This window comes from Cottoperca gobio, chromosome 11 (assembly GCF_900634415.1).
Source record: "Cottoperca gobio chromosome 11, fCotGob3.1, whole genome shotgun sequence".
Lineage (NCBI taxonomy): Eukaryota > Metazoa > Chordata > Actinopteri > Perciformes > Bovichtidae > Cottoperca > Cottoperca gobio.
Window position 1 is genome coordinate 9,429,470 of NC_041365.1, and position 72,089 is coordinate 9,501,558.

The 72,089-nt window shown below is 40.1% G+C and overlaps 2 protein-coding genes across 2 annotated transcripts; one reads left to right on the plus strand and one right to left on the minus strand.

Annotated features, from left to right (window-relative positions):
* Positions 1 to 22,329: 22,329 nt before the first annotated feature.
* LOC115016040 (kelch-like protein 10) lies at positions 22,330 to 26,012 on the plus strand. Its single transcript, XM_029443707.1, has 5 exons — positions 22,330 to 22,481; positions 22,927 to 23,410; positions 23,841 to 24,458; positions 25,295 to 25,444; positions 25,632 to 26,012. Exons 1-5 carry the CDS (start codon positions 22,330 to 22,332, stop codon positions 26,010 to 26,012), a joined length of 1,785 nt encoding a protein of 594 aa, XP_029299567.1.
* A 17,348-nt stretch (positions 26,013 to 43,360) lies between these two features.
* On the minus strand, positions 43,361 to 52,503 carry LOC115015339 (transcriptional repressor scratch 1-like). The gene is made up of 2 exons (XM_029442522.1): positions 51,450 to 52,503; positions 43,361 to 46,129 (listed from the first exon to the last, which is right to left on the minus strand). The coding sequence occupies exons 1-2, from the start codon at positions 51,571 to 51,573 to the stop codon at positions 45,354 to 45,356; spliced, it is 900 nt and encodes a 299-aa protein (XP_029298382.1). The 5' UTR covers positions 51,574 to 52,503; the 3' UTR covers positions 43,361 to 45,353.
* Positions 52,504 to 72,089: the final 19,586 nt, after the last annotated feature.

The following is a 72,089-nucleotide window of genomic DNA, read 5'->3' on the forward strand; positions in this document are numbered from 1 at the left end:
ACACCACAACATGCCACTGGTGTAGAAGTATATACAAATGTTCTACCAACACAATCCATCCACTTGTTTATTTTCACATTTACGTGTAAAATAATCTGAGTGCAAACCCAAAACATTTGCATAAAATGGCAAATTATTGCCTAAAAAAGCTTTTACGCAGGGCTGAAGTGGAACAATTGGCAAATTGAAACTGAGTAGACAAAATAAAGGCTGACAGATTTCCACAGTACACCTTGCTTCTTCTACCGTAGATGGTGTATGTAACTACAACGTGCATTTCTATCACCATAGTTGGTGATGAAAGCACAGGTGATGTGCGGTTTAGAAGACTTGTATTAACTCATTCAAAATAACAACAAAAAAACAAATGCAACACATCAGCGTCCCTTGTATCATTTCTAGTATATTTGCATAAAGATAATGGATGAAAGCACACACTAAATAATATTATATTCGTTCAAACTTTCATCAATTTGCTTAATCTTCACACTGCTATGTTCTTCCAGGTTCCTTATTTTTTCCTTTTTTGTTTCATTCATTTCTGCATTGCATTCATGAAGAAAAGTCATACAACGTGCAAATAGTTTTCCGCCTCTAAAAATCAAAGAGGAAGAAATGGACAAACATTGCACACAAGCCAACTGTGGGGTTGCTTATTAAAAGTGAAATGGTCAACGACTTCAGATGAGGTACATTTCAGAGGGTGTGCTTGGAGGAAAAAGAAGAAAAGCTACATGTGTTGCTGCCTGTTGTTTGTTGAAAGTCCTTTGCTACGTGCCAGTCCTGACCTTGACTGACTCTGTTGTTAAATTAACCTGGGATTTCCAAAATTTGACCAGTTGAAAGCACACATCAGTCAGTCTTTTTCTGCTGCTGTGCTTCCATCCTTCTTCTTCTCCATATATTTCCTCTGATGTGTCATCACTGCCAAGAAATCCCTCATGTATTAAACGGTTGAAAGACCTTTCTGCTTCATGAGCTGTCTTTTTTCCCTGTGTCTCTTCTCTTTACCTTTTCTCTCTTTACCCAGGTCTTTCTTTTCTGTCTCCCTCTTTTTCTCACAAGTCTTACATTTTCTTAAAACCTCTCTCTCCATTTGTCTCTCCCCAAGAGCAAAATCTGCCGACTCACCTGGTCTTAAAATTGAGTGTGTGTGTGTGTGTGTGTGTGTGTGTGTGTGTGTGTGTGTGTGTGTGTGTGTGTGTGTGTTTGTGTGTGTGTGCATGCATGTGAGTGTGTGTGTTTGTGTATGTGTGTGGCCCTGACAAGCTTTGTTGGGTCATGAATCTTTTACCCTTACCAGTCAGCACAAATCCCCCCCTCTGACAGACACACAAACACACACACACACACACACACACACACACACACACACCTGGCAAGACAAACAGCTCCTGGCGGTGTGTTTCGCTTTGGTGATCCGCTATATGTTAACTTTTTTAGAGAGGCTCGGAAAAAGACAAATAGAGAATGAAGGAGCTGGAAAGGTAAAATATAAGAGATGGGAATAGAGAGTGACAAATTAAACACACAATGCTGAGGAGAGAGAGAGAGAGAGAGAGAGAGAATCTTACTCCGAGGGAAAGAGAATGAAGGAAGAACGAGGGGAGGAGGAGGAGGAGGAGGAGGAGAGCTGGACAGGAGAGAAAGGTGTGAGCTTATCTCACTGGCCAGGCTTCAGCGAGGTCATTCTGCAGACTGACAGAGGAAGGAGGTGTAGTCACTCCACAGAATGACTCAGAGGAGAGAGTGAGCAAGAGTTTAAAAAATCCCACAAATTCAAATACTTGTATCTGCAGGGGGGTAGACAAAATGTAGTAAACATCTCATGAAACAGTACTGAAGTGTAACCTCTGAATGCTCATTTGCGGCCTTTAAAAATGTTTGTTTCTCAGCTTTTAAATCCCCACGAGATAAACTCCTCAAGTCGCCCAAGTTCCTGATGCATCATATCCCTAGAAATAACTAAATATGTCACACAGAGTGGTCTTTTAGAAATTACATTTATATACTACCAATTATGTTTTCTGTTAACATGATGAGGAAATTTTTTTAATGAACTATTTATCTGAAAAATGTTTACTGACTATTTAAGTCACTGTAACTATGCTGTATGTCATATTTAAAGCTTAATTGCCAGATCTTCAAACAGCGTCTGGTAAAATGTTCTCTCTGTCAATGTTTAACTAACCAACCACAATATGAATTTCTCATTAGAGTTTAAAGGTAATTTAACATACATAACACCCTGGGAGCCATGTTGAGGAGGGAATGTGTACAAGACTGAGAGTTTTAGGTTAGGATGTTTTAGATTATAAACAATTCTTTATGGCAAAGCTGCTATTAATGGCTTCACTTATTGGTCATACATTTGCTGTGAGGCGTATGAACTTGTTCCCTGAAGTGTTGTGACGTCATAAGTTGTTCAATTTGGGGAAAAGGACAGTTTGGGGAGTGACACTTTCACCATTTTCTGAGAGCACCTTAAAGCTGCACTAATCAATACTTTCAATAATTACAGTTGGATCAGATGATTGCCTGTATATGAAAGGTATTGCTTGTGAACCCCCAGATAACCATCACCCAACTCTGCAGCTTCCCTTAACTCTACGGAGCCTTTTAGCATCTTTCAGCTCATTGTTTCGTTGTTCTCGAGCAGATTAAAAAGGTTCTAGTTGATTTGTACTTCAGAAAATAGATACTGTAATATAAAATAAATATACAATTAATATAATCACACTGAGTTGCACATTTTAAAATCTTCTCTGGGACTTCTAATTTAGGGCACAGGTGTGTGCATATGTCCTTTTAATTTAATGCTAACACGCAGGTTTTTCTGCCGTAATATGTTTTATATTTAGGTGTCTCAATGGCACATGACGCTGTTTGTTCTATTTAATTCACATGATTTATATGTTGCGGATTCGAGTCTTTGTGATCTTTGCTGCGTGTCATCTCCTCGCCTCCTTCTCTCATCTTTCTGTCGCTGTACGCTTTCAAACACTGAGAAAATACCACATACAGTAACAACTCCCCTCCCACTCTTCATCTTGATAGAGCACAGAAAGATTAAAAACATCCAAATGATCCTAATGCCTAATAGTTTTGTCAGTGAAGAAAAGAAAATGGCAAAAAGACACTGACAGCTTCACATTTGGGAGTCCTGAGTAAACAAACGCTGATCCAGAAAGCGCTGATCCAGCCTTTCCTGGGCTCCCTCGATGCAATCGCTCCCCTCCTCTCTTCATCTGTTCATTAAGGTCAACCTGATTTTTTTGTTGAGAGTGGGGAGAGACGGTGAGGAAGAGGAAGAAGATGAGATGTAAGAGGATTTTGAACTAATTAGGAGAGTAGGAGGCGAGAGAAGAAACAGATGAGAGAGGGAGAAAGAGAAAAGGAAAGTGGGGGGTGGGGGGGGGGAATGGGGGAAAAAGGGAGAGAGATAGTAACCGAAAAGAAAGGGTGGGCAGGTGAATTTGCTCAGTTAGCTCCCTGGTGTTTAATATCACTCTCCCACACTTTCTTTCCCCCACCTTTGCTGTCGTTCTCACCCTTACTTCCACCTCCCCATCCATTTATCCTCTTCTCCATCTCTCTTTAATATCCCCTCTTTCTTCCCACTTCCTTCTCAGCCTCCATCCCTCTGCTCCTCCGTTTCTCTCAATCGACTGATTTTCTCTGTTTCACACCTCTGCTATCAGAGGGGACTGGCCAGATGGATGCAGGTGAGTGTGTGTGTGTGTGTGTGTGTGTGTGTGTGTGTGTGTGTGTGTGTGTGTGTGTGTGTGTGTGTGTGTGTGTGTGTGTTTGAGGCAGGAAGAAGGCATTGCTGCAGAGGCAGAAGAGCATGACTAATCCACAGGACACACACACACACACACACTCACAGATTAACACACACAAACACACACTGAAGTTGGCACTCGCATAAACACAATTTTCCCGGTGTTGTGCTGACCTGCCAGTGTACTTAGCTCATGCCCAGGTAATTTTTCATTCAAATTGACCAGGTGCATAAAGATGGCAGCCTCTTGAAAAGGCAGTTTTCAGTCCTCCCTGCCCATCCCCTCGATTCAATTCCAGCATTTTGTCCAGACGTGCAGAGCAGACGTGAACACAGGCTCTTTGAAATATTCCAGTTTTTAGTCCTAAAGATCAGCATCGTTAGCAATTTCCTGATTACAATTACATTTTTGCTGACATAATAGATATTGTGTCAGGAATTACCTCTGTGCTATATTGGAAAAAAAATAAAGAGTGAGTAAAACCTTAGTCATCTTAGATACACAACCTACCCCCCTACAGTACAAAGCTTCAGACTCGATCATTCTAATCCCAATCTCTTTAAACAAGGCTGCAAACTGGTCAGTCGACGCTGTCCAATTCTAATAGTTGGGTAATTAATGAGTACAGTGCATCCCTAAATAATCTACAATAAACAATTATAAAAAAAGAAAAACTGTGATGTGGACATTAGTGTGTTGTTTGCTTAGGTTGTCAGGCCATATTTAATGTTAATACAGAAATCTTAGAGCTTTATAACTTTTTTATCAGGTACTTTAACATATACACTATCCTCTATTTTACTACAACAGGTTGGATACGCTGAAACATGCTAACAGCCATGTAACAGATCAAGTCATTTTGTCCAAGTCTCAAGCAAGTACTTCTTACTGTGATATGTCGGGCACTTGGCTGCTAATATACCAAACACTCTGCATGTCTTATCAGTTTAAATGCAGCAGAGGAGGTAAAAAAAGAAAACAAAAAGCACCATCATCTGATTATGTTTACAGTTGTTTAGTTTATTCATGTCACTCAGGTTAGCTCGGTTCAGTTCGGTTTGGCTAGACTCAGCTTGGTTCAGTGTCGTTCTGTTCATCAGTGTGAATCAGTGTTGTTGATGTTGCTAAACTCATCTAGTTGTGAAGTGTAGCAGAATCAATTACACGGCTAGATGCTCCCAATTAGACTAGGCTGATCAATGTCAGCCAAGATCACTGCATAATCTCTCTCTCTCTCTCACTCACACACACACATACACACACACACACACACACACACACACACACACACACACACACACACACACACACACACACACAGGCTGCATAGATGATTTGATAATTAAATCAATCTGAACAACTAGAGCTTCACTAATGAAGCAATGATCTCAGATGAAATTCATCTGAGATCATTGAGGGAAAGAAAGCCTGTGTGTTTCTGAACGTGTGTGTATGTTTGTTAAATGTGTGTACGTGTGTGTGAGAGACAGATTGTTGTTTTGATTTTAGTGAGCATTTAGATGAGAAAGCACTTTTTTTTCCCATGTAGAGAATAGTGAGAGACAGACTGTCAGACTGGTCAATTGGGATATATTTGTCAGAGGAAAAATCACCTTGAATCTTCAGGTCAGTTCTCTTTTGTGATTTCACTTGAGGAAACCTTGTAAAGGACTCATTGTGTGGCCTATTCTCCCATTGAAGTCGATCAGAGCAGAGGTAGGCTATAGAGGAAAATATGAAGCATGTCTTATAACTACGGGGCATCCCAGATGAGGTCAGGGGCAATTAAAGAGGAGTGTGTCGACCTTCTCACAGCAGGAGCGCAACAACGCTCCTTAATGACTCTGCTGACATGTGAATTCAGAAAAGTGGTCTGGGCACTTGTCCTGAGTCAAATGAGTCTTGTGAGATATACTGTAGCTCTCCAGAACAATACTTCACACTGTGAGTCATCAGCACTCACAGTGTGAGTATTTGTCTCTTTCAAAATTACACCAAGTTAAAATATAATAATAATAATAATAATAATAATAATAATAATAATAATAATAATAATAATAAATGAAGTATTATTATTAATCTGTTGTGTGATACATTCGAAAGCTCCAGAACAACTATTACTGTATTATTTAGAGGATAAATTCTGCATCCCGACTTTTGGCCGACTGAGCCCTTTAAATGCTCAGAAACAAAACAAACATCTATAATTCCATGACAACTGGGCAATCTCCCGTATATTTTGATAATATCACTTACTGACCTTGTGATGAGATTGTCTTGTTAAATAAATATTATTATATTTTAGATCTACTGCATGTCTGTCCATTATGGAAAAGGAATTCCTCGGGGTAGAAGGTGTCATTTGTTGTAAATTGTCGTTGTATTGTAAAGTCCTTTGAGTCAAATGTGTGATTTGTGATTTTACAGCTGTATAAAAAATGTACTAATTTTTGTTTCTTCTACCCTTGTAATCATCTCTTTACTGCTCAAATCAGCTTGCAACCCCTTGTGGAGTTACTACCAGGCTGGAAGCTGCTGCCTTAATGGAATTAATTGTAAAGATCTATCCAGCAGCGTCACTGCATGCTCAGATTAATTCTTTTTCTCATGACCTGTAAGAGTAACGACTACAAAGACCCAAGTGGTAAGAAATTCATTGCTCTTTTAACTACTGCTTTTTGTTTAGTTCTCAGTCATTGTAGGAGCCATGGATCTACTCACAAAGGTATTGGTCTGTGTTTGTAATAATATCATTTATTATTATGTGATCGCGATGTGTTGGTCACATGAATATGGGCGGCACTTGTAGTTAATATAATCACCTGTTCACCTTTGATAGCTGTGATTTTTTCTGATCAGAATTTGGTGCGTGTTATAATAAGTTGATCATTTTTCATTAAATTAAGATTTGTTCAACGTACTTTTTGATCTCAACAAATCCTTTTTGGTAACAGGTCAGACAAAGCCAACATGGACCGACCTCTCAGCCTCTCAGCGACTTAAACTTTGTTTCCTGAAGTCGCTACAGTCATTGATTGGGCTTTTCGGTGATGCTCTCTTTGTGGCATAAATGTGTGTGTGTGTGTGTGTGTGTGTGTGTGTGTGTGTGTGTGTGTGTTGTGTGTGTGTGTGTGTGTGTGTGTGTGTGTGTGTGTGTGTGTGTGTGTGTAGCATGGACTTGTGTGTATACTCTGATCTACCAGTGACAGTTTGATTAAGCCAACAGCGATGAAGTCACTCTGCTGCCTGGCTAAGCTCCAACTCTGTGGGGTGCCTCCGGTGTATGTGTGTGTGTGTGTGTGTGTGTGTGTGTGTGTGTGTGTGTGTGTGTGTGTGTGTGTGTGTGTGTGTGTGTGTGTGTGTATGAGTTTGTGTTAATTGCTAATCACCAACGTGTGGGTTTGCTTTCTTTAACATGCTGCTTTAGCACAGGAAAAAAAAAATCCTGATTAATGACATGATCCGTCACCCCGGCAATATGATGATTAACGACATGATTCATCACCATGGCGATACGATGGAAATAAAGCCATTAATTCTACTGATCAGATGACAGAGGGCTGGTGATGGGGGTGAGAGAGACGGACAGGCAGGGTGTTACACAAGAAAATGTAGAGCGACAGAGTAGGAGGGAAATCTGAGAAAGTGTGTGATGACGGGAACAGAAAGAAAAAGAAACATGAAGAATATGTGAAGAAATTGAGACTGAAGAGATATGAAATAAAAAAATGTTTTAAATAAAGGAAGACAAAGAAATAAAGAAGTGGAGGTTTTTAATTGGGAATGTCAGTCTCTCTCTCTCTACTCAGACTCAGGACAGGATGTCACATCACTAACTCTGTCGTCTCTGCAGACATGAAGGGAAAGAGAAATGGTGGAAATGTCACAGACAGACTGATCAAGCCATCCCTCTCAGACTCAAACAGGCTGCTTGTATCGTGGTGGTGAACTCTTTAACTGCCTGCTGGGGCTAAATTTGAATGAAAGTGTCATCAGGTTTGATAAAAAGTTTGGATTACACTGAGATATTTCACCAGGGACACTTCTTACCCCCACAGAATAAATCTCAAAATAATGTGTACAAGGAAACAAGTAGTAAACATGTCACTGAGTGAAGCCATATACAGTAAAGCCTGTGCATTTTCAGTAACTGCAGTTATATTTCTTCTTAAGCTGTGTCAATGTGTAGAGATCATGTATTTTTCTCTCAACTCTTAATTCGGACAAGACTTTTGCAGAGCTAGTAAGAGTGTGGCGCAAGTGTTCAAAAGCCCGTTGGGAGATAATGGGTTTGGTCGCGTGTGTGTGTGTATCTGTCTGTCTGGAGCTCATCTCGCATACTACTGGACCCATCAGCCTAATATCTTTTATTATTTATGACTTAATGCTCAAAGACCTCTCGTGGTTGTGGTGATTCACAATTATTGAAAAACCCATTTTATTGACCGTTTCATAAAGTCAAGGACTGCTGACTCCAATTAATCGGGTGTTTGGAGCTACAAGTAATCAACAACTGCTTCATTAGCAAAAGGCATTTCTGGCCATATTGTGGCCTTTGTTGTGGCTCAAAAACTGAAATCCATTGAAGAGTTTAGTCTCATTTTGTAATTTGAGCATCTGCAGATTACTGTGTGCAGTCACTAAAGTTAGGCACAATACAAGATAAATAAATCTTCTTTTTTGTGATCTTCATCACCATTTTGATTGTAAGGGAGCCGGGAGTCAACTCTTCTTTGTTTGCGTGTGTGGCTCTCCTCTACTGAGTGCACTTTTCTAGTTTTGTATTTAAAAGAAAGAAAAAGTTCCTGATCTTGGTTTATAAAAAGTGTTTTTTTAATAGAGCAGAACCAATTCAAAAAGTACAATTGTACAAGTAGAGATAAAGGTGTGATCTTCACATAAAATTGTATATTCTTTTACATTCAGCGACACAGAATATGTGCATGTTTGTATCTGATGGACCTTCTCCTGCATGACCAGAAAGCCCTCCCTCCATTATTTAAAGTGAACATGCATGACCTGCATTTTGAAAATTCTGACACTGAATCTATAATAATTTATTTTACCATAGTGTCTTTGACTTACTGTGTGCAGCCTGAAGGAGTTTCATTGGATTCAGATAGATGTTGTATATCACAGACTAAAAACAAGCGTTATAAAACATCAAAGCATTTCAAAGAGTTTCATCAGTGCTGTTTTCAATGAAACCTTCTTTCCGTCTAAATAGGGAATCAGAGTTTCATTATTATCGGTTTTAGCGGGGTTTTATTATTCAGACCTAAATGATGCTGCCAAGAAATGTTTATTGTGGAAATGAATGCTAGTGTGTGTGTCCTGCTAGGTGTGAAAACACCAGTTTGCATATATTTTGTGATTGATTTGAAACCAGATGTTTTGGTGTTTTCTGACAGGTGGCTCTGGAATGACGTGGGACTTCTGACTTTCATGCTGCTCTGTGTGTGTGTGTGTGTGTGTGTGTGTGTGTGTGTGTGTGTGTGTGTGTGTGTGTGTGTGTGTGTGTGTGAGAGAGTGATGGTGTAATGTGAAACTGAAAGTGGCAGGTTGAAGTGTGTTCATGTCTGGCAGATCTCCTGTCTCCTGTGTTTATTTACATGTGTTGTGTGTGTGTGGTGTCATCACACCTGTCTATACATCCCCCATTTATGTCTTTTAGGAGGGATGTTGGTGTATTAGTTGTTATGCTTTCCCCTCCTGGACTTCAGAGACATACAGCACTTGTACACTTTGATCACCATACAAGTGTGTGTGTGTGTGTGTGTGTGTGTGTGTGTGTGTGTGTGTGTGTGTGTGTGTGTGTGTGTGTGTGTGTGTGTGTGTGTGTGTGTGTGTGTGTGTGTGTGTGTTTAGTTCTTCTGTTATGATGCAACACTAGTTTTTATGGTCCAATAAACACTCTTCGGGTGCTAAAGCTTTAGCAGGCATCTTTGTGATCTAATTAAATACTGGACACACAGCGCTGAAACTGCTATCAGCCCTTTTCGTTACACAACAGTAAGTTAATCAAGAGGCTCATTTGGCAAATAATCAGTGTTTGCCTTTGAACACAGAAAAGATTGTGGAAATCGTTTTTTTCTCTTGTTGTTATGTTCTTATTCTCCTGTCTTTTGTTTTGTCCTCACTTCTCTTATTTCTGTTTATTTTTTCTCCTCTCCTGTTGTCTTAACTCCTTTTCTCTCCTCTCCATTTCTTCTCCTTTATTCTCTCCTATTCTGTCCTTTATTTGTTTCTCCTTTCCTTTCCATTTAATTTCTTCTCTTCCTCGTCTCGTCTCTCCTTTCCTTTCCTACCCCTCTCCATTTTCCTCCCCTTTCCTATTCTTTCCTCCTTTCTTTCTCGTCTCTCCTCTTTTTTCTATTTTTCTATTTTTCTTCCTTTCCTTCTTTCCTTTCCTTTCCTTTCCTTTCCTTTCCTTACCTCTCCTCTCCACTTGCCTCGTCTGTTTGTCATCTCTACCATTTCTTTCCATCATTTCTGAGTGTGTACATGTGTGTTCGTGAACGAGAGTGAAAGAATAAAAGAGAGAGAGACATTAAGAGAGAACATATGAACGCAAGTCTGCCAATGTCCCTAGTGTGTGTGTGTGTGTGTGTGTGTGTGTGTGTGTGTGTGTGTGTGTGTGTGTGTGTGTGTGTGTGAGAGAGAGAGAGAGAGAGAGAGAGAAAGAGAGTACTGACCCACTTTTTCTGCCATGCAGCAGCGGCAGCAGCTTGTGCGTGCAACAGAGCAAGATGTGCATGTCTTAACAGCAACAGTCTCCTGTGCTCTGCACACAGTGTGTGTGTGTGTGTGTGTGTGTGTGTGTGTGTGTGTGTGTGTGTGTGTGTGTGTGTGTGTGTGTGTGTGTGTGTGTGCAGCCAGAGCGATCAAGACCATCAACACTAAAGCGCTACAGAAAACCTAAAATGTAAAACATATTTCACAATATACATTACATTTTATTTTAAATGAATGTTCCATGTGCTTCTGATATTCTCCTGATTTGACACAATGTACACACCAGCTATAATTTGACATTCAGCAGCAGTTTCCTGATTTGGTTAATGTTGTATGTTGTGAGTTGGAGTATTTAGGTTTATTTTGGATTATTTGTATACTCGCACTGATCAACATGTTACAATTCAGGCTGGTTTTTGTGTCGTTGTTGAGGCAGAGAGGCATGACACAGCACGATGCAGCAGCACTTAAGTGGTTTAACTGAAAAACTCAATGACTTTAATATTTAAAGTCGCTGCTACAGTTTGTGAAAATAAATGCTTTTACACTCACAGTGCCATCTTGTAAGAAATGTAATCCGACTTAGTTCATGCTCCCCTCACTGTTATTTCCACTATCTATATCTTTCTTTTAAAGGGTGCTTTCTTGGCATGATGAGGGCCAAAGTAAAAAAAATGCAAATACTTATGGAGATATCTCAAAATCACAACATCTGTTGTTTTGATAATAAATAATATATTCAAAATAATGTTACAAAGTAGCTTACAACAGACAAACAGGGGGGAAATAAGAAGCACCAACCAGCAAAACATATAGTACAGGAAAGAAAATATTGTAAAATAGCCCAAATAGAATACAATAAGATAAAGGCAGTAAAATAAATACATAAAACTATAGTGGAACTGGACTATAAAAATGTGGGCTAACAATAATAAAAGTTGTTTTTAAAATGATAACTTTTAAAACAACAGATGTTGATGCGTAGCAAAATTCAACATCTACAAGTACAGTACATGAATGAATGCAGTATAAAGGAACATAAATGCATGCATAATATATCCATACACATATATAAACACATGCACATTTGTATACGTGCATTATGAATACACACACATACACACATGCTCAAGGAAATGAGCTAATCACACACTGAGTCATCAAATGAGGATTGCTCTTCTGTTCTCTTCTTCTCTTTTCCTCTTCTCTCCTCTTCTTCCTTCCTCTGGTAAGTGAGAGATGGATGGGTTTGGTTGTTTTAGTGTGTCGTACAGCTGCTGTAACTACTGCTTGGTAGGCATGTTTTAATAAAAGAGGTTACAAGTCTCTCCTCTCTCTTCCTCTTCTCTTCTCTTCCACTCCAGTAACGGTAGCATCATGTATATTCTATGAGAGATAAAAGCAGAGGGGAGACCAATAGGAACATTGGGGTGACTGTGTGTGTGTGTGTGTGTGTGTGTGTGTGTGTGTGTGTGTGTGTGTGTGTGTGTGTGTGTGTGTGTGTGTGTGTGGTGTGTGTGGGTGTGTGTATAAGAGAGAGAGAGAGAGAGAGAGAGAGAGAGGAGAGAGAGAGAGAGAGAGAGAGAGGAGAGAGAGGAGAGAGAGAGAGAGAGAGAGAGAGAGAGAGAGAGAGAGAGAGCAGAGTACACCAGAACAGAACACCAGTGGTTTTCCTTTAATAACTGTTAATAACCACCACTCTCGGATGATTCACCTTCACACGTAGACTGACAGCCATGACTAAGATTAGCCTGAGGATGAACACAACAATAAACAAAGGAGATGGAGAGGAGAGGAGAGGAGGAGAGGATGGAGAGGAGAAGGAAAGGAGAGTGTTGACAGATCATCAGATACCCTGAGCTGTGATTTCCAATTGTTGCCTCATTCATCTCTCCTGTCCAGGGAGCTGTCTGTCTGTCTGTCTGTATGTCTGTCTGTCTGTCTGTCTGTCTGTCTGTCTGTCTGTCTGTCTGTCTGTCTGTCTGTCTGTATGTATGTCTGTCTGTCTGTCTGTCTGTCTGTGTATGTGTGTTATTTTAATACTCTCATGTAATCATATTCTTTCATGCATGTGTAGGCACTTTTTTTATTTTGTATCTCACAGGTGTCAGTTTGTGCACACCTGTTTGTCGTACATCCATTATTCTCTTTTCTCACACCCTATCAATATTACCTAGGTGGTCACCTTTTTGTGCTGTCTTATTATCAGCTTGTCAAACACTTCATCTGAGTCTATTACACGTAGTCACATTTTGTTTTTGTTGATACGCCAACTCTTCCACCTCAGTGTAAAAACTTAAGATATTTTGACATTGTTTTGTGGCATTTTCCCTTTATTATATTGTACATCCGAAGACGGACATGAAAGGTGGAGAGAGAGGACGACAAGCAGCAAAGGGCCATTGGTTGGATTTGGACCTGTGGTGTGTGTGTGTGTGTGTGTGTGTGTGTGTGTGTGTGTGTGTGTGTGTGTGTGTGTGTGTGTGTGTGTGTGTGTGTGTGTGTGTGTGTATCTATCTAAGGAAGGAATGTGTGGTGGAGCTGAGGCGGTTTTGCCGTTTTTGGCACTCTGGCTTTATTTCTCAGCACCAGAGGCTGCCACTTAGTTTACTGTAAGTTGAACCAGGAACTTTTAATGGACGTTTCAATCTTGGTTACACTTTGGGTAATACATTTAATTTTAACTTTCACCTTTGATAAAATCGTTAGGAATATGTATAACAATAATATATATTTTGCCTAATAGCTGACTATATCGACAGCTGCTTGCGTTGAATGCTTTCCGCATTCAATTCAATCATACCTGATTATAAAGATTGTCAGCTAACGACTGAAAGAAACATAGTGTCTTGGTTTTCTTTTTATTCTTCCATTCCCTCTCTGACATGCACTTTAACCGGCAGTGCAGTGATGTTGTCTACAGGCTAATGGTTTTCATGTTATTAATTATTAATGAAGATGAGAGATAACTCTGCACGACAACAGGAAAAGAAGCACTTGATTAGAGTCTGTCAGCTAAACAGCTGTCCAAAAACATTCATTTAAATACAAAACAGTGCGATAGATTCAATAATTCAATATTTACAATGAAATTGAGTACACAAATCTACTCAACCAGAACACACACACACACACACACACACACACACACACACACACACACACACACACACACACACACACACACACACACACACACTCCTTTTAACATCATGGTCAGGGGCAGATGTAATGTGGCGGACCATTCACTCACCAGCCCGGGACATGACTTAATACTTGCTTTTGGTCGCCTTTATAAGGAACTCACAAATGATCTAACCACAAATGTTGATTCCTCTGCTCACTTTTCTTTTCATTGTAATATTGTATAACCTCATATTTGACTTATAATTTACTTTTAAACGATTCCACTTTTCAGCAGAGGGAGGTAATTGGCAAATTCAACTCATAATTAGAGAGGATGAGAATAAAAATGTGAGCCACATGCTCAGGGTTGTTTTTACTGAGGAAATCTGTCTTTTAAAATTCTGATTGAGTCAAGTTTGCATGTTTCCCTAAATCTTACACGTCTGTGAAACATTTGTCTGTTGCCATTTTTCTTCCTATAATGCCCAATGCTCTCTTTAAAATGCTTCTAAGGAGGTTTCTTCCAGTTTTTTCCCTTCTTGTGCTGAGGTTGTTTTGTTTTTATGAGATTTTAAGCTATATATATGTTTATTCATTTTTTATCACAGATTAAATATATAATTATGTCAAGATATTAAATATCAACTTTGTGTTGCCTATTTATTGGGATGAATCAGTTATCTCATTATCTTAACAACAATGTGTGTGTGTGCGTGCGTGTGTGTGTGTGTGTTTGTGTGTGTGTGTGTGTGTATGTGCGTGTGTGTGTTTGTGTGTGTGTGTGTGTGTGTGTGTCTGTCTGTCTGTCTGTCTGTGTGTCTGTGTGTGTGTGTGTGTGTGTGTGTGTGTGTGTGTGTGTGTGTGTGTGTGTGTGTGTGTTTGTGTGTGTTTGTAAGAATGAGATGTGAGAAAATGAAGCACTTCTGAATTGTGCTGTTCAGGTAAATTAGACAACAGTTTCTCATATCTGTTCTCCAGAGGCAGCTGCAATAGTGTCACAGCAGCTTATTAAAGCTATAGCTTTATTGATTTACGCATACACACACACACACACACACGCACACATACACACACACACACTTGCGTTCATATGTTCTCTGGTTGGTCTCTTTCTTTCTTTCACTCTTGCTCACAAACATACATACATGTACACACTCAGAAACGCCCCAAAAAGAAAGTTTCTCTTATGTTTGCCAATATTTGCTCCAGCTGATCCAGAACTCAGAGCCTGTGAATAAGAAACAAAACAATGGCAGCGATGATGAGGAGAGGAAATTAGAAGAAATTGGAAGAAAAGAAGCAACGAGAAGGAAAGGAGGAAAGAAAAGGAAAGGGAAGGAGAGAAAGGACACACACACACACACACACACACACACACACACACACACACACACACACACACACACACACACACACACACACACACACACTCACCTTGGGTCATTAAGGACTCCTACCAGTGTGTCCTGTAAGCAGTTTAATTCCCTGATGGACTGGTAATATACCGCTGTGTAGGTGTGTGAGTGTGTGTGTGTCGTTGTGTCAGCTGTTTTGTGCCTGTTAAGCCAGAGTTACAGTTTCTCAGTTGGCTTGGGAACAGTTTGTTAGCTAGCTTAGGGACGAGGACGTTTGAAAAATCATTACACAGGATATTGGTTAAAGAGAGAGTTCAGGTTTGGGTTTTGTCATTTTTTACTTCTGGCTTTTACGGTTTTCTATTCATTTGTTTATACGACTTTACTAGACACTAGATTATTCTCCTGATTATTTTTTATTATAGGCTACTTTTTATCTTTATCTTATTTAGATTGATTGATCTTATATTTATTTATCTGTATTTATCCTAATCTACTGCTTATGTTTCTTCTTCTTGTGTGCCGGAGGTTACTTGATTCACAAATCCTGATTTAAGTTATAATTCATTAAGCAGCATAATCTACTAAATGCTGTAAAATTGATGTGAACTCTCAATTTTCAAAGCAGTACTGAAAAAAACAATATATTTATTTTTTGGTTTTAGCTCTGCAAAAGAAAGAACAAAACTAACTTTCTTGATATAATTGATATAATAATTATATTGATATATGTTTAGGTTACGAGGTGACAATATATAAAAACAACCCACTAAATAAAACCAGATATGTTTTGAGATGTTTTTTTGAGGATGCACACTTATTTGACTTCTCTGAGACGTTTCAGAGTTTAGGAGCAACAACATTATAACCTTCAGTTTTCAGCTCTAATCTTGGAATAGCCCAAAAGTCCGAATAAACTCTAATTTGTTTGTAGAATTTGACTGGAGCATGTTTAAAAACTTTACCTACACAGACCTGATACAAATATCCACCCAGTTATAGGGATGATTCTCTTACTTTTCCTGACAAAACCAAATATGTGTTGTTTCTCCTGTCTCTCAAGATTCAGCTTTCTGTGTGTGGATAAAATAGAGCAGTTTCACATGTTTCTGAAATAGTCTGGTGCAACAAGCAGGGGGGAAGTAGGTCTGTGTTGCTGCAATGCTTCTTTAAAAAAAAGAAAGAAAAGCTGACGAGGCAGAAAATGTAGTACTCTGATCCATATTCATATTCCCATTCATTTTACTGAGAGCTTTCTGCAACTGTTGATTCACTTTGAAGAATCACTCGTTCCTTTTCAGGAGTGTGTGTGTGTGTGTGTGTGTGTGTGTGTGTGTGTGTGTGTGTGTGTGTGTGTGTGTGTGTGTGTGTGTGTGTGTGTGTGTGTGTCTGAGAGTTTAAGGCCTCGTTTTTCATTAACCTTTATTTGTCTGGGTTAAGCTGGTTGAGCTAACGTGCTGTTTTTCATTACTTTCTGTTCACATGCATTCTCAGCATCCATAAACGAAAACCTCAGTTATATTTATTTCAAGCAACAGTTCATTTATTTAGTTTAGTCCTTTAGGAAGTCTAAAGCAAACCAAGACCAGTTAAGGGTGAATTTGGTGAATACAGCAAATGAATTGCAGCTCTAGTTTTTATTTTAAAATACTGAAAGCATCCACACTTCTACCTCATAGCAGAAGGAAATGTGCAGAGTTCCTACTGTTAAAGTTATTAAACCAATTATTGAGGCAACCAGGGAGTCATCTGGTGATGTTTCCTGCTTTTCTCCTGAGTTTAATTATATGTGTGCATTCCTTTAAAGAATACTTTGCACAGATAGTCCTGGTGTGTTGAAAAAGTATATAAAAACCTTGATTTTACTCAGCTCTGTCACTGTTCTTCATAATCTAACAAAAGCTTTTTATAATAATTATGAGTCAGCATCCTCAGCACTTCCTGCTGAAAAAATGTAAGACCTAATAAAGAAACGTCACTATTCTTGCCTTGTCGAGCTAAACGTCCTAAAAGTATTAAGGAAAAATGTAAGATCAGAAAGTGATTTTGTTCTAATGTAACGCTGTTTGGCTGCTTAGCTAACATGTTTGTTCATATTTTAAAACTCTATGTTTTCAGGATAAGGATGATGTGTTTAGAAAATGTGACGCTTCATCAGGTAACCTGGCAAGGATTGCTGAAATGTAAACTTTCACTAATCTAATAAAGAGCGGAACAAAAACATTTAACCAAATCTGTAACAGCATCCAGGACCAGCAGTGGGGAAGTACTACACAGGGGATGTGCTAGTTGTGAACGTAAACCTAAAAACTGGGGTAACTTGTTAATGATCTGTTCCTTGGCCTTTAAATCCTACGTTTGAGCAGATAGACACAATGTTTCGTCTTTTTCTTACACTTTTGCTCTATTCTTTTAGGTTTAAAAAAAATAATAATAGTATTGCTCAGGTTCAGCTTCATAACACTTCAACATGGCTTCATGATTGGCTCGCTGCTAACTGCTGTGCAGGGAAGTTTGTGACGTAAATGGCGTAAACATGGAAGCTACATGATATTTTTGCAGAAATGCAACTTAAACATACAAAACAAACAGCCAGGTATTATTTTTCTAAGGCTCATGAATTCCTCATAAATCAAAACGTTGTCGTGACCTCCAAAGGAAGCAGTGGCACAAGTAGCCTCAGAGCTTTCTCCTCTGAGAAGATCAATATCATTGTAATGAATTGTACTCAAACACACACAGGTATTTTTCATGATTTCCATCCCTGAATTACTTTTTGATGTGTAACAGAGTACCAGAGAGCTAATTGAGCTGCTCTGATGGGAAGAAAAAATCCAACAAAGAAACATTTACAATGTTCTTAACTGATTTGAGTCTAGGTTTGTGCAAGGTTAAAAAGGAAGACTGAGGCAGAAGAGTGTGTGTGTGTGTGTGAGATAGAGAGAGTGTGTGGGTCATGTGCAGAATCAGCAAAGTGTGTATGTGCAGGTGTGTTATCACAGGTGTGTGTGTGTGTGTGTGTGTGTGTGTGTGTGTGTGTGTGTGTGTGTGTGTGTGTGTGTGTGTGTGTGTGTGTGTGTGTGTGTGTCAGAGGAGGCTCGAGGGGATGTAGCAGCAGTTTCCTGCTTCTCTCCGTCGCTTCCCTAAAAAATCAATTCCAGCTGCTGCAGAGCTTCTTTCTCCTCCTCCTGTCCTTTTTCCTTCACCCTCTTACACTTTCTCTTCTCTCTCCTTTAATCTACATCAATCCTCTCTCTCCTTGATTTGAACGAAAGAGCCTTAAACAGTTCAAAAAAACTAACATTACATAACATTTTCTCCTACAAACAAAAAGAGCATCAAATGGTGTTTTTGTCATTGATCTCAAAAGCAATAGTTCAACTGGATGCCTGTTTACAGCGATCATGTGTATTGAACATGGCTCTGATCAAATCCATGCCTCAGGAAAACTACATGTGGACCTGATGGTTTTCATCCTGAAGCTAGAAACACATGGGAAGTCTCGGCTTTTCACCTAGAAAAAGAAACTACTGAACTTCTTAAAAAAACACTGCACCAAATAATCATTGCACTCTTATACCATTGTCAGATTCATGCTGGAAAATTCAAAACAATAAATATTGAAGGCAATGAAGCAGACCCAGAGATATCCTTCTTTTTTATTCAACACATTCTTCTTCCTTGTCATAACATGGCGCCTACATTATCCACAATGCAACAACAGTCGTGATTGTGACAGACACTTTATTAGACCCATCTCGTACATTCTGACATGCAATTAATTTGTAAGATTGTCTGTAATCGCCTTTAGAGAAATTTTATAACTAACAAGTGCAAATTCACAATAGCTGCTACCCCGTACGTGCATGCATTCACACATACACAACCTCACAAACACTTTCTGCTGAGTGCAACGATGCCTCCCACAACTCAACGTCAAACGGTGAATTATGAGGGGGGGGGGGGCTAAACCATCACGAATGGAAAAGGAACTTGGATGAGTGCAATGATGCCTCCTACAAGAGTCTACGACCAATGGGTGTCACGGCGATAAATGTTTATCCCGATGCAACTGACTGCTAAGGAATAGCAGTAGTGGATGGAAACAAACATTATCTTTCTGCTGGGTAACAGTTGCTGCTTGAAAACTCAATTCACATAGGCCATAAACAATAACATAATAACAATACAAATATGTGGCAACGTGTTTGTTTCTATTTGGGTCTGACTTTGCCACAGACAGACCTAAGAGTCAACTCCTGCTGCAGGCTGTTTCTTGAACAGAGGTCATAGGTCACGAAAGCGTTCTTGTTATTCTGTGTCCAAATATTTTTTGACAGGCAGCAAGGATTGGACCGTGGCGGGAATATTGTCAAAGAGTTAACTACCCAACACTTACAAATGTGGGTAAAATGTAAACACTTTAAAATTACAGCTGCACAGGTGATAATAAAAAAAAGGTCGACGGGGGATAATTTATGAATCCGTAGGATGTAGTAATGGCAGATAGATTCCCAGACATGACATGGATGATAGAGCAATAGACATTTTACTATTTGAATAAATTGTTACTGACAAGTGTCATTTATTTATTTCTATGTGCGTTTATTAAGCTATTTTGGAAGCAATTTAGATCCCAATGATGTCTATTCTTCCATAGAATGCACACGCACACGCACACACACACACACACACACACACACACACACACACACACACACACACACGCAGTGATGTCTATTGGCTACATACATCTTCATTAGTGTCCAGTCATATCTCTGTTCTTCTCACACTTTGTGGCTCCAGTTTCTTTGTTTCTCCCTCATGAATGTTAAAATCTTTGAGTATTAACAATCTGTGATATTTGGGCAGGATGATTGAGAGACGCTCAGAGGATTGTTTAGTTATATTTCCAGTTAATCATAGTTATGCTTGCTTAAGCTCACGTACAGTAGGAAACATTCTCCAGAGAGAGAGAGAGAGAGGCGCGAATGACAAATAAGACTCTATTTCCATTTTATTGCAATAAGTGAAATTTATGGCAACAATTTTTCCTGACTGATGCTGAGTTTGAACGCAAATAGCTCAGGCACTAAACAAAAGATGCTCTCTGCAAAATATTATCTCTCACATGATCTGATGACAAAAAAATGTCTCACCTCTAAACAATAATGTTTGGAAAATTGAGAAAAACCCACTGTCAATCCCTATTTTGATATTTTAAGCAATTTTCTCAATCTAATAGCTCCACAGATAATCTAATAAATCCAAGTCCAAACATTACAAAAATACTTAAAAACACACACGAATACCTCAGTGTTCAAATAGCCCCAAATCACACCTCTGTTAAGGGGAAGAACTAACCCATAACAACACATAACTCAATGGAAATAAGATATTTTACTTCTAGTAAAACCACAAATGACAAGATGGATGTACAATTAAGGGATCAACAAAAAGAGAAACAAACAAAAACAAATTAAATTTCAATGCAATAGCTGCTGAGACATTTCACTCCAAACAACAAATGTCAACCTGTTGGTGGCACTAAAGAAAAAATGAGGACATCACCAAAGGCAGTCGGATTCATCATGTGGAAACCATGAAGGTGTGTACAAAAGAATCCATATAAATAAATCCAATAATCAAACAACTTCCCTCACTAGAATTGAATTTACGACAGAGGGGAGAAACAATTTTAATGCTATTATGAAGAGAACATGCAGCTACTAAATTAACAAAACTGCAGAATTAACTACACATGGGAAGAATTATATCTAAATCAGTATTTCTCACTCACATATCGTAGGACAAGGAGAGTGACATCTTACCTGAGAGATCGAACAGTTGAATAGGTATTATGCTGCAAAATACTTTATAAATAATATTAATAGTTTGAAATGAGCCAGTTACACACTAGTCTCGCCATCATTGATCTTCCAGCAATTCAAAATGCAAATAGGCTGGTGTAAAAAAAATAATTAAAGAATTAGAAAATTAGTTTTGAAAGCCATTATTATTGATGAACAACACAAATCAGCCCCATTTATTGATTCATAGTTACAGTTTTTTGCTTTTGGGGCTTTGAAAACACATTTCCCCTGTAAATATTCAGCTCATGCTGTTTTGACATCTGACTGCTGAGTTGTTCTGCCTTCAAGACAGATTAGCGGGCCATTGATTTGAAAACAAGTACAATAACCCCAGTGAATAAGTTCAAGTAGTTTTCTGAAGTCTGTTTGATTACAGTAATTTTTCTCTATTGCCTCTTTTTTATGATCACCTCCTCGGATACTGTTTAATCAGAAGCTGCTGTATTTAGCAGCCATTTATCAACACAATGGTCTCTCCTACTGTTCACTGCCGCACACATTTCCTCTTTATCACAGTACAATGTCGTGAACTGAGCTCAGATTCCTCTTGAATGGGGTCTTTACTCAGTCAACCAAAGGCTAACTAGCTAATTAGCTCTCAGGCTACCTGCTGTGTGTGCCCTTGAGGAAGACAGTGGTTTACTACCAGGGAGGGAGTGCACACTTTTGGACAATGAATGTGTGTTTGATTCTGTGTAAGTGTGTGTGTCAATGTGTGCTAGATGCCTGCCTGTGTGGATGCATGTAATGCATTGCAAACTACAACTTCTATAATAAACATATCAACACTTCTCTGAAAGTTTTAGTAAAAAATTAAACATATTATCATGCTCATAAATGTAGAACATGACGCAGATCTGTTGTAGTGGATTGTGTTAGATTGTGTAAGTGTACCTAATATAGTGGACAGAGGGGTTTAGTCAAATGTTTCCTTATTAAACTGGTGGACCGCTGTAAAAAAAACTTGGAGATGATTTACAGGAGTCAAGTCAATTTTATTTATAAAGCCCAATACCACAAATTTGCCTCAAGGGGCTTAACAGCCTGTATATCACATGGCACCCTCTGTCCTTTGACACTTGATTTAGATAAGGAAAAACTCCACCAAAAAAAACCTTTAACGGAGTGAAAAGGAAAAACACATTATATATATATATATATATATATATATATATATATATATATATATATATATATATCAATGAAATAGCTTCTATTATACCTTGTTCTATGAGTATATTAGCAAAATCCATAGAAATAAAGGTCTAAAGGTTGAATTTGAAGTGTTTGACATTTTATTAGTCATAATAATGTACAACTCCATTGTAGAATGGAATTCTGGGTCTGGAGTTCTAGAACCTCATCACGTGTTCTCATTCTCTCTCCGGAACTGAACAAACCTGTTGAGACTTGTGAGACAAGCTGAGAAAAAGCTCTCATAATTACAAAATCAAGATGAGCGACCAAGGCAAGTCTTCAAACGAGCCAAGCTCGGTGTTCAACGATCTCCGTCTGAAAGGAGAATTTTGCGACGCAGTCATCAAAGTCGAGGATGTCGAATTTCAAATTCACAGAGTGGTCCTCTGTAGATGCAGTCCTTATTTCCTGTAAGTTGATTATCTGATATCAAGGGGAAGCTGATACATTTATATCCTTCAAATGAGCAGATAATAATTGCAAAGTGACAGAGGGACAGACCAATCACAATACGTAATGAGATTCATTCATGGACCATTTGTGATAAAAACGGGTTTGACATAGAAGAGAGGTTATTTAACATCTGCTGGACTGATAACGATACTGAGTATTGGATCGGTGTATCCCTAAAATGTCCTCAGAATATTATAATATTTGTGCCATACAGTGTCTTGGGTTCATCAGTGTTTTGGTTTAAAGCTATGTGTACACTGGGAAAGATCCTTTATATCGGTCATATTTCCCTCTTGCTGCTGTTTTGAAGATACTGCTGCAAGTTTTTACAGTTATTATCAGTGTGAACTTTGAATTCAGTTTATTTTAAATCCTCTACTTTGTGTTCACCCTGACCCACAGAGCCCTCTTCAGACGCTGGTCAACTCCAGACCAAAGAGTCTTTGACATACCCGGCCTGTCCCCTGGCATGATGGAGGTTATCATTGAGTTTGCATACAATGGCTCTGTTTCTGTGACGAAGCAGAATGTGCAGGAGCTGCTGCTTGCAGCCGATCAGCTCACTGTAATGGACATTGTTCACACTTGCTGCAACTTCCTGGGGGAGCAGCTCTGCCCAAAGAACTGCATCGGCATCTTTCAGTTCACCAACATCTGCTGCTGCTCCGAACTGCAGCGCAAGGCCTTCCACTATATCATTGATCACTTTGAGGAGGTTGTTTCCTCTGAAGAGTTCCTGGAGCTCTCTGTGCAGGAAATCTCTGACATCATTGATAGAGACGACCTCAATGTTAGAAAAGAGAGTACTGTGTTTGAGGCCATCCTTCGCTGGATCACCAATTTACCTGAAGAACGAAAAGTACACATCGCTGTACTTTTGTCTAAGGTATGATAACTTTCTGACACTACATTCAGCTTAGATTCTCATCTTCAGCAGAAGTAAGGGTCAACACAATCAGCCACCACATTTGAGTCCAAAATCAAGTCCAGCTGAGTTAAAGGGTGCTTTCACACCTGTAGTTCTAATAATTCAGATTGTGTTCAGACTTATTTATTACCTGTCAGTCCATTTGACTGACAGGTTTTCTGATTTTTTGGCGATTGACATCCTTTAATATCAGCACTACCTGGACAGACTTACACGTTGTTTCTGAGCTTTTTAAGGAATTGTTGACAATAACAGAACAACAGAATATCACCCGTCTTTAAAGATGGTATTTTGAGTATGAATTAGTCTCAGTTAAAATAAATATGAAATGGCAGCAGAGGTCCAGTCCATTAAGTTAAATTCAAAGATTCTGTTTTTCTCTGCGTAGGTACGACTGGGCTTGACAAGTATGAACTACATGAGGAACAATGTGATGTCCAATGAGCTGGTGACTAACAACATTGAGTGCCAGCCCATAGTTAAAGAAGCCAGTGAAACTATTTTTCACATCATGACAAACAGGCACAATGTATTTGGTCTCAGCCACCCTCTCGCCCGTCCTCGCCTGCCTAATGCCATCCTGTTGGCCATTGGAGGCTGGAGTGGCGGCGATCCAACTAACGGCATAGAGGCGTACGATATCCGCACTGACTACTGGATCAACGTGTCAAACAGTCACGAGCGTCCCCGTGCCTATCACGGCACTGCTTTCCTCAATAAGAATGTCTACTGTGTTGGGGGCTTTGACAGAGTGGAGCATTTCAACAGCGTGCGCAGGTTTGACCTCAGCACACGCACCTGGCACGAGGTGGCATCCATGTACTGCCGCCGCTGCTATGTGAGCGTCACTGTGCTGAACGGGTACATCTATGCCATGGGAGGTTATGATGGGCATACCCGACTCAACACTGCAGAGCGCTACAGGCCCGAGACCAACCAGTGGAGTCTTATTGCACCCATGCACGAGCATAGGAGCGACGCCAGCTGCACAACACTCCACAACAAGGTGGGTGAAGTGAAAGAGCAGCTGGGAATAATTCAGCAGAGTAACAGAGAGTTGTATGATGGAGACTCATTTGATGTTCTATCTGTTTGAAACAAGAGTGTAAGGCTTATTGTGAAGAGAACCAAACTATAAGATAAAGGCCAAGGTCCATAATTAGTGTTTGACCTTTTGCAGTTATGTTGAAGTAAGTGGAATAATTGGCCAAAGGGAAGTGTCAGACTAAAGGTCTTAAGCAACTGAAGAATTTATGATGTTGTGTACATGGAAGTGTTAAGAGATGTGTATAGCAGTATTACATCCTGCAGTTAATTTGTGTGAGGATGGTGTAAGCAGAAAGGTCAACATGTTGAACATTTATGCATGAACTAGTTATTATATGTATGGCGCCGGTTTGTAATTTCTCACATAAAGCTAACTAGTTGATTTACTGTAATCACATTTTAAACAGTTTGAATATACCTTGTCTTAACCTTAACAAAAAAATAATTTAAAGAAACATTGGCATGTTAATATACAGTATTAGATTAAGACCCCCCAAGCCAAATTGGAATTGCTCTACAACAATATAATGGTGACTTTGTTCTCAGTTACCTGAACATGTGTTTTGCATTATTGTACTGCAGTTTCTTAATACCCAACACTTATATTCTTATAGGTGATAAGGCAACTAGTTTATCAGTCCAATCAATGTTTTTGTTGTTTTTCACAAGATTCTGAGTCTCAGTTGTATTTCACTAATTATCTTACAGTAGTGTTGAAATATGTTTGTATTATTTATTACCAGTTGAAGCCAAGAAAAGAGCAACATTCCCTTAAGCTCCTCCTGTTCTCCCCAGGTTTACATTTGTGGTGGTTTCAATGGAAACGAATGCCTGCAGTCGTCTGAATGTTACTGCCCAGAAACCGACCAGTGGACAATAATTAGCCTCATGAACTCCCGGCGCAGTGGCATTGGCGTCATTGCATATGCAAACCATGTCTATGCAGTAAGAACATGAAACACTGCTGCGCTCACATAACACACAAACTGTGTGAAGTGTAAAAAGAGTCAGTTATATATTTTCTAGACTCAGAGACATGTTTAGGTTAAGGTGTTCTTTCTTGCGAGGGTGTGGAGAAACCGGAAATCTCCATTTAATTATTTGACCCATTATTTTACTTTTCCTTCCGAAGGTTGGTGGCTTTGATGGCACCACCCGTCTGCGCAGCGCTGAGGCCTACAACCCCTGGAGCAACACCTGGCACGAAGTGTCCCCCATGTTGACCCCCCGCAGCAACTTCGGCATCGAAGTGCTCGAAGATCGGCTCTTTGTTGTCGGGGGCTTCAACGGCTTCACCACCTCCTATAACGTCGAGTACTACGATGCAACAACTGATGAGTGGTCTGAAGCCTGTGACATGGAGATTTTCCGCAGCGCCCTGAGCTGCTGTGTGGTGTCTGGGCTCCCCAACATGGCCGAGTACACTGTCCCTCGTGACACCCTGACACTTTCATGTTTGGATGATGTGTCTGTGGAGTCTTTGGAGACAGGACTGTCTGTCGAACGCTCCTGAACAGTGCCCTGTGCCACCATGAAATAAAGTTCCTATGCATTAAAATGCTGCTACTCCAGAGATTTCTTTAACTACTTCAGTGTGGGAAGTTGTAAGTTGTGTGCTATGTGAGGAGAGTGCTGTGTCTAACGTGCAGACACAGGTTGTGATCCAAAGTGCAACAACCATTGCAACAATAATCCCTAAATTTGATAAAGTAACCCGCACCCTCCTGCAGCCAACTGTCCACCATAACATCAAGGACAGGATCAACGCTGTTAGCAGGATAATCAGCATTTATTTTATGAAAACTAAAATATTAAACTGTTGGCTGTTATCTGGTAAATGTGTATGCAAGCCCGTCTGTCCATGAGCCCCGCCGAAGATATTTTTAGAGTGCGATATGCCACTATGGTATTTATATTTTGTTGTTTTCAATATTCTTTTGTAGCACTCATTGGTTGTACAGCTTTTACAGTATAGTTTATTGTTCCCCTTGAATGGAGCAGTGACCCTCCTAAGAAATAAGTAATGGGTCACTTTACACAGACAAATTGAGACAAATACATAATATTGCATCACTGACTGACGAGAAAGACAATCAGTGGAGGAGTGAAAGAGATAAGGAAGGACAATAGAGTGATAGAGAATGAAAAAAAGAAAGAGGGAGAGAAACAGGAAAGATTCAGTCAGAAGAATATAAGTTGGTGCTGTTACTTGGCTTTCTGGTTGATGTCAAGGACAGGGTGTTCCACAATCTCCTCCAACTAAATTTGGACAAAACTGGGATTATTCAGGGGGAAGAAAAGCTTGAATGACTTCAGTCTGTCCTTCTCTGTTTTGCCGCATGCACCCCCTCCCCCCTCTCTCTCCCTCTCTTAATCTCTCTCTTCCTCTCTTTCCCTCCTCTCTATTCTATCTTTTTTGGCTTTCTCTTTATCTCACAGACAAAGCATTGGTTGCTTGTTTTTGGGCAGAGTCACCTTGAGTGAGTTGTCTTTGTGTTTTTTGGGACATCGGCATAGGAAAGTATAGTATGAATGTGTTCACTTGACAAGTGTTTATACTGTATCTTTTTTTATATCAGAGGAAGGGAAGGAACAATGTTCCCTCTCATTCACTTAAAGCATGACTGGACTCAAATTTTGGCTCAAATTTCTGACCTCTGAAAACATTTTAAAGTTAAAAAGAAGGTAGACACCCATTTGTGGCTTCTTCTGAGAAAAGAAAAGAAAAAGTATTACATGTTTTTCTGATTAAAGAAATAGCGCGGCTGCTTTGTTGATAATATTCTTTAGTCTTGAATGATTTTCAGGCTTTGTGAGTTTATTCATGAGGTCAGTACTGTATTTCTCACTAAAAACATCTCAACACATGAAGGCAAAGCAAGATGAGTGGCGTTGACATCGTAGTGTCGCTATGACTCAGCAGTATCCACCCTGACGAGCCTCACAGGCAAAGCAGAGGGATGGCACAGACTTTTAAATGTTTATCAGGTTTATTTCTCTAATGTCCTTCTTAAGGAATAGATAAAAACATATGAAATGTGGATTTAACACATAACAGATAACAAACTCTTTTTCTGTCTTTTATCGAGCTTGTGTTACTTGGCTCTATGTAGGCAGTTTACCAGAGCATCTTTTAGATAAAGGTTCTCAATTTTTAAATAACATGCTGCAAACATCAAATCAAATCAAATCAAATTTATTTGTATAGCCCAATATCACAAATGATACATTTGTCTCAGTGTGCTTTACATACTGTACAGGTTACGACACCCTCTGTCCTTAGACCCTCGCATCGCACAAGGAAAAACTTCCTAAAAGAAACCCCATAATTAAAGGGGGAAAAATGGAAGAAACCTCAGGGAGAGCAACTGAGGAGGGATCCCTCTCCCAGGACGGACAGACGTGCAATAGATGTCGTGTGTACAGGATAAACAACATAGTACAAATACAACATTTGACAAAAATTATGTTGTGTTGGAAAAAAAAATAGAAAGTTTGGATGAATCCAGGAAAATGTCAATAAGGCTTCCTGGTGTCCAGCAGGACCAGGGCAGCAGGCGCTGTCACGATTGATGATCCTGACGTAAACTTTATCAGTGGCAACCTGCCACATGAGAGACACAGAAACTCCGGGGATAATACCCCAGATGCTGTGTTAGTAACATACATTTACATAAATGCATACAGATAGAGAGGGACAAGAAGGGAGAAGAAGAGAGGGGAGGGATGGGAGGAGAGAGGAAGAGAAGGAAGAGAGCAGGGAGGTGTCCCCCGGCAGTCTAAGCCTATAGCAGCATAACTAGGGGCTGATCCAGGGCAAACCTGAGCCAGCCCTAACTATAAGCTTTATCAAAAAGGAAAGTCTTTAGCCTACTCTTAAATGTGGAGAGTGTGTCTGCCTCCCGAACACAAACTGGAAGCTGGTTCCACTGGAGAGGAGCTTGATAGCTGAAGGCTCTGGCTCCCATTGTACTCTTAGAGACTCTAGGAACCACAAGTAACCCTGCAGTCTGGGAGCGTAATGCTCTAGTTGGTTTATAAGGTACTATGAGATCTTTAAGATATGCTGGAGCCTGACCATTAATTGATTTATAAATCAGGAGAAGGATTTTGAATTCTATTCTGTATTTTACCGGGAGCCAGTGCAGAGCAGCTAATACAGGAGTAATATGATCCCGTTTCCTTGTTCTAGTCAATACACGTGCCGCTGCATTTTGGATCAACTGAAGAGTCATAAGCGACTTTTTGGGACAACCTGATAACAATGAGTTGCAGTAATCCAGCCTTGAAGTAACAAATGCATGGACTAGTTTTTCTGCATCATTTTGAGACAGGATGTGTCTTATTTTTGCAATGTTACGTAGATGAAAGAAGGCAGTCCTTGAGATTTGTTTTATGTGGGAGTTAAACGACAGATCTTGATCAAAGATGACGCCAAGATTCCTTACAACATAAAAATGTTGGAACCTTTACAGTCTACACTACATGTATGAAAGGGGCTCATGTATGCATGTGTTTGTCCTGAGAATATGACGCAAAAGTCTTATACAAATACAGGCCGGCAATCCCAACTGTTACACCGCCCACACGTACACACACACTTTGGGGAGAAGCCCTGACATGCACAAAGCACTGGGGTTTTAAAAAAATTATTATCTATAGTTGCTTGGCTGATGGTCGATGTTCTAAAAGCCCTGTGCAATACAACTTTAATAGGACTGGCAACAGGGAACACACACACACACACACACACACACACACACACACACACACACACACACACAGAGCCATTTTCTCTTCCCTTATTTGCAATGTCTGGTTTCTCTGTCTCCTCCACTTTCTGTCTCTGTTTCTCCTTTGTCTGTCTGGGGGGTAACAGTAAAATACATGCTTCTCGCTTATGAAACCAGTGAAAAACACACAACCAGTTATTGTTCTGTGTGAGCAACTATCAGCGAACTGACAGTTGACACAGAATTAGTGCTTCACAGTTAGATCATGATATTAACAGTGTGTATTTATGCTTGTGTACATGAGGAGATGTATATTTCAGTGTGTGTGTGCCCTACATATTGTGTGGTCTGTTTAGATTAATCCAAACATACTGTACTATGCTATGTTTCAGTATGTGCCATGTGACTATATGTGAGGTAAATAGAGGGAGAGTGTGTGTGTGTGTGTGTGTGTGTGTGTGTGTGTGTGTGTGTGTGTGCGTGTGTGTGTGTGTGTGTGTGTGTGTGTGTGTGTGTGAGTGTGTGTGTGTGTGTGTGTGTGTGTGTGTGTGTGTGTGTGTGTGTGTGTGTGTGTGCAGCGCCTGAGGGCTTTGTTCTGTACTGGTGCAATAAAAGACACATTAGAGAAGGAGAGAGATTACAAAAAGAAAAAAAAAACATTATCACCCATAAATGGTGTTTTTTTTCTCTCAGATAAAAAACAATAAATCTGTGTGGGTGTGAGAAGCAACAGAGCAGAGTTTCTCATGATGCATCTGCCTGGAAATACAACGATTTACAGCAACATACATTTTTTAAGGAATTTGACATTCAGTTCTTTGTAACGTACTGAGGCAAAACAACATTTCACAGCTTCAAATGTACTGTTCACTGTCCTGCGAGAGCTGTGACACACTGTCGGTCGCATCAGACGAAAAAAGAAATATCAGAGGAAGTCTGTAAAGAAAGATCTGGAGGATGAAGAGGTAAGAAGAGGAGGATGGTGGTTTATAGATAAGGGAGGGAGGACATAGTGGAAGAGAAAAAAAAGAGGGTTTGTGTGTGTGTGTATTGAGTGGAGGGTGGAATCAATTTCATGCTTAACACCTGTCTCGCCCTCACAGTGTGTGTTTGTGTGCGTGTGTGTGTGTGTGTTATAGAGGGGATGAACAGACAATAGTTTCCCAATTGGAAAGGATTCAATTTATACCCAATCTATCCTCTGCCTCCCTCTCTTTCTGACACAGACACTCACACACAATAAGACAGCTCTTACGCTCCCTTTTGACCTCTATATGACCTCTGTCTGTTTCCTGTTACCTGCGTGTCAGTCATACGACATCACACTGCTCTGCTTTAGCTCACAGTTACCCCCTTGTTCACTATCCAACAGTTGCACTGAAGGATAAGCCCATTTTAAATAAACCCACAGGTTAGACAAACTTATTTGGAGGAGAAAATGGTTAAAATGTATTACCGAAACTGTTGTTTTAACCATCCATCGCGTTGTATTACAAAAACTGGATACTGGCTGCAGTCATTCCAGTAAAAATAACTCTTTTCCTGGTTTGCTCATGTTGCCCAGCACATGTGCATTAGTGTCTCTTGATCCGAAGCTGTCAGCTCCTTCCATAGACTTTACATTGAGATGACGTCACACACACACAAAACTATAGGTTTTATACTGTAGTCTTTAAGGAAAGTATTACATATATTAAACCTGTATGGTTTCAAAATGCATGATACACAGAGTAATGATTGATCTTTGTTATGCAGGCTGCTGGGGACTTTAAGTTGCAGTGGTTTGGTCACTAGGAAAATTAAAAGCAGGGCTGACTCGACACATAGCACCCAGCTCTCTTACATCCATGCACATTACAGGCTTGGACCTATTGACTGGCTGTAGTTGTTCTCTGTGTTTTCTTGCAGAATGAGTGATTATTTCGAACATTTTGGATTTTGCTTTCAAAATAAAGTAGTTTAGACTATTTGGCTTATTTACAATCTGTCTGACTGCGTACTCCTTCTTCTACTACTGCTATTTCTGTATGTTATTTAGAATTAATCACTCCTTTGTTGCTCTTCTTGAACCTTCTCCCTATTCCCCCATTTTTCCTGATTCAAATTTAGGGTCTAAGAACATAGGGTGTCATATGTCTGCCTATGTGTTGTGCTGCTGATACTGTTCCATTTATTTTTCATTCTGTACTGAAAACAAATTCCAGTGACTCTTGTCATGTGGCCACTGAAGTGAAGTGAACCCTGATGCCCACTGAGACTGTGATTTTGGGCTATATAAATACAAGTGACTTGAGTTAACTTAACTTAACTTATCTTGCTCCATATCTCCATGCGCAGATCTCAGGAAACATAGGCGACAGAAATGATGGCCCAATCTATGAAAAAAAAAAATATATATATATTACCCTTTCATCATGAGAATTATTAAACTTCAGAGTCAAATGATCTTGCTAAGCTAAACTCACTGCAGTGTTGTTACAGGATTTCGTCATCCTCCAACCCTCAGCAGACTTGCAACCAGGGAAAGGCTTCTCTATTCAGGCCGTCTGTGCAACAGCCTCCCTTGACAACCCGGGAGGTCAAACCACTGTCACTCACGGTGATAGAGAGAGAGAGAGAGAGAGAGAGAGAGAGAGAGAGAGAGAGAGAGAGAGAGAGAGAGCGCAAAGTGAATATACAGAGGGGAGATAAGTAGAGAAAGAGGGAGAGTGAAAAGAAAGGGCACATACAAAAAGGGAAGTGGTAGGAGAAGAGATGAGAATCCAAATGAATCTTCTTCACCCAACGGACAGACTGTCAAGCTCTGTGCGTGTGTGTGTCTGTGTGTGTTTGTGTGTGCGTGTGTGCGTGTGTGTCTGTCTTACCTACTAATTGAAATGCGATGAGGTGTGAAACACCCCTTTAAAAGACCTATCACCGTGTGTGAAGCTAAATGTGTGTTCTTCGGGGGTTATACGTGCATGTGTGTGTGCAATGCATATCAACTCCTTTTGACCATAGATACAATAAAGTGTGTGTGTGTGTGTGTGTGTGTGTGTGTGTGTGTGTGTGTGTGTGTGTGTGTGTGTGTGCGTGCGTGCGTGCGTGTGTGTGCGTGTGCGTGCGTGTGTGCGTCTGTGCGTGTTAAATGCAAATGTGTGCCATACTCAAGTAGAGATGTACCTGTTTGCATGCAACCTGTTTGTAGCAATTAAATTCATGCATAAGGGCGATAAACAAATATGTTTGTGTGAGTGCAACAAAATATGTATCACTCAAGTAAATTAGCATGTTTGTCCACTTGCAAATGACAATAAAGTGTGAAAACGTGGCACTTCTGTGTTTGTGTGTGTGTGTGTGTGTGTGTGTGTGTGTGTGTGTGTGTGTGTGTGTGTGTGTGTGTGTGTGTGTGTATGTGTGCGTGTGTGTGTGTGTATGTGTGCGTGTGTGTGTGTGTGTGTGTGCATGTGTGTGCTCTTGTTAAGGAGCCATTTGGAGCTCAGGTTAAGTTTCGTCAGCACCTCCTGACACTTCTTTCCTCTTCACTGCCTCTCTGACTTCCACCATCTTTTCTCCATCTCTGTCTCTTCCTCTGCCTGTCTTCTCTCCTCTCATCCTTTATTCTCTCTTTCATTCCTCTCCTCTCTGCACTACACTGTCTTTTACCTGTTTCATTGGAAGTGAGTAAGATGTTTCAGTTGGAAAATATACACAAAAACTGATCTTATGAAATCACTGTATGCAGGATATTTAATACAGCAGAAATGACAGTCAGTGCAATTAGTTTGTATTATGCAGCCTGTATGAGTTGTCACGTAACAGTGGGAATATTTTGGTTAAATACGAAAACAGTATTTGATGTGGTAATTGATGATATTCATCCGCAGCACAGTCCTCTAGAAGTGTGTGTGTTTGTGAGTGCTTGTTCTATTTAATAAACACTACACTTACAAAAATAAATATGTGTTTGGTGTGTGTGAATGTGACTGCATTGCAAAAAAATGTAATTTCATCTGTGTGTTGAGAGTATGAATGAGTTTATGTCCATACTTGCCTACCTACAGCCTTTGTGCTGCAGGTGTTTGCATATAGATATTTGTGTGTGTGTGTGTGTGTGTGTGTGTGTGTGTGTGTGTGTGTGTGTGTGTGTGTGTGTGTGTGTGTGTGTGTGTATGAGAAGCCCTCTATATTGTTCCTATCAGATTAGTGAACCGTGATATTACACTCGAAGCCTATATACATATTCATCCATTTGCTCAGACACTGAAAGTCACTTGCCCTCTACGGCCCTATTAAAATGACACTGTGATAGTATCAAGCATAAATATCCATATTTTTAAAACATATACATACAGATTTTTTTAGTTCAGAGAGGTAAACATGCCCATGGGCTAGAAGGTGTCACAGCAGTTGTGCCTGCACAAACAACCAGCTCAAGACAAAACATTTCAATCTCTCATTCATTTCATTGTTATCTCTTTAAACTGAGTAATTATCAAAGGTTTTAGATCTTAAATCATGCAAATACATACCTGCAGTCATATCATTCCTGTGTCCAAATACTTACAACTAATTAAATATGTACTCTTGTGCTGCACAGTCATTCTTATACTGTCAACATAATACTAATCGTTTTGTAAAACCAAAAAAAGCCAACCTAAGAATAACATGAGGTAATGTTTCCAGCAAGTGCGTCAACACAAAACTGTACGTAATTTGTAATTGAATGACTTACATAATGTATAAGTCATTTCTGATCTGATGCCCTAATCTGCAGGGCGACATTATTTGTTAGTCCCGTTCAAAAAAGTAACAAATCACTGCTGTTTTTCTTAAATCTGATACCAACATGTTTAAGGTTTGTTTAGGTTTAGGCAGAAAAAAACCAACCCTGTTGACTGTTGGTAGGAAACAGGAGGCGGAGAGTGTGCTCCCATTTGTTGAACCCTCCATCCTTTGTGGCTCTATAATAAAGTATCCCAACTTCCTCCTTTGCTCCTGATGGACAAGAGTCATTCTGTTGTTTTTCCTGGGAGTGCAGTCTCACAGTTTCTGGAGGAAAGTATTTTTGAAACATCAAGCTTCATGGTTCTTACAGCATCTCCGTATGCCATTTATTTGATGAATTTTCTCTGCGAGTCTGACAAGATATATGGTGAGATTTTAAGCTATTTTAAAACACATCATATTGTTAGTTGACAACATGGATCTTACTGCAAACTACTTGTAGACTCCAATGGGCTGTGAAAGAGTTTTGGAAGATGCAGAATTGAATCCACTGGGATATCCTCATTCGGTAAAGAAGATATATACTTTTTTAACCAAAGCTAAGGACTCCTCTTAACCTGTACTCAAAGCATCCCCTCCCATCTTTGCAGATCACGCAGATCACGCAGAACGAGCCCTTTTCCCATTATTTTACACCTCAATATGTGATATCAAATATGAATAAATATGAGACAAATCACCTGAGAGCACCTAAAATTAATTTCCTTGTGGGATGAGTTTTTTGTTTTGTTTTAACCACAGGGGATCTTACTGGTGTGAAGACACATCTTAGTCAGTGATAGTAAAATCAAAGATTGCTTTGGTACAAGATACTAACTCATAAAAGTGAAGGGAAGAATATGTTCTGTTTTAGTCATAAAAAAAAACTCTTTTCATCCAGATTATTAAAGGTCCGAAATAGTGGACTGTCTTAAAGTAATGGTGCTTACTGTGTAGGTTGGAGTTTCAAACGCTTTCTGCTTCATGAATGATTTAAGGCGAAAACTACATAGGGGACAATGTATGAACTATTTATACCCATCACCTGCTGAAGGCTTAAAGGTCAGACATCGTGGGAAACAGGAATTAGCATATGTAAATTCTTTGAAACAATAAATAAAATATTATCTATCACTTTTCTTGCCTCATTTTCTCTCATTTTCTTTTTCTTCCTCTGTCTCATGCATGCAGATAAAGTCATTTTATTTGTTTGTTTCTAATAAGTTATTGTGTTACAGCAGCTATTCTATCTCTGGTTCAAGAATATATTCATAATAGAATTCAGTTGGTTAACATCTTAAATTGACATGACATGTAACAACACATTTATTCTTCATTTATAAAGTTTGATACATGTAAACAAGACCACAAACACACTGGTCACACACTGCAGCGATATGAGTTGGATTAATTTAGTTGAATATTTGTGCGGTATAAATGCTCTCCTCCAATGTGCATATATAACTAGTTAACTAGGATAACTAGTTGTGTTTAAAGCATACATACATGAGGTCATAATATGATATTTCTAATAACATGACTAAGATTCTACAGCTAGCAGCTCTGTGAGCCTGCATAGTGGTGCTCTTAGCTAAATGCTAACATCAGCATGCTGACATGCTAACGATAAGAAGGTATAATGTTTACTGTCTTCACCATCTTAGTTAAGCATGTTAACATGCATTAGAGAAAAAGTCAGGAGATCACCAAAGTGATTACAATTTATCTTGAGACTGACATACTGTAGGTACGATATGTGAAAGATTTCACAATTTGAGATTTCAATCCAAACCACAAATGTGAACCTGCTTTTGGCTTAGTCTAGAGGAAAAGTCAGGGGAGTCAATACGATACATCCTCTGGGGAACATGCATGTCTGTACAACATTTCATGGTGATATTTGTATGTATCCATTCTGATTTAAAGATTTTACAATGAAAAGATGTAGTGAACTCTTCCGCTGTAGATGTCAACAAGTACTGGTTGTGTAGGTAAAACTCTGTACACACAACATTTCTAATTTCTATAATGTATTTCCTCTTTGATTAAACCTAACTGTGATGCTCCATCTGTTGCAGCGGATCCAAACAGGCTGCTGTAATGTAATGTAGAGTATAACACAAAGAGAAATAATGCTAGTATGGATTTCATAGATGTTTGTACAAAAACAACACACACACACACACACACACACACACACACACACACACACACACACACACACACACACACACACACACACACACACACACACTGACAGTTGCTATTATAGCTAGGATGCCTTTTTTCAGGTCCAGTGAATATTAGAATTAGTATCATTAGTGGACCAAAGGCAATATAAGAAAATCAATATCTTTAGTAAGAGGAGAAAATCAATCACCTTTTAATAGAAGGTCGTTCGTCTTTTGGTGAAGTACTGGCAGATGGTAGACAATCACAGTCAATGGGATCCTATACATGTGGCCAATAGTGATCTAAGTTACTGTGTTATGGAGACTTAACTCTAATCATTGGTGAGAGCATGTGATGGTTAGTCGTGCTAAAAACACTAAATTAGCTAAAGCTAATGTGGTTAAAGTTGGTGAACTGTGTATATGGGATTTAAGATTTAAATATCCATGTCAAGATCTGAACCTAATGTGTGCTAACACACGTTCAACCTTATCTCCTACAAAGTTACATTCCCATACATTGCTTTCTTAATTATGTTTTGACGTATTTTCCCGTGGATAACAGTTGCTGTTTTAAACACATGGCTAACGTAATTTTAAACAAAACAACAACGCATTAAAACTACTTGGTCAAAGCAGAAAATAATTACATTTGTAACATTAATGATCCTGTGGGCCCACCACTCATGGGAAAAACCGCTGGGGTCGGGTGCGCTGTCACACGGGTGGCAGTGATGGTCAGGGACCTCGACGGACCAGACCCGGGCAGCAGAGGCTGGCTCTGGGGACGTGGAATGTCACCTCTCTGTGGGGGAAGGAGCCGGAACTAGTGCGGGAGATGGATCGCTACCAGTTGGATCTGAGTATTCTGCCTTCTTGGAGACCCTGAATGGAGCCCTGCAGGGGGCTCCAGTAGGGGACTCCGTAGTCTTGCTGGGAGACTTCAACGCACACGTGGGAAACGATGGAGACACCTGGAGAGGCGTGATTGGGAGGAAGGGCCTCCCTGATCTAAACCCAAACGGTCGTTTGTTGTTGGACTTCTGTGCTAGTCATGGAATGGCCATAACAAACACCATGTTCGAACATAAGGATGCTCATAAGTGCACGTGGTACCAGAGCACCCTAGGCCAAAGGTAAATGATCGATTTCGTAATCGTATCATCTGATCTGAGGCCGCATGTTTTGGACACTCGGGTGAAGAGAGGGGCGGAGCTGTCGACTGATCACCATCTGGTGGTGAGTTGGATCAAAGGGTGGGGGAAGACTCTGGACAGACCTGGTAAACCCAAACGGGTAGTGCGGGAGAACTGGGAACGTCTAGGAGGAAGCCCCTGTCCTGGGGATCTTTAACTCACACCTCCGGCGGAGCTTTTCAGCCATCAGAGGTTGGGGGCATTGAACCTGAGTGGGCGATGTTCAAAACCTCTATTGCTGAAGCTGCGGTGATGAGCTGCGGTCTCAAGGTCTTAGGTGCCTCAAGGGGCGGTAACCCTCGAACACGTGGTGGACCCCGGTGGTCAGGGAAGCCATCCGACTGAAGAAGGAGTCCTTCCGGGGTTGATGAGATCCGTCCAGAAATGCTGAAGGCTTTGGGTGTTGAGGGGCTGTCTTGGTTGACACGCCTCGTCAACATTGTGTGGAAGTCTGGGACCGTGCCTAGGGGTTGGCAGACCGGGGTGGTGGTTCCCCTATTTAAAAAGGGGGACCAGAGAGTGTGTGCCAACTACAGGGGTATCACACTTCTCAGCCTCCCTGGTAAAGTCTACTCCAAGGTATTGGAAAGGAGGGTTCAGCCGGTAGTTGAACCTTTGATTGAAGAGGAACAATGCGGATTCCGTCCTGGTCGTGGAACAACAGACCAACTCTTTACTCTTGCAAGGATCCTGGAGGGGGCCTGGGAGTACGCCCATCCGGTCTACATGTGTTTTGTGGATCTGGAGAAGGCGTATGACCGGGTCCCCCGGGTGATACTGTGGGAGGTGCTGCGGGAGTATGGGGTGAGGGGGTCACTTTTGAGGGCCATCCAATCCCTGTATGCCCAAAGCGAGAGTTGTGTCCGGATACTCGGCAGTAAGTCGGACTTGTTTCCAGTGAATGTTGGCCTCCGCCAGGGCTGCGCTTTATCACCAATCCTGTTCTTGATTTTCATGGATAGGATATCGAGGCGTAGTCGTGGAGGAGAGGGGTTGCAGTTCGGTGACCTGAGGATCTCATCGCTGCTCTTTGCAGATGATGTGGTCTTTATGGCATCATCGGTCTGTGACCTTCAACAGTCACTGGATCGGTTCGCAGCCGAGTTTGCAGCGGTTGGGATGAGGATCAGCACCTCCAAATCTGAGGCCATGGCTCTCAGCAGGAAACCGGTGGATTGCCTACTCCGGGTAGGGAATGAGCCATTACCCCAAGTGAAGGAGTTCAAGTACCGCGGGGTCTTGTTCGCGAGTGAGGGGACAATGGAGCGAGAGATTGGCTGGAGAATCGGAGCAGCGGGGGCGGTATTACAGTCACTTTACCGCACCGTTGTGACGAAAAGAGAGCTCAGCCAGAAGGCAAAGCTCTCAATATACCGGTCGATCTTCGTTCCTACCCTCACCTATGGTCATGAAGGCTGGGTCATGACCGAAAGAACGAGATCACGGGTACAAGCGGCCGAAATGGGTTTTCTCAGACAGGTGGCTGGCGTCTCCCTTAGAGATAGGGTGAGAAGCTCAGCCATCCGTGAGAGACTCGGAGTAGAGCCGCTGCTCCTTTACGTTGAAAGGAGCCAGTTGAGTTGGTTCGGGCATCTAGTAAGGATGCCACCTGGGCGCCTCCCTAGGGAGGTGTTCCAGGCACGTCCAGCTGGGAGGAGACCCCGGGGAAGACCCAGGACTCGGTGGAGAAATTATATCTCCTCACTGGCCTGGGAACGCCTCAGGATCCCCCAGTCGGAGCTGGAGGATGTGGCCCGGAGTAGGGAAGATTGGGGTTCCTTACTGGAGCTGCTGCCCCCGCGACCCGATCCCGGATAAGCGGTAGACGATGGATGGATGGATGGATGGACATTAATGATGTTACAGACATAAATTAAAATAAGTCAGCGTTCATTTTAACGTTTAACGTTTAACGTCTCCTGGTGAATGTCCTGTGTTCCTCCTCCTTATGCGGACATGTATTTGTGATATGTCAAGAACAAACGTAATCTGGGTTTCCCTCTAAACATAATTAACAATGCAGTTTCGTTGTATGGGAACGTATTCTTTAGGAGACCAGATTGCATGGTTAACATGGTAAACATTATACCTGCTAACTTAGCATGCTGACGTTAGCATTAGCTCAAATCCCCGTTATGCACAAGTACAGCCTCACAGAGCAGCTAGATCGGCTATAGAATCTCCGCCTGAAGGACAAATGGTTTAACAGGAGTTTAAAACCACCAGATGACACTGATAAAAAAGGCTTCTTTACAGATAGACACGGACACACACACACACACAGCACATTCAAAAACATATACACTAACCTAACATATTCTGGTTTTTCATACTATATTTGAAAAATGTTGACTCTTAGCCAAATGTTGTTAGAGAAAACATGCTGTTCAGTGTAAAGAAATTATAATAAATCAAGACACACTATGACTGGGAATGGCTGCAGTCTCTGGTGTCTTACTGTTCTCCTTTTTCTTTATACAATCTAATTGATTAAACCACACTTGCACTTCAATAAAACATGCACACACGCAATTAAATTTAAATTTCCCTTTAATTAATTTAAATGGTGGCAGCAACTCGTGAGATTGTGTAACTCATGCTGTGCATTTTCTATGCAGCATTTAGTTTTGCTTATACGGCTTATTGTGGAAGCTTGTTATGTTACTCTAGAGTTTTTGTCATTAACTTACATGGTTTTAAAGGTTTTGTATTACTGTACCATGTAAATTATAACATGCTCATTGATTGGCCACTTAGAATAGTAGAGTCGTTACTATCATCACCGGGAGTGTCATCTCATTACGTTTATTAAATCGTTAAAAAAGCATACTGTAAAACATTATTAAATTCAGATAAATATATTGTATCCAAAATGGCTTTCATCTCCATATTTAAAACCTTAATGCCTTTTTCTTTTTCTTTTTTTTACCAAAACATTGAACTGCAGGATACAGCAAATTAAAACGTGTATTTAAAAATACAAAATATTAACATTCACACATGTGCGGATACAATACATACACACATACATACATACACATACACACATTGTGTCGCAAGGTTAAAGACATTGCCCTGACATCAGCTTCCCTGTTCATGTATGAGAGCCCACACAGGCAATTATAATCACACACACACACACACACACACACACACACACACACACACACACACACACATACACACACACACACACACACACACACACACAGTCACTAGGAGATTTTGACCTCTGCACAGTCGCCATAGGGTAAAACAAGGGTGAGAGATAACGTTGTAAACAATAATAATTAGCAGTTTTTTATGCTGGAGGTAAACCATCTTAATGAATGTTTTACAAAACACTAATTAACCGTTTACCGAGTAATAAAAGCACAGAAGCCTAAAACATGATTTATTCTACTTTTATTATTTCTTATTTTATTACAGTAAATGTTTCCCAGTGTGCCCTTGCGATTTATTAGAATGATGATTTTTCAATATGCTAATGATTCATTAATACTATAGAGGTTGCTGCATTGAAGGAGTCTTTTGTAAGCTCACCAGGTCATGTGTTAAAGCCGTAAAGATCTCTCTGAAGGACTGTATGGCTTTTGTATAACAGCTACTGACATAAATAGTAGTAAATGCTTTTTCTAAAGGTTGACTCCATTGATTTTACACATAAAGGTCAGTTTACTCATCCTCAAGAGTACTGCTGTGCTTAGCCTGTGAAAACAGCTGTATAATGTCTAAAGTGGGTCTGGAGGAGCTTTGTCAAGTCTGAGCAAATAACGCTATCGAGTTACATTTTGCAAAGTAAAGCTGTTGGGATATCTTGTTTTCAGGATATTTTGTTGCATCAATTTTGACCATTATATTTTGCGTTATCATGCTAACACTGAACATGGTAAACAATATAGCTCAAAGCACCACTGCTGGGCTGTTGACTCTTAGACTTAGGGAAGTGAAATATTAAGTCATTAGAATACCACTTTAAAGCAAAGTCGGCATAGAAAGGTTTTCATCTGAAACGTTAACCATTAATAACCAAAACAAACAGCGAGTTGAAGTCCCTCCTCTTTCGGTGTCCCCCACGAGACCTTTTTTCAAAAGAAATGTGTACGATAGTACGATAGAGACAAATCCTTTTTTGATCCTTTTTTAATTGAGCCATGAATAACACATATAATGTTTTCACAATTTAAAAGATAATTTTGCAAGTCAAGAAAATCACAGTTGTCATAGTAACATTTAGTTTTGTGTGAACCCGTTTACTACATCTGTCACGCACAATATACGCCACCAACACTAGCTAGCTTGTAAGATATCCCAGCACAAATGTAACATTATCTTACCTTATGTGTTTTATCCTGCGGCTCTTGGTGTTTTTATCTGCCAGGAAATAAAAGAAGGAGCAAAACCTGCTGCTCGTTTGAATACATTCCAGTATGAAACAGAGGCGTCGTAGGGTGTGATGTCACTTACACGACTTTTGGGTGTGTAGTCTTTCTTTTTACGACAAACTGGGACTTTGATGACTTGCAAAACGATCTTTTAAATTGACAAACATCATATGCGTAATTCATGGAACAATTCAAACTGGATCAAAAAAGTATTTGTCTCTCGCCGTTATTTAGCGTACATATTTTTACCAAAATAATCTCCCATGTTGGTCCACCAAAAGGTGAAGGACTTCTTCTCGCTATAAGCAAGTTAATGTTTGTTACCACTAAAAATTGCATAAATATTAATAGTGAGTACTTGTGAAGGGTTCAAAGAAGAAAGGAATCTCAACACAACTTCTTAAACTAGTTTTTATTTAGGAAGTGAAACAAAATGCCCAGTGTTGTCTTTGTGCTTTACATTGTTTCAAACCACCGCTGGAGGTCCCAAAAAAGCCTCAGAGGAAGAACTCAAAACAAAGCAGGAAGCTCCAGAAAAAATCGTCATCATCATCATCATCATCATCATCATCATCTTCTTCGTCACTGTCACTCTATACAGATCTGTAGAAATAATCGGACTCCAAAGTCACATCAGTGCTTATTTACAAGGCCTCTTGCCACAAAATAGTTGAGTTTTCATTCACTCTTAAAAAAGGTGTGGTGAAGATGCTCTCACACAAATATGTTGAAAAATGACACACTGTGTAAAGAGTTCATTTATACCATGTGTCACTTTTAAGCATATATTCATGTGTTATTGGCGGACAACACAGCCTGTGTTACTTCAGCATCTTTGTTGTTGTTGTTACCTTTGATTCATCATTGTAGAAAAAGGAGAAAGAGGTTGTTATTTCTAAATACAAGGCATTGTCTACCTGAATCTAAACTCTTTCATTGTGCTACTATCTTTGAACAAAAAAAAAGTTGTAAGATATAATTCGTAACAGGAAGTGCTTTTATATAAGAATAGGTAAACTAGCTTGTGGCTATAGTAGGCTACAATAGTTCATAGTAGAATCTAAGTGTTTGTCGATGCACTCTGGTGCTGAAATATTGACCAAATGTCTTCTTCTCTTTCTCAACAATCCTTTTAATTGCATTGGGGATCGCCACAAGAACCTCACAACAGCCGGAGATGATAAAAAGAGAAACAACCTGAAATTTAGCAGGCGGTGTGTTAGCTCCAGGAGTCCTCACATGGAGTTTGTGAATATATGTCTTATGTAGAGCCAAAGAGCAAAACTGATCTTTTGATGGTATTTAAACTGAGAACAGAGCTCACTCATTTTGACCAACTCATAAAAGGAAATTTAATCTGTATCCCAGATTAAAACTTCACAAAGGACAAACATGGACCAGCTCGAGGACTACTGAGTGTCAAAGAGCTCCACGTTCAGCACCACAGCTGTTGTAAAGTTGTGTTTCACCTATTCAACAATTCAAACCAGGAACATAGAAAGTACCAAGACTCTCAATCGTTCTTGTTCTGGGTTTTTGTTTTCATTCATGTTTCAGCACCAGAGACCTACGGTAGTACCTTCTACTTTCTACAATATTTTAGAATAATAATACGAGGCAGGCAGTGCATAAACCATGTACAAAAAGACCCATCCCGACCCAACCCAGAGCCCTCCACCTAGAGGAGTTGTGCCATCTGTGTGAATCCCTGGAAGCACCAACAGCTCCTAATGCTTACACAGACACAATTGCCAACAAGCTAATGATGCCAAGATAGGTTTGTAACTAGGAGGCAATTGTTTTAGATAATATTACATACTAAATCAGCAGAGATTGGAAAACTAACTCTCTGCTCTTGTTAATTCAATCTGTTCAAACACTTCACTTTACAGTCACAGAAGTCACTGGAGAAGGTCTCAAAGAATCACAACAGTGTCCCAATTCCTCTAACATACAGAGCTCTTAACCCAACCCTCCATATTTAACACTAACTTGGTTTGCTAACTCCCTGAAATTTCATTTCTCATAACTACATAGAATAGTGGTACTTGAAAAATCAAGATTTTACAAGCAGTTATGACTCTTCAAAAATATCATGCATTATTGCTCTATCGGATATGAATGAATATTGCCCAAGACAGAAATTTGCTTAATTTGCCTGTTATCTAAGAGGTTTGGCAAAATATCCCAAAGATTCATAAAATTGGCATAGATTCCATTATTAGGCTATTGTTATTTTTTGCATGCAGTAGTTTTTATAATTAAAGTGGCGGACAAAAGTAAAAAGGTATTCGGTAATTAGAAAGTGTCAAATGCTTTGGCATATTTGTAACAAAGGCAAAATATAACAAAGTAAAGTGCAAAATCAATACATCTACAAAAACATGAATAAATAAATTAGACAATAAATAGACACATAAAAAAGACCCCAAAGCTGAATACTGTGTGGCCCACTGGCAACAGGAACACTATTTTACAACACTTGAGAAAGGTTTGACCTTTTGAGGAAAATCTGGACATTTTTAATGTCTAAATCGTCATCTGACATTGACAAGTAAAAATAAATAACATCAGATTTCAGTTGTAGGAAAACACTGTTTGTTAAGGAAGGTGGCTCAGTGGGAGTTTTCAGCCATGGAAGTCCAGTTTGTCTCCCTAATTTCCTCTCACTTTCCACTGTTTACTCTCAGGTAAAGCACAAATGCCAAAAACATAACTTAAAAAAGAAAAGAAAACTGCTTGTATGTCTGTGTCCATTTGAGACATTTGGTTTAAAGAAAAATCCCCAAAAGATGATTTCCCCACTTGAAAGGTGTACCTTGCCATACCGACCATGTTATGGAAGGTATGTACATTATCACAGATCAGTGTGGATGTGTCAGTGGTCAGCATAGTATACAGTAGGCAAAGCATGTCAGCAGTGTAAAGGAAAAACTTTACAAGTGTTTTGTTTACTTGCAGAGAACAAATGCCGTGTGCTTTCTTCTTTTGATGCTTTATCTCCTTATAAGTTCAGTCCAAGCTTTCACCAAAAGCAGGATAACAGATGTATCCTTAGATTATGATTTTGTTTGTTTTTTTAAAAGCATTAATATATGAAAGTTCATTAAATCTCTACAAAGAAAACTGAAGATGTGATTCATGCTTTAAACTCGCTGTCACAGAAAGACAGAGATGGGAGAGGACTTGTGCTTCAGTGTTGTTTAGTCATAGGTTGAACCAAAAAAATGTGGGACAAGGATAGATATGGGCATAAATAGATCTAGGTATCTTCAAAAATGATGAGCTAGATGTGCTGTGCTTTATTTATCTTCACAGATACTCAAAACAGCCTCAGAAGGGGACGTATCCGTATATCGAAGCAGGTGGCAATCTAAATCAAGCGTCGAAAACTTTTTGCTCCACTTCCACATGAGGAAAGAAGAGACAAAGGAGGGATTAGAGGGTCTTGATACAAATGGACATGTTCTTAATCTATTTTGTCTATTAAGCGTCATGGTCCTTGCAGAGAAAACACTCCATCCTTGCAGTGCTTGAGCATACTGGTCTTCTTGTTGGGGAAAGCAGGCAAAGTAGAGCGTGAGGCCAGTAAAATCTGATTTAAATCAACTTTTCAGAGCCCATCATTCCCCCACTGAGCTCACAGGTGAGAAAGCCCCCTTGAAGCATGCTGACTCATAGTGCTTGTTCAGGTAACTCTTGAGTGCAAACGTCTTGTCACACCGTTTGCACTTGTAGTGCTTGAAGGCCGAGTGCGTCTGCATGTGAGCGCGCAGGTTCGACCGGTCAGCAAACGCTTTGCCACAGTGCGCGCACCCAAACGGCTTCTCACCCGTGTGCGAGCGCATGTGGCCCTGCAGCAGCCATGGCCGGCTGAACGCTTTGCTGCACACGTCGCACTTGTGCTTGAGGTCGTGGGTCAGCAGGTGCATGGCCATCGCAGGCATGGAAACGTAGACTTTCCCACATGTGGGGCACTTCTTGGCCATCTTGCTGTCTATGCTCCTGTGCGTCTGCTTGTGCCGGCTCAGGTTGGAGGACGTGGCGTAGGTTTTGCCGCACTCGCTGCAGGAGTGCCTCTGAATGGTTCCTTTGGGGTTTCCTGTGGATTTCCTCCGTGACCGTCCGTCCATGATGAAAAATGCATCCACTGTGTAGCCATCGCTCACGGCTGCGTCCCCGTTGATGTATCCACCAGCTGATGATGAAACCTCAGATCTCGGGCTATCCGGCTGGTCTGAGTCGCCGTGGACATCACCATGGATTCCAGAATAGGTGTCGTCGATGTGACTATAGATGATTGCCGGATGGCTAGGGGAGGGTACTTTAGAGATGACAGGTGACTCACTTCCCGCCATAACATCGTATGGGGATGGACTAAGATAATCGCTGACATAGCCTGTAGAGAGAGAGAGGAAGAGGGTAATCATTTGACCTTGACAGACATTAACTGGAAACTGGTTGGTTTTAAAATATTTACAGAGAAGCTACATGAGTGCTACTAAAGTGATACAGAAACCAGAAAGGGAAAATGCAATACAAGAATCATTACGTCTTTCCTTTGACATTTTAGAATTAACAAGCCTCTCCATAAAAACTTTTTCACAATGTCACTATCTTAGTATCGTATGGAGCCCACAAAGTCCCGATATCACTTGCACTGTACAAGACAGTAATGTTACGTTGCCTCTGTATAACAAGGTTCTAAGGTTTTTCGGGTTTTTGAATATTAGGTACCTTTGTGGCCACAAGAGCGCAAACACAACCTGTAAGTCGGGCTATTAGCCAAAGTGCTGCAATGACTTTGAATATCTTTACAGGGAGGCTACATGAGTGCTATAAACTTGTGCTTGAATTACTTTTATTCTCAGAACCCCGACGTATCGACTGCTAACAATACAATTAAAAAGATTTATTATAATTGTAAAAACACAAGCCATAAATCAAACTCAAAGTTCATTCATTATTCAGAAAGCTTCACATGTTGTCTCTTGATAATATTACCGATTACAGCCTGCTGTTTCTAAATATCAATTGGACCCCCCAGGATCATATTAACAACATGTGCATTATGATTTAAGATGAACTTTTGTTTTCCCATTAACACTTCAACCATGCGAGACAAAAGTGGACACAGGAGACACAAGTCAGTTCTTAAGATACACCCACACTCTGAGAGGTTTTGTCTAAAGCACAACCATTTATATAAAGCAGAGAAGAAGATGGGAAGAAGCAGGAGAAGTTGAGGTATTTATAGTGGTAGTGAAGTGCTTTTATGTCTTTGCCAGCAAGGAGGACACTCTTTCCTCTCAGTGGGAAATCTTTATTTTATTTTTCTCTTCAGTGAGCATACTCTCCTCGAGAACTGCACCTTTCCTGACAGGTCTACTGCTGCAGAAAGTCACACCTCTGAGCTGTCAGAATGTCAACTGCTGTACACAGATTGTCTCTATTACAGCAGCCGGGAGTCTAGTGCTTTGCTCAAGGGCACCCTGACACTGATAACTGTGCATTGACTAAAACTTTTCAGTATTTCATTATTTGTTGCCATGTAATGATGTCAGCTGCATCATTATTTCTATTATTGGTTTCTACACTCAACAGGCCGAAGTCCAACAGACACAAGGAGAGTCTGAGAGCTAATACCCCCACAGCCATGACTCCTGTGGATCTACGCCGATCAATAGCTCTCCATTTCAATTAGCACTCTGTGAGCATTTAGACACAGGCAGCAGAGGAGATACTATTGCTGGTAATATAATTTCATGATGCAGTTCTGAGAAAAGCTCAGAAGTCGGTCGATAATACGATGAGAACAAGAGACGGATAGATAGAGGAGGAGAGAGGAAAGTGAAGTGAGATGAGGGATGGCAAAGAAAAAAACAAGGAAATGGGGCAGGAAAAAGAGTTGTGGCAGAGTGAAAGTGGTGTTACGCCAAATATGGTGGTTATGTGGTTTGGCAATCTGTTTACAGCTCTCATGCTGATTTAACATTTTGAATTCAATTAAGATGGAGTAATAGAGGAGGACAGATATAGTGGAGGGGGAGGCAAGAGATTGGGAGTCGGAAAGAGGTGGAGGGAGAAAAGAATCATGAATCATGAATATTCAATCATTGCACTCTGGAACAAAGTACTGTGTTTGTGTGTGTGTGTGTGTGTGTGTGTGTGTGTGTGTGTGTGTGTGTGTGTGTGTGTGTGTGTGTGTGTGTGTGTGTGTGTGTGTGTGTGCCTGCATACATGTGTGTGTTGTTTTATAGAGCATGAGTAACTTAGAAATATGACCCAGCGTTCATTTTTAACCCTTATTAAGAACAGCTCTATTCTATGAAATTTTGCAGCACTACATAATCCCTCAAATGTGCAGCTTCCCAGTAGAACAACATACACTGGACACTGACCTTCTCCACTGGAGGGGTCACTGCAATCAAACTGTTACTAGAATACCTTCACACCGCCTGTATTTTTTGTCCATCATTTTTGCTTGTTTAAAAATAACACATTCTCACATTGTGTCATGTTTACACCTACTCCAAAACTAAAAGTAATTCAAGTTCTGTCTCACTGTGCATGTTTTCTTTGTACAACTATTTTTATCAACATATTTTTCTAAATGCATACAAAAAATACATACTTTGTGTGCAAAAAAAGTATTATCAGCTAAATATATTAGTAGAATAAGTATCAAAGGTAAAATAAATGCTCAATGGCAAAGTGCCTGACATTTAGATATTTATTGTGTTCAAGCAGACATTTTGAACAACTGCTTGATATCTTCCCAATAACCACCATAATACAAAGCCTAAAACCAGTGTGTTGGATTGATGGGAGGACATGCTCAATAAGGACTAATATGCTGACTCCTGGAGAAAATATCTTGTACAGTGAGAATCACTTATCCCATGTCCCAGTGTGTATCATGTCACCTCTTCTGTAGCTGTTTTTGTTTACTCTGCTGTGAAGGTAATTGCACCAGACTGAGTTGTGCCTATGTGAATGACAGGTAGCAAATAAAAACAAATCCTGGTTTAGGATGCAACATTTTAAAGATTTAAACAGTGTGTAGAGCTGGTTTCTCACACAGAAGCTTTTTCTATGAACCCTGCCAATTAAACATGATCGTTCCCCAGTATCCTCTTTTTTTTTAAAACTGTTTCGCGAGCCGTAATTGCTGAATGTCTCAACGTCTGGGTTCTGTCTCTGCTTGTTTGTCTTTGTCTCTCTCCAACGGTCTCCGTCTAGCTTTGTCAACTCTGTATTCATTTCAAAGCACTTTAGCAGCATTAGAGCTGATAGCTGTTCTAAATGCTTATTAAAGATTAAAATACTCTGCCAGCCGTAGCCATCCTTCTTTTATGTGTCTTTGAAATACAGACAATTAGAAAGAGAGAAAAAATGGAGAGAGCGAGAGGGGGGGGGGGAGAGAGGGGGAGAAAAGCTGCAAGCTACAATTTAATTTTTTGATCCAAACCAGCAGTAACTGACACACACTTGTGTGCTTTGGACACTTGTAGGTCACTGACTGCTTCCTCTGTGTGTGTGTGTGTGTGTGTGTGTGTGTGTGTGTGTGTGTGTGTGTGTGTGTGTGTGTGTGTGTGTGTGTGTGTGTGTGTGTGTGTGTGTGTGTGTGTGTGTAATGATGTGCACTCAGCTGTGCAAGCTGCCTGGGAAATGTGCCGAGTTGACAGAAACACAGCAGTGTGTGTGTGTGTACATTCATGTGCGTGTGTTCGTGGACATTTGTGTGTCTGTAACAAGCTGCAGTTGCTCCAGTCAAACTCTTGTTATATTTATAACAAGGGATAGCAGCCTCAGTCTTTACATGTTTGTCTCACTGCTGCTGCTGCTGCTGCTGCTGCTTGCTGCTGCTGCTGCTGCTGCTGCTGCTGCTGCTGCTGCTGCTGCTGCTGCTGCTGCTGCTGCTGCTTGCTGCTGCTGCTGCTGCATGTTTCTCTGTTCACTCTGTCATCAGAGCACCTGGGATCTCTTCATCTCACATTGACCTTGGTACAATGTGAAAACAACCAGGTTGCACTAATATTGTTGAACACTTCCCCCTCTGCTGTGTGACAGCCACAATCTTTTCTCCAGTTCTTTAAAGCGGCATTAATGCTTTGTCTGCCACTAGGGGGCAGAAACAAGCAGACAGACACACAATGCTAGCAAATCATTGCCTTATAAAGGTGAAATGGCCAATGTGTGAACAAGCAATTGTTTATTTATGCATTTAGCAGACACAGGGCAACATAACCATTCAACTGTAGTCATGTTTTTTAGCAACCAAAGTCCAAAATTCACTCTCCTTTTTGCTCCGTTTTGGTCACCATTAGCTCTAATTTGCTGAACACAGAGTTGATGAGAGCATGGACCCATTACAGTAAAAGTAAAAACCAAAACGATGAGCTAAAAGAGGCTAATAAGCTCCACAAAGCTGCACAATTCCTCTGTGGATTTGTGACTGCAAGTAACTCATCTAACATTGCATTGCATTTCATCTATGTGCTCATTTGTAAATATTAATACAGCTTCAACATAAAAAGGCTGCTAACTTTGTTGAGGTCCTAACACTTAAGTGCACAAATCTCCCGTTGCACCAGAATAAAAAAGAAGACCATTCTGTGTGTTCAGAATTATATACCGCGTGTAGCTTTGCAATCTTGTTGAAATCTTGGAAAGAGACTCATAGCTGTTGGAAACAACATGATTTGAATAATACACTGGGCAACAGAGAATCCCACTGTATGTGTGCTGGGGACATGATGTATAAACATAATTATTTACCATAGTTTTGTGCAAAACATTTCAGCTCTCTGGCTCCCTGTTGCTTATCAGCATCGACTTAACTTTGAGACTCGCAACTATGCTGAGTTATGTGGCATGCGAGTCTATGTGGCATCAAGATTAATTTCAGGATCATAAGAGTGTGGGAAAGCCCAAATGTGAAAATGTTACAGGAAATTGAAGAACTAATGGAGTTTTATTTGTTGTTTTATAAGAAGTCTCCCATGCCGGCACAACATAAAACATGGAAATAATCCAGCTTTGCCAAAAATTCCCATTTGAAAACATTGGATTTCAAAACATGTTTGATGTCATTTCATGCATGTTTTCAATTTACCACGGAGTGTATATGTTATCTATATATGGGAAGTGGGAAATTTTGCATTTTCACAAGATTAGGGTTGTTTAGCCACTGAGTCAACAAGAATCCAACCGGATGAGGTACATCAGAGAAACCCCTGATCTCTTCTGGTCCTGGTCTGTTCAAAGGGTCAATCTGTATTTATTATATTATATTTCTTAAACAAAATGTGTCTCTTTTACAGTTCTGAGCATGGGGGGTTCAATATCAGTAGGTAGAAGATTTCCTCACTTCCTGACATCTCTCTGATCTGCTTCTCCACATAATACTGTTTCTTGGAAATACTCTTCGCAAGAAAAAGACATTTTCAATGCCTGTGATTCGTCTACTTTTGGGTTGCGACCGGCGTTTGACCCTGTAATACCTTTTTCCTCATCCTTTAGAAACAGTCATGACTAATGCTTTAACTCTGGGGATAAAGAAATACCCTGGATAATGTATGGCATATGTGTGTGTGTGTGTGTGTGTGTGTGTGTGTGCATGTGTGTGAGAGAGTATGTGTGGGTGTGTGTGTGTGTGTGTGTGTGTGTGTGTGTGTGTGTGTGTGTGTGTGTGTGTGTGTGGGAGGGTGACTAACCTTTGTCATGATGATGGAATCGCAGACTGAGGGCTTCTCTTCTGCTATGACTATATGAGTTCTCAAGCGCTGAAGCCGAAAAATCGTCCAATTTGACTTTCTTCACCAAGAAAGACCGAGGCATGATGGGACAGTAGTTGTTCCTATACTTATACAATAAACACACACTGTTCTTCTGTCTTCCAAACACGCTTCGAACTTGACCAAAACCTAAATCTGAAACTCTTAAAAGCTTGATTTTTATTATTGTGTACTCCCTGGTTTCAGCTACTAAAGGTGCGTTCGCTTCCTCCAATCAAGAGAGGACATGGCTTTTAAAGATCAGACAAACCAAGCACTCCTCACGCGCTTCTGTTTTTTAGGATACCTAACATTTACTTTTGCTCAGATTTTTGTTTTGGTCCTGGGGAAAATAGTCTGTTTTCCTTCCACAGCTCGCCACTGAAAGACCTGTAGAGTTCTGAAAGGTCAAAAAATTAAAATATATATAAATCAGTTCCAGTATTGGCTATTGCACCAAAGACAACACATTGCCTTTTTCTTGGTTATTTGTTTTATTCCGTGGCTTTAAAAAAGAAAGCCAGGACAGCTCCCAGACCAGTGCTTTGCGTGCTCCTAGTCGGTCTCGTGGTTTCAGCACCGGACAGCTCTCCTTCGGGGCGAGACTCCCTTTCTCCGCGTGCCACAGCCAACCGCCACTGTCCGTTCAGCACCAGAGAGAAAAGAGAGAATAAGAAGTTTCCGAAGCTTTGATATTAGCTCAGCAAGAAGCGAAATAATATCCGGTGGAAATTCCCAGCAGGTGAGTCAACTCAATCTGGATTTTTTTTCTAGCCGTGCCCGTGGGTGAGTTGTAGATTAACGGAGAGAAACGAAGGTTGAAGGTGTTCAAAAAGACAACCGTTGAGTCCAGAAAACGTCTCGAGGGCAAGAGTTCTCGTGAAACAAATTGAGCCAAAATGTCATCACAGTTCCTTAACAGTTCCTGCAGTTAGAAAACCAGATCCTCGTCGCTATATCTATCTTTCACTCTCTCCTCCTCACCTCCTCTATGACTCTCTCCTCTCTCCTTGGCGCGTGCGGAGCTGCGGCTCTTTCTGATCCAAGAGATCAGCTGTTGCGGCTTTATAGGCAGAGAGAGAGAGAGAGAGAGAGAGAGAGAGAGAGAGAGAGAGAGAGAGAGAGAGAGAGAGAGAGAGAGAGAGAGATGGAAGTGCTTAATTTTATTCATCTGAAGAAGAAAAAATAAAAAGAGCATCTTGTGGGACCAGCAGCGACGCGCTGTGTTGGCCGGGGAGAGATTTAATGAGGTGGTTTAAAGTGCACGCTCACGCTGACTTTTATGGCAATGGAATTAAAAGGAAGGAAGGTTGTTTTGCTTCCCTATCCGATCCTGTTAGGATGCACGTGGTAAAGTATACATTAGATTTATACATGTACAAAAAAAATGTCAACAACTACAACTACAATTTTTGGCATTTATATAAATCTTTTCGTGGTGACTTGCAGTGAATATAACTGTGAAAGGCCTACACCAACATTAAATTCAATCAATTGTTCATGCAGTTCATGAGTCAGACTACTATCACACAGACTCCGAAGCAAATCTTTTACAAAACTGAAGTAAGAAAAAAAAGAGGATTGTTGAGGATTTTCTGACAGTGGTATCCTTTTAGGTTTTAAAACCTATAGTACCTGCTATATTCAAATCATAACACAGTTATCAGCCACATTAAGATTGTATTAAAGCATAACATGTTTAACTGTAACCATGATTTGTTTGAGATATCCACATCAAATTTAATACTGTGAATGCAAAGGTATAGTACTAACTGTTGGTTTACAGAAAGAAAAAAATCTCCCCCCTGCCTAATGATTTGAGCCTTTCTTAGAGGCTGGGAACCATCAAATCAACCTGAAATCCAACTTCTTGTGGCGCTAAACACAGGTCAATGCTTTTACACTGCAGTCGACCAATTGAGTTCCCTTTATGCAAATTAGTTCTCCCCCTGGGCCAATCGGATCTTCTGTGCTTAAATCCAGACTCAGCATTAGCCAATGAGTTGAGTTAATGTAACTGAAGTGTAGCTGTTTTTACTGAATGGTCTTTCACAGAGAAGGAGAAAGAAAGGGAGACAATGTCAGAGCTTCATGCAGGTTCAATGTCCATTTGTGTTACAGAGGAAAGAGATATGGTGCAGAGTGATGATGCACTGTGTTGGTGTTAACATACTTAAACAAACAGACTTTTCCCTCCAGCCAGTAGACAGCGACACACACACACACACACACACACACACACACACACACACACACACACACACGCAAAGCCCTACCCCCATTCATACACATGCAGGCGGATGGTGTGTGATGTAATGCAATGACGTGTACGTTTATGTAAGTTCTATTCAGTGAGGTCCTTGGAGTTAACCTATTTTTGTACTTCATTGATAAATGTTTGAACAAGACAGAGGGAGTATGTTTACGTGTGCAGTGTGTGTCTTTTTTTAACTCATGTGTGTGTATATGTGTGCATGTGTGGTTGAGTGCATTGCTTTTTAACTTATCAGTCTGGTATTCCTGTCTCTTTGGTTGTCACTTACCATTGCTGCTTTATGTATGTGTTAATGCACTGTATTGACAGAGTTTTTTGTTCAGTCTCAGATGGACTCTATAATATTAGATATAGGCACTAACAGAATGTGTTTGAACATGTAGTCTGAGCCTTTAAAAAGGCTAAAAAAGTCAGGGGAGTGTACTTAATGGGAGCAATATTTTACATTTCTATTGGACTTTTTAGTTAAACCTGCCCTATTTTAAATGTGATTGCTTATAGTACTTAGCCCACTCTATCAGGTGAGCTACATCGAATAACCAAAGTTGTAACATAGTGAAGCATTTAATAAAAAAGAGCTAGATATTTCCATCAAGATGTAGTAAAGATCGAAGAGATGTGTAAATAAGCAACTGTTTGCTAACAAATTCAGATTGTATAGAGGTCTATGAAAAAAATGACTCCTCGCTTGATTTATTACCTCAGTAAACCTTTTCCTGAAGTGTTTATGGCATCAATCTCTAGTTTCAAGTCTTCTTCAATAAAACATAATGTTCATTTGCAAATGATGGTCCTATTTAGAGTAAAAATAGAGTAGTATATGCTTGAGGGCATGGCTACCTTGCAATTGACAGGTCGCTGCCCGGGTGTTGTCGGTTTGGTGGATACCCCCAGGACGATCCCTCCAGTCCCCCGCCTCCTTCTTACTTTCTACCATGCCACTACTTACTACTAAAAAAAATAGATGACATACGCTCTTCATTTACCAACTTACCAACTGACATCGACTGTTCATCATTCACATCACTTTCCCCCACTCCAACTTCTTTCTCCACCCTCTCTCCAAATGAAGTTTTAAATCTTGTTACCTCTGCCCCCCCTACCACCCACCCTCTGGACCCCATCCAGTCTCACCTACTCCAGTCTATTGCTCCTGAAATTCTTCCTTTTCTCACCCATCTCATCTCATCTCATCTCATCTCAACACTTCCTTAACAACTGGTTGCTTTCCAAACACTCTTAAAGAGGCAAGAGTGAACCCTCTCCTAAAGAAACCCACACTCAACCCTTCTGAAGTGAACAAATACAGACCTGTCTGACTTGAGCGTACAGTCTTCAGTCAACTCTCTTCTTACCTTTACCAGAACAACCTTCTTGATCTGCACCAATCTGGTTTCAAGGCCTGTCACTCAACTGATATGTCCCTCCTCCGTGTCACTGAGGAACTTCACACTGCTAGGGCAGCCTCCCTCTCCTCTGTTGTCATCCTTCTGGACATTTCTGCTGTGTTTGACACTGTGAACCAAGAGATCCTCCTGTACACCCTCCAAGAACTGGTAGTCTCATGCTTTGCTATCTCCCTGCTCAAATCCTACCTAAAAGACCACACATAGAGGGTAACATGGAGAGGGTCTCTGTCTGACCCCTGTCAACTCACCACAGGGTTCCTCAGGGCTCTGTCCTGGGTCCCCTCCTCTTTTCTCTGTACACCAATTCACTTGGCTCCGTCATTCACTCTAATGGCTTCTCCTACCAAACCTTTGCAGATTACACTTTTCCCAGGTCTGAATCCAAGATGAAGGCACAAATCTCTGCTTGTCTGGCAAACATATGTTTGTAGATGCCTTCACACTCAACCTTGACAAAACCAAACTGCTTTTCCTTCCGTGGAATGGCTTTCCCATCCAAGACCTTACTATCAACATCGGCACCTCAGTTGTTTCCTCGACTCGGACTACAAGGAATCTGGGTGTGACACTGGACAACCAACTGTCCTTCAGTGCCAGCATCGCTGCAGATACACTCTTTACAATATTAGGAGGATACGTCCCCTACTGACCCAGAAGGCGACGCAGGTTCTGGTCCAGGCTCTTGTCATCTCACGCCTTGACAACTGCAACTACCTCTTGGCTTGACTACCTTCATGTGCCATTCGACCTCTACAGCTCATCCAGAATGCAGCAGCCTGACTGGTCTTCAATTTACCAAAATTCTCCCACACTATACCGCTCCTCCGCTCTCTTCACTGGTTACCAGTGGTGGCCCGAATCTGTTTCAAGACACTGGTGCTGGCTTACCGTGCTGTGAATAGATCAGGCCCTTCCTACATCCAGGCCATGGTCAAACCATACATCCCAGTGTGTTCACTTCACTCAGCATCGGCCAATGAGCTCGCTAATCTCTCACTGCGAGTGGGACCCAGATACCCCTCAAATAAAACCTGCATGTTTGCTATTCTGGCTCCTAAATAGTGGAATGAGTTGATATCAGGTCAGCAGAAAGTACTTCAAACCTTCCGTCACAGACTGAAAACCCATCTGTTTCGACAGCACCTTGTCCAATAAAAACTAAATAAATTTGTATTTCTGTATGTAGCAATTGGTTTGGCTTATTTGAAGCTATTGTACTGCACTTAAAATTATTTCACCTATTTGAAGCTAATGTACTTACAACAAGATTCTTGCTGTTTAAAGTTGTATCCTCATGATTGTTTGCACTTATTGTAAATCGCTTTGGACAAAAACTTCAGCTAAATGTAATGTAATGTATCAAGATGACGACAAGCAAAATCCTAACCTCAAGGCTTCGGAACGGTAGACCACAAACTATTGGGTGACGTCAAGGTGACCATGTCTTTTTATGCAGTCTATGGTTTCAATATGAATTTATCTAAAATTAGACCCACTTCCCTGTGCATTTACGAAACAAAAACTGTAAGAAATTGATTATTCTTTACACCTTAATTCATCAGCGATACTTCCATGTATGTGTGTATGGTGTCAACTACACACCTGAATACTCGTTGGGCAAAATGACCCGTGGTGTTTATTGTTTGACATGTATAGTTTCTTGTCTCCACATAGAGAGACATTTGCAGAAAGAGCAACCAGGTAGATATTGAAAGGTATCTGTCATTGGGAGTTGAGTGTGATTCTCTCTCTGATTGTCTTTCTGACACACCAGGAAATACCAATTCTACCTGGTCTATTTCTATGATTGTGAAATTGTCCACTCCTCGTTATTTTTCCTGCTAGCCTGCTATACTGCTGAGCTCAGCGTAGTGTATCTGTGTGTGTGTGTGTGTGTGTGTGTGTGTGTGTGTGTGTGTGTGTGTGTGTGTGTGTGTGTGTGTGTGTGTGTGTGTGTGTGTGTGTGTTAGATTGTGTTTTAGACATGTGGTTGACTGGAGAGTCATTAGCATAATAATAGACTTGGATGCATGTAGACAGGCAGGCGGTGTGCGTGTGTGTGTGTGTGTGTGTGTGTGTGTGTGTGTGTGTGTGTGTGTGTGTGTGTGTGTGTGTGTGTGTGTGTGTGTGTCCTGTCAAAAAACACAATCAATGAGTCCTTGTTGACTTTTCATTCCTCTGTCTTTTAAAGAGCTATTTAAATGACAGGGTTTTAAATAAAACTCCATTCAAATAGAAGCGATTTTACATATAAAGCAATATCCAGATGAAAGGGTTTGTAAACAATAAACTGACAGAGTGAGATACAGAGCAGGAGGGACGAGAGAAAACAGAACGAGGGGGGGAAAGACAGGCAGAAAAACAAAAGAGAGGGAGCAAAACAGAGAAAAATAAGGAGGAAAAAACACTTATAGAGGACAAATGGAAGGTCAAACAGGGATTTAAATGTAAGAGAGAGAGAGAGAGAGAGAGAGAGAGAGAGAGAGAGAGAGAGAGAGAGAGAGAGAGAGAGAGAGAGAGAGAGAGAGAGAGAGAGAAGAAGTAGCTCACAGTAACATAATTGTGGATAGATAAAGGAGCTAATGGTTGACCAACACTACAGACCCATTGAGGAAAACACAGGCAAACAAGCACAGAGTTATCTTGAGATGTTTCTTTCTGTAGAGATTTTGAGTATATTGTTTATATATTTGTTTTTTTACGCTTCAAAACCTGCCTCCAAAGGATCTGATTCAACCTTGTTTGACCCTCAGGTCCGTACATCGCTTTGTTGAAATTTAATACGTTGGCTCCTCTGTGACCTGCCGCTATCCATGACACATTCACTTGCATCTTCAGAGAACACTCCCACAAGGGGTCCAAAGATAAATCAAACAAGATGATTAAAGGGATAAGATTACGTTTTTTCCCTCATGAAATTTTGGATTTCCTTTTATAACTTCATGTCTCTAAAAATCATTAAAATAAAACAACATAATGAGAAAAAAATCATCAAATGTCAGAATATGGTTTATTGAAAGTGGGTTTTCACTTACAATGAATATGCCTTGGTGTTTGATGCATGACATGAACAAAAACCACAAACAAAAATACAGGCAAAGTACTGCAAAAGATGAAGGAACAATTACAATAAAAATATGAAAAAAGATACAAAAATGTGCAAAATGATCGATAGGGGAACGTGCAGAACTTTTGTCCACAAAAGTGGGCACTGCTTTGTTTTAAAAGGTTGCAAGCCAAATTTAGATAAGAATAAGAACTGCCTTCGTTTAAAGTCATGTAATTCATTGTAACCCCTATGCAATATAAGACAACTCAGTAAAATAGTGGCCATGGATACGTCATGTCCAGCGCATTTACATGTATACGGTGCATGGCAAAATAAAATTCTATAAAAGTAAAAAGAGCAGCACACAGCTGGCCATAATAAAACAAAACAAAGACGAAAAGAACAAAATATCACCAGTGAACCCATCATGTCTCTGTCATTAAGATACATATATGACCCTGCATGTGTGCTATGAATATGTATGTTGTATGTATAAGATGTGACCCTGGACATTAATATGTATTGGGCGGTAATGAGGCGAATGGGCAGATCAGATGGGTCCTTCTTAACTGGTCACATGTGGCTCATTAGGATAGGGCCACACATAACACCTGACACCCTCAAGATGACTGCTGCACCCCAAGAATTATTTCATATAATATCTGTTTTATTAGGCGGAGCAGAAGGACAGAAGAGATGAGAGACCGAGGAGATAAGAGATACAAATCTACATTTTGATGTGAACTAATACGACAGGAAGGAGGTAGATTGAAGTTCAAAAGTGAATGTCCTGGAGCAAGAGTTTCAACTCTCTACAAATTGAGAGGGGGATCCTCCTGTAGTTGATGCTGACCTCTGACCTATTTATGGATAAGGGGAATCAAAAAATAAACTTGTCCACCAGTAATCATCATCACACATCATCACCATAACCCTGAACCTAAGGTGATGATACAACATTTTGGGCTCTAGAGCAGGGACAGTATACTTGTATCAATACTGGAAATAAGCTAAATCTTTGTGAATAAACACTCTGTAATATTTGCAATAATAAGCTGAAATCTTATTTAGAACACACAACATGTAAACCAAGAGAGAGGTGGACAGAGAGCAGTAGGACGGATAGTTGGGTTCATATAAACTAGGCTCTTGTGTGTCATTATATTAGGTTGATATAAGACAGCTGATACCCATATGGGGACTGTGGGGTTAGAGAGTTAAATCACTGAAGCACAGCATCTCTCAAGGCACTTTACTATGTGTGTCCTTTTCTTACCGTGAAACTAAAGTATGTTACACGTGACCAGATTTTAGAGGCAGTAAATTTAAAATCTGTTTAGCTTAATTTTAGGGCTTATAGATGGTGAGGCATGTAGACGAGCAGAGACATAATACATTTAAAAGTCAGACGGATAATTAGGTCCGTATAAATGGAGGCACCTGACACCCAACAACCTTAAACAAGTGATGATACATGAACCAGTGAATGTTTAACATGTTGACAGAGTTGTAGTAAGTACAATTATATTACTTGAACATTTTTAATGAGGAGAAGAATCATCTGTAAGTCATCCGGTAACAGCTAATTCAATGATATTGCTTAAAAAAGGCGATGAAAATGCATTTTTAACACAACCAATAATATTGCAATTTTGCCATCTATGACAATGGAAAACCAATTCAATCAAAATCCAGGGAATGCCTTGATTGTGAGAAGGCTGATATTAAACTGGGAGCAGATTAGTCATGATGAATCCCGAGCTCTGCTTGAAAAGTTTCACATTCTTGAGAATTATCACTCTTCAGTAACGCTTTAGTGACAGTTCTTCAAAACTCTTTACCACGGTTCAAACACTTCGACATTTTCTCAAGAAGTTAAGTAAATACCTGATTGATGATGATGGGTGTTTTTATATGATGATACAATTAAATAATCTGCAAGAACAACCCTTCTGAGGTTTGTGTAAGTAAGAAAAGACAAAGTCTGTGATGGTGTAAAACAGCCGTTATGTCCTTCTCTTAAGATTTTTAATGACAGGTAAAGTATAGCTATCTTTCAGAGTAAAGAATGAACAGCAGCAAATTAGATCACTCAAAACTGTATGAAAGTTTTCTAACAGCCATAAGGATTCATTTTTAACTATCTGTTCATATTTCAATGATTAAAGCCTTTGCACTGTCGAGGAGGACTATGTTTCTTGGATTTTGTGTTTCTCAGCTCTCTGTAATTTCCTTTTATCTCTTTACCCTAAATTGAATTTGCCATTACACAATGATCTGAACACCTAACGACATCGTTGATGTATTCTTCTTCCAATACAACATACTGCAGGTGCCACACATTGACAGTCTAAATGTACTGGTAATGACACAAATTAGTTTTGTTTTTTGCTAATGTTAAAAATGACAAACTTCAACATTTAAATCAAATTGTATTTGTTTTGTGCACATTTTGGGCAGTTTCTACAACATACTATGACTTACATGAACAAAGCTTATCAACAATCATTTTAACATGTACTGATGATTATTATTCCTTTCTGGTGTGAAAACCACCTTTATGAACCCAAGTCTGGGGCAACACATGTTCACTGACAGATAGACGGATAGATATATAGACAGGTTTATGAGTCATTAATTCAAACAAAGGCGGCTTATTAACCAGTCTGTGTTCGCAGCTGGCTTACACCTGACACCTTCAATCGCCCCTGGACTACTTCAACTGTGTGTGTGTGTGTGTGTGTGTGTGTGTGTGTGTGTGTGTGTGTGTGTGTGTGTGTGTGTGTGTGTGTGTGTGTGTGTGTGTGTGTGTGTGTGTGTGTGTGTGTGTGTGTTGGTGCATGGTTCCGTGGTGCCATTAAATTATAAGAAATGCTTTCACTGTTTCTTCTCTGGTGTGTTTTGCCCTCCACCTTACTCCCCTAGAGGAAAGCTTACAGTATCGAAGTAGCACAAAACACATTTATATTTTGAAACAAATCTTTTTTACATTAAGGACTGACTACCAACAAATACAGTACACAAGGCTAGAGTGCACAAAATGAGACACAAGTCAATTAGAAAGAAAGACAGTAAATCTGACACAGCAGTGTATTTGTGATTGTGATGAGAAGATAAAAAGGATCAGACCATCCAACATGCTTACAACACACACACACACACACACACACACACACACACACACACACACACACACACACACACACACACACACACACACACACATTGTTAAAACCACATGGTGTTCAGTATATTACATGTGGATCTATTAAGATAACAGCATTGTATGTTCAAACATGGTGCTTCACTCATTCCGAAAGTTGCTCAAACCTCAGATAGCTCAAACAAGCTTGTTTAGGCTTCTGTATTGAGACCCATAGTTTAATATCAGAGTGTTTGTCGGTCTGCTGGTAGTCATATGAGGACAATATATTAGTGGTTGCATTCAGATTCAGTGAGAAAAGACTCTTTCCATTACAAGATGTGGAAAAAATTAGATGTAAGTAAAACATCCAAAATGAGAATGATTTAATTTCCTATTAAACCAATATTCCTGTACTGATACTAATTTCTTGCTCTACTGAGATTTAATGCATATTTCCTTTATTACTCTTAACAGGATTCCTGTGGTTGAATGCATGCACTTAAATCATTTTCCCAATTTGTATTGAATGTGTATTTTCTAATTGGAATGAATGCAACCAGCAGGTGCACCACTAATACATTTACCCTCCCTACTGTTGTGTAAATTAAGACATTTTCAAAGGCTGCTTTTCACAAAGTTAAGCAAGTGTAGTCGATGTCACCTTTCCAGAAATTTAAAGGGAATAAGATGAAAATCAGCTAAAATTAGAGAGGTAACAAGCAAAGCAAAGCCAGTTTTGATTGGCAGCGATGTTCTTGTGATATAAAGATATCAAACTGTGGTTTATCCAGGTCTCAGCTTTGTCAACACGTTAACACGTTAACCTTTATATAAGGAAAAGACAATTTGCATGATGCTCCTCCCCTAACCTCGGACAATTAAACCTCCATTTGCAACATGAAAATATCACACCTAAAGCCAGTTATTGAAATTGTCTCTCTTTTTGTGCAACAACTCAGCAGAGAGAAGAGATTCAGGGGGTCACAGCACACACACACACACACACACACACACACACACACACACACACACACACACACACACACACACACACACACACACACACACACACACACAGACAAACCACCAAATCCTCTTAGCTTTATAATGAAGGAAATAGAGATGGGTAGAGGAGAAGAGAAGCAGACAGAAACATGGTGAAAGAGGAGAAGAAGCAGGGCGAGGATGGAGAGATGAGAGAAAAAAGAAAGAAAGAGAGGGAGACAGAGATGCAGGTCAAGATAAAAGGATAAACACTGCGGGATAAAAAAGCAGCCGATGCTGTGATGGAAGGAACAGAGAAATAGGAGACGCAGAAAAAAGTTGAAGGGGTGACAGTTATGAGTGGATTGTAAAATAACAATGCTTTGTTGCCATGGAAACAAACATTTTTATCAGCCCGAGAGGCAAGGAAGTAACCTGCTTGTTAAACCTCCAGTGCTATCTTGTTAAGCTGTTGTTGTGTTTGTGCGAGCAACAGTATGTGTGCAGTCGTTGCGTTCCCTAATGAAACACTGTGGGCACACGTCTGGCTTTGTTCTGTTTTGGGGTTTTATTCTCCCCAGATTTTTAGATTAATTACTGTTTTCTCTCTCAAGTGAATCTGTGAGGTTTTGTTTATAATGTCAGTAAAAAAATGAATACAATCTCTATATTTGTATTTAGGCCACAGTAAATTAGAGAAGTTGAAAACTTTCATTAAAAATCAGCCTCATTTTAAGCTTCATTACTCTGTATTTGTCAAAGGTTGAAAGGTTGTTATGATCCAACGATGGAACTTTCTGAATTCACAAAGGAGCATGTTGTACTTCTCTGAAAACATAGAAATCCCCAAAATTGGCAATTTTGGAGATAGAAAGTTTTCACCTGACAGCAACAAAATAAGCTGCTTTCTATTGTTTGGGACCGAAACAAACAACCAGATGAAGTCAGCCTTGTGTTGCGATCAGTTTTACATAGTTTGGACACAATAGAGGTAATCTGGATTTGAGCAACATGAAGAAACACAGAGCATGAAATAGTACTCCTGCTACAGCGCTAACACAAATACCAGCCATTTTACAAAGAAAAGTATGTCTTTCATTGAACCTCCAGGGAGCTCTGTGATCACAGACAAAATGCTCAAATCAGGTCAGTTCATATGAGCCGCTCACATACCTCCTCGCATGCTAATTTGGCACATCCGTGTTCAACACAAAGCACTGTCAACACAAAGATTAGATCTAAATCCTGCACCTGATGATTTGAAAGAAGACTGACAGCTGACTTTATGTTGCCTCCGAAACAGCCACAGGAGATTCGGCCATTTTCTAGTCATGTGTGAACGTATACAACAGTGATGTCAAATCTAATTTCACGACACATTTCCCGACACATTTCCATTGCTTCGCACAAAGGATGCACAGTGTTTGCTATTTTATCTCATTGATCATAGCCTCACTGTTTATGGTTTATCTCCTTCAGCTATATTAAGTTAATACCAATGCAAACTGAACATTTCCTACTGCTGATATTAACAGCATTAAACTGCTGAAACACTGGCTGGCTTTTATTGTGAAGCAGCCACAGGAAACACGATATATTTGGAATTGAAGTAATTCTCAAAGCCCTGAAGTTTCCCACACAAAACCTAAAAACATGGATGTCGGTGTCAGGACAGACAGAAGATCATCAAATAATTTTGGGTCCTGCATGGGGTTTGAAAAGTGACTCATCCACACAGTGGTATGACAGAGCTGTATTATATTCTGTTATTGTCAATGTCAATTTATTTCTTTAGAATTTTAATCTTATATTCTCTATTGTGGGCGGATTATTGCACAGGAACTTCTTGGTCAGCTAAGAAACTAAACGGATCAGAGGAGAATATCATATCGAAGTTTGGCACAAATACACGTACACATGCATCGGTCAATCCTTCTCCATTATTTTTTCCTCATTTCCAGTGAACCTCTCCTTCCCTCTCTGTGATACTGCTGATTCCAGTGTCACAGAGTTGCAGAGCCATGCAGTTATTCCATTGAGTTATACTGTATCTACTCTAGTGGAGGAGAAAAGGATCATATCTTGGCTTCCCCTCGTCTGAGACGAAGATAAAAATCAGAAGTTATGTGTGTAATTGGCAGATACAGACCACACTAAAGGTTTTTAAAAAAAAGACCAAATTCATGATAAGGGATAAAAAAACGCTTTGATGTCATTATTAAATCAATGTTGTTTTAAGTCTTTTTAACTTATCATTATGTTTTTTTCATCAGGGTATTAAATTCATTTCTTTGCCCATGAAAATGTTACTTTTTTCAAATGGAGCCGAAATAAATTATTTTTCTTCTCTTTCCAAAAACATATTTCTGACTATTATTTTTTATGAACTTACTTTTTTAATAACCATATCGAGTCTTGTAAGATATTTGGATTGTTGCTGTAAGTGAATGTTCTCTGCTCACTTTTCAAATTTGTCAGACAACTCTGCAATAAAAGACTATCATTGTCCGTTGAGACTGCTGAAATAGACCGACTCACTCCATCTGTGTTCATGTGTGTGTGCATGTGTTATAGGGCACAGGGGGAACAAAGGATTTCCATGACACAAGGGGCCATGTATAGGACTGAAGGGGAGGCGGGGGGGAGGGTAGAGGAAGGGATAAATTAGGATAACGTACCCCAGCAGACTCTGGAGGAGTCGAGACAACAGAAGAGGGGATCAGAGGATCAATGAGGAATAAATGACAGGGAAGTTTCAGAAAGACATGCTTTAATGGTTTTAGGGTTGAGCACTTTTGAAGACTTTTTTCTTTGCAGTTTCTCAGCTCAGAGTCATTTAACTTTGTCAGACAAAGCTTAGTGGAAGTCGGGTTAAGTCAGCTCAGGTCTGCTCAGTTAATAAGAGGCTGTATGGACTAGTTTAATAAATTTGACTTGAATAACCAAAGTCATGACCTTTTGTGTTTTCTCCTTCCACAATGTTAACCCCTCTTTGACATGATGCAAACTACAACAAAGGCTTTACCACAAAAAATACATTTAACATTTCAAATATCACTCTTTTCATTGTGTGTGACATCTTAGTTATGGGACCAAAAAGAAAAAAGGTTCTGAAAACAAAGCAAAAGTCTTCAAAGTTTCTACTGGTGGCAAATGTGTAAAACATGTGAAAGACAAAACAAAAACTAATTTCTAACAAAGTTTTGCTTTTCAAGAAAGCAAAAGGGAAAACAAGTGCATGTCAGGACAATATATTATGTATGGTTATTACAGTTTTATAACTGAGAAACACCAGCATTAACAGTGACTCTGAAGTAACATCCCAAATGTCAATTTCATAAGACACATTTCACAACCTATTACAATTAATTTGACAAAAACAATTGGTTGGAAGTTTAATACTTAACAGCAACAAAATATGATGATATTTATTGACAGAATTTCTATTTTAACTTTTTCAAGTTTATTTTGTATTTAGTGTAAACTGTTTTTACTATGTGATTAGATGCTTCTTGTTGTAGTTGTTAGTTGTGTCAAGACATGAAGTACAGCATGTGAACGCTCTTCCATGTTGTCACGCTTTTCTGGAAAATGCTTTATAAAATCTGGTTTGATGGTTGATTATCAGTGCTCACCCAGACGTCTGTTGTTCCCCCAACAATAGACTACCACCACCAGCCCCTCGCTCCGTGTGTGTGTGTGTGTGTGTGTGTGTGTGTGTGTGTATGTGTGTGTGTGTGTGTGTGTGTGTGTGTGTGTGTGTGTGTGTGTGTGTGTGTGTTAATCATGCAGCTCTTATCAGCGACCGTCAGACCTGCAGAGTCTCCGATGTGCTCCCTGCTGATAGCTGCACACACAGAGGTCTCCTCCCCCATTGGGGTTTTAAATAGAGAACTAATAGACCTCAGCTTGGAAAATAAAAGCCGAAGATCATTACTAGGCAAGAATGACAACTGGGTAGAACAGTAGAGCAACAAACAGCTGATGATACACTGGCCTCTTGATGTGTAATCACTGAGAGGGAAGAAGCTGAGAAAGACACCGCTGTACGAAACGCCTCCATCCGACAGCAACCACATTTTACACGATTTTGCTGCAAAGTCTAATGAAAACACGCTTCATGAAGCAGAAGATCTTAGATTTTTATTCAACCCCACACTACACTATCTTTGTGCAGACATTTTGAAAAAACACAGAAACGATGTCTCAGAGCGGAAGGTTTCAGAATATAATCTGAAGGCACCTCTTTCATTTTAAATATCATACTTACATAAAATTGGTATGAAACGAGCATAAAGAAATTTGCTGGATAATATCTGTTTTGCAACCTGAAGCATTAGCGGTCAGATTGAGTCGACTGTGTGTGTTTGAATCATGTCCTGCAACTCATAACTCTGACTCCGCTTCCAGCTTTGCCGTTGAGAGAAAGACACACAGAGAGGGGGGTGAAAGGATAAAATCAGTCATTAGAGTCTATTCACTCTTGTCTCTATGGTGCCAATGGAAAGGCTCTTAACCTGCTGACACACACATACATACACACACACACGCACACGCACACGCACACGCACACACACACACGCACACAGGAAGAGAGAGAGAGCTGTAATGAACAGTCGAGGGAGTCCATTGCTCCTTCTGTTCACATTTAGACTCTTGATTGGCCGAGACCTCTGACCATGAAGTTCAAAAGGTCAAAATTGTGACCCCAAGGACAGCTGTGTGTGTGTGTGTGTGTGTGTGTGTGTGTGTGTGTGTGTGTGTGTGCGTGTGTGCGTGCGTGCGTGCGTGCAGGTGTGCATATGCGATAGTGAACTAACATGAAAAATCCTGGATATTTTGATGCAGAACTTTGTTGTTCAAACCTTGATGAGTTTTTTTTATGAATAAACACAATGGCAGGTCAGCAGCTCATGAACCCGAGGTCTGTTTGGATGTGTGGGAACTCCAGTCTGCAGATGACAGCTCGTTAACAGAAGGAGATTTGACCGTCAACCCCAATCACTCTCTTTCTCTTCCCCCCATCCCCCCTTCAGGCTCTGCAGCAACAAGGTCAAACACAGAGGTGAAGGAGGGTGGCATGTTACAAGCAGGAAGGTGTTTGTGCTGATATTTCATTTAACAACACACACACACACACAAATGCACACACTTGACATATCAGTTGGATAAAGAGTTCCTCTCCAACATTGTGTCCATTTGCTCACACAACAACATTTGAGGCTTTGAAGATGGGGCCACCTCGTCTGTCTATTCATTTTCTCTCTTCTCTCTTTTTCTTTGTGTCCCGTTCTGATCAGCAGTTTATGAAACCCTGCAGAGTGTTGTGAGATACTGCTCGACAACAGGAGAATAAATATTAAATTACATTCATTAGGCTATAAGTTATGTTGTATGTAGCATCTGACCAAGCTACAGTATGTACATGTTTCTTTAAGAATAAACTTTTAAATAATTGGATTCACAGACTACAAACATGTTCCCCTCCCACACTCTGACCTACAGTTGAGGTCAGAGTCCAGCACTGGGTCGGGTACCCGTGATAAAAATTAAGAAAGCAAAAGTATGTTTATTTTTCAGAAAAAACCTGAAATTAAAATGATTGTGCAGTATTTTTAACATTTAAATTGGCTATTCTTATCATGAATAATCTGCAGCACGCTTTCTTTTTATTGGGAAAGCCTGCCTTGCATGTGCTCGCCATCCCAGACAGTGGCATCGAGCGTAGCCGGTGAAAGAGACTTTTCTTTGAGATTCAAGAACGGGGAACCCAACTCAAACCAGGTTAAGAATTAAGGCAATTTCAAGTAAATTACTGTGTAGCAGTTTTTTAATCACGGGTTGGGTCGAAGGACTTAATGCTTCAGGTCCAGATTTGACTTGGAGATCATTTTGTTTCACAGGTCAGTCAGCTTTGAGGGTGCAGGCAGTTGCAGGCTTGCAAAACCGTGCAGGACTCTGGATGAGGTACCCTTGAGCAAAGCATCCTCTACTGCTTGCAGCTATTCCTGACATACAGTCAGCATACTGTCTATCATATATTTATCTCTGGGGATGACTGGATAACCTGTTATAATATACAGAATACTAAATGCTAAATTGTCAATAATGTCATGTGCAGTATGTTCAAGAGGAATGATTTCTAAAGTTTTTAGTGGTTTCTTAGGTACGTAGTCGTACTTACTTGTATGCTTTAAGTTCAAATGTAGCTTCCAGCCGATAGCACCACGCTCGAGACATATTCACCTCCAAAATGTCACTGAAATAGGGGGAAATTACCAATTTCAAAACAACTCTGTTTGCATGCACATGCTGTGTGTGTGGGTATTGTAATTGAGGCATCCGGTTGTTGTTTATGTGTCCGTGCCACTCCATAGTTTGCTTGTTTGCAACACTGTGCTGTATTTTAAAAGTGGCATTAAGTGGAGCCACACAGCAGCAAAAGTTTTGTACAGGGCAACCTGGGGTTAAACTGTTGAATTGAAACTGCACTGCCTAAAAATAAAAATGAAATATCAAGACTGCTGGAGGTGAACAAATACCTGAGACATTGTTAATGAATCACATCACATCCTAATTGCTTATCATTTCACCCTTCTCTCTTTAATCTGTAACCAAACGTGACAGTAATTGTGGGGTGCTGAGGCACATGTCAGCAGAGAGATCACTACCTGCGGAGAAGATGAAAAAGATGACAAAGAAAAGAGATAAAGTTGGAGAAAATCCTGCTAAACAAAACAGCAAATGGGGGTCATAATCTAAATATAAGTAGAGAACTCAAGTATTTAGGTTGCAATTTGGCAGTTCAAAAATGAATCAGCATATAGAAGGATGTATGACTAAATATAAAAAATAAACAAAGTGAGGCGAAAGGGACAGAGAGGTGCAGAGATAAGAAAATGGGCCAAGCAGGGATCAGCGTCACACAGAGATCACAGACATGTCTTCCTATCTCTTATTTTTTTCTGTCAGTCTGTCTGTGTTTACCTCCCTCGCTCCATCTTTACCTCCATCATTGTCAGATTTTTTTCTCTCTGTCTCAGCTTGTCTTTGAGCGAGAGAGAGAGAAAAGATAAGCAGAGACAGAGAGATGGGGCTGCAGTAATAAACAGGCCGTTAGAAGAGAAAGAAAGACGAGAAACAAGATGAGAAGAAAATGCAAATAGTTGTTTTATGGCCAGGTCAATGAAAGCAACAATGGTCCTCTCTCTCTCTCAATTTCTCTTTTTCTCAATAGGCTGTGGACAGAGCGATAAGGTCAGAGAGCGACAGGGAGAAAGATCACACCCTGATCAATACACATGACCTCCAACAACAGCACGTTCCTGCTTTTGAGATTTCTAAAAGCAACAAATGTTCTGTAAAACTTGACAATATGGTACAGATTACTTGCCCCCCAAACGGTCTGCACATCATTTCTTTCTCAGCCATGATCAGCACAATAATTCATGTTTAAATACTTGCACTCTTGTCATTACTGGAGTTACTTTTGCATTCCGATGGTGTTGTGGGCAAATCTTCAGCCAGGAAAAGCCATTTGACGGCTCTTTGAAACATTTTCTCAATGGTTGCTTTTAGCAACATAGATAAACTTCTGATGGAAGACATTCTGGATCATTTTCGGGTTTATGCAGCCAATTCAACTATAGATGATGAGGCGATTTCATACTAAAAACACTTTTAATCTTCGACTGGGGATTTCTTTGTTCCACATCTTTTAAAGTGCATTAGGAAGAGATCTTTTTAATGGCCAGTATAAATAGAAGGAATAATTACAGCAAGTAAAAACGGCTTCAATGTACATATGGGTGTGTGAAAAAGGTAAACCTGTCCTTTAAGACTTGTGTGATCATAGTTGGCTTCATACCTGAGATTCGACTGTGAATCTGGATAAGACCAAGATCATTATTTCCCTGAAAAAGCCCAGATTTCAATGGAACTCCAGACAGGTTTTCACGGGAAAACATCATTCACTGAAAAAGGGCAATTTTAATGTGGCTGTGAATGATCTCAGAGACAAAGGACAACCTGAACCTGGTTAAAAATATTCAAATCTATTACTGAGCCAATTTTACTATATGGTAAAGTGTGGCGCCCTCTGACAGGCCAAGATTATGAAAAATGGGATAAACACTTATTATTGAAACCCTGACATCCAGGGAAACACATCAAGCAATGGATGTCGAGCTTTGACCATTTTCCACTTAAAAAAGATAGAAGAAAAAGAAAGTTTCTATATCAATATGTACAATTCAAAGTAAGATTTGATTGAGTCTTGTGTTTCCCTCTTTGTACATTGAAAGCCAAAGAACGAGGGGTGTATTGTATATGTGTGTGTGTGTGTGTGTGTGTGTGTGTGTGTGTGTGTGTGTGTGTGTGTGTGTGTGTGAGTGTGTGTGTGTGTTTGTGTTTGTGATTGGACCGATTGTGAAGAAGAAGCAGACAAGAGGAGATCATGATGACAAAAATATAATTCACACACTCAGACATATACACAGGAAGAGAGGGAATGAGGAGTGTAATCATCTCCAATCAAGATGTTATTGATTTGCTTCTTGATTTCTCTCCCCTCTCGCTCTCTCTCTCTCTCTCTCTCTCTCTCTCTCTCTCTCTCTCTCTCTCTCTCCCTCTCTATCTGATACTCTCTCTCTCTCTCACACTCTCTTTCTCTCTCTCTCTCTCTCTGTCTCTCATACCAGCACCTGGCTCTTGTCACAGTAGGACACTGAGGCTCAATAGCAGCAGGGAGAAAGACAGTTATACATCATTATCTTTCCATCGTGTGTGTGTGTGTGTGTGTGTGTGTGTGTGTGTGTGTGTGTGTGTGTGTGTGTGTGTGTGTGTGTGTGTGTGTGTGTGTGTGTGTGTGTGTTTCCTGGTCACTGGCTCTGAGACAAAACACACTGAGATGAAACACACACAGATGTTTTTTGCTCTCTTCTGCTCTCCAATCACGATTGGCTTCTTGTCTGCAGCCACAACAACAACAACACACAAATACACACAAGCACAAGATCCTTCAGGTTTCAGGACACTTACTGTAAGTGTCTCTATTTCGAGTGCCTGTAAACTTTACTTCTCATCTGCTGTACAAAAGTAACTACATACATTTACCCACGTATTGTACTTTACATTATAAGATACTTTATAACTCTACTCTGCAACATTAGAAAACTTCTGCTAAGAACATTGATTGTATTTTGTCTATTTTCTTTATCTTGGAGCTTGGTTTTCTCGTCCTCTCTGATATATGTTCTGTCAAGTCCCCAAAGGAGAAAGTACAGTCACATAACTTCTGGAATATAGAGATGGACAAAATTAACCTTTCCACTATTCTTCTTTACAGTAAAATTGTAACTTCCTCTTGCTGTTAAATCCCAGTGCACGAACATTGAGGAGAATATTTGGGGTCAAAGTTCAATTTAGTTGAAAGTGGTTGCACAACCTTGTGGAAAATCATTGTGTTCTTGACACCACTATAGCTTAGAGTAAACCAAGACAGTATTTTGTGGCAGCTTTGAACAGAGTCAATGGGACTTTATGTCCTGAAGCTAAAATATAAGTTTTTCACAAAATACTCTTAACATGTGTGTGTAATTATGTGCAGGAGGTAGTCTCTTTTGTGTTTTGACAGACTGACCCACAAAACCCAGTAGCAGGCTGTCAGAAAAACAGCTGAAGCCATCACGAGGGGGTTCCCCAGATGTGTGTGTGTGTG

Excerpts from the sequence above, each read along its gene's own strand:
- LOC115016040 (XM_029443707.1), top strand. The coding sequence starts at position 22,330 with ATGAGCGACCAAGGCAAGTCTTCAAACGAGCCAAGCTCGGTGTTCAAC. Across the intron at positions 23,411-23,840 it reads TCGCTGTACTTTTGTCTAAG|GTACGACTGGGCTTGACAAG; the intron begins GTATGATAACTT and ends TTCTCTGCGTAG. Across the intron at positions 25,445-25,631 it reads ATGCAAACCATGTCTATGCA|GTTGGTGGCTTTGATGGCAC; the intron begins GTAAGAACATGA and ends TTCCTTCCGAAG.
- LOC115015339 (XM_029442522.1), bottom strand. The coding sequence starts at position 51,573 with ATGCCTCGGTCTTTCTTGGTGAAGAAAGTCAAATTGGACGATTTTTCG. Across the intron at positions 46,130-51,449 it reads ATTCCATCATCATGACAAAG|GCTATGTCAGCGATTATCTT; the intron begins GTTAGTCACCCT and ends CTCTCTCTACAG.